Consider the following 72,089-nt stretch of genomic DNA (forward strand, 5'->3'; position numbering starts at 1 on the left):
TTCATCCAAAAAGTAACAGAGCCAATTCCTTTGTGAGTTAACAATGAGAGGTGGGGAAAGTGGAGTGGGGACCTGTGTGGTGTCAGACCTGGGTTAGAAACACTTCCTAGATACATTTCCATGAAATTACTAATCCATCCTGAGTCACAATTTGGTTGTAAAATGGGGACAGTAATGCCAGTTTCACAATGCAATGAGAAACTCTGGAGCTGACAGTTGAGTACCCATTGCCTTTAGATATGGAACCTGTCTTAGTTAGGGTTACTATTGTTGTTATGAAACACCATGACCAAAGCCAGGTTGGGGAGAAAAGAGTTTATTTGGCTTACATTTCCATATCATTGTTTGTCTTAAGATTTTTATTGCTATGAAGGGACACCCTGACCACCGCAACTCTTGTAAAGGAAAACATTTAATCGTGGTTTGCTTACAGTGCAGAGGTTCAGTCCATTATCATCATGTTGGGAAGCATGGCAGCATCCAGACAGGCATGGTGCTGGAGTAAGTGAGAGCTCTACATTTTAATCCATAGGCATCAGGAAGACACTATGAGCCACTGGCCTGGCTTGAATGTCTGAGATCTCAAAGCCCACCCCCAAATGGCACACCTTCCTTCAACAAAGCCATACCTACTCCAAAAAGGCCGCACTTCCTAATAGTGCCACTTCCTGTGAGCCTATGGGGTCATTTTTCCTTCCAACCACCACACCGTTCATCAATGGAGGAAGTCAGGACAGGAACTCAAAAAGGACAGAAACCTGGAGGCCATGAAAGGATGTTGTTAATAGCTCATTCAGCCTGCTTTCTTATAGAACCCAAAACCACCAGCCCAGGGTTTGCCCTCCTTCCTCAGTCACTAATCAAGAAAATGTTCTGAGGTCTGTCTGGTCTGCTGCTATGTATCGTAATGCTAAATTCTGTGAAGGTCTGGTTGCCTAAGAGTGAATTCTCACTTTTACCAGCCTTTGCTGTACAAAGCTTGTTCCTTACTGGAGGGATTAGAGGTAGGCAGGTTTGGAGTTACCTGGTAAGGGGTTGCAGTGAGGGGAGAGGAGCCGCCATCAGAGGAGATGAACCATGAGCAAATGACCAGGAGAAACAGCAAGTGTCTGGGGTACACTGCAGGGGAAGTAACCAGCACGGCAGTAAGAAGGTAGATTGTAGATTAGAGGTTGCTCCCCAGTAATTGTCACAGCCAAGTAAAACAACCACAGTCTGGGTCTCACTCATTTGTAAGCTAAACAGAGATAAGTTTAAATTAGTTCAGCTACAGTGCTCTCCTGTAGAATCGCCTACAACCCATCTTATGAATGCATTTTCTCGGTTGAGGCTCTCTCCTCTCTAGGGACTTTAACCTTATGTCAGGTTGATATGAAAGCAACCAGCACAGACCTTAAGAGTGGACATCCACAGGGCAAAGCGACTCCAGCTGGGTGTCTCATGTCATCCTGCTGCTGAAACAAAACTCCTTAGACCGGGTAATTATAAACAACTCACTGTCCAAGGGGAGGGGAGGGACTCATGAGGCCTCATCCCTCCCCAAACTGTAGTTTGGGGAGGGGTTGGGTCTTTTCAGTGCTGTGGCTGCTGGGAAGGTGCCTGTAAGCAACTCTAGTTAAACTCATTCTCACACACTCAACAGAAGACATGGAAGTAGAAGAGGGCGCTGGCTGGAAAGTTCAACAAGAATGGAATAGACACTGAAACATAGTAGGACACAGCCCTGGTATTAGAGAGCAGGGCTACTCAGATAGCAAGATGTGGCCCTGGTATTCGAACCTGGGTGAGGCCCACATCAGCTAGAATGAATCCTGGGTTTTCTGGAGATTTGCTTTTTATTCTACTTTACTTTTCTGGCACAGGAGATCAAACTCAGGTCCTCGCTCATGCTTAGGTGAGCGTTCTAATGTGGAGCTACATCCCCATCACGAAGGTCTTGAACACCACTTTGTGGAGCCACATTGGAGCTGGAAGCAACGGGAAAATGTGCACTATCTGTACACTCCTCCAAATAGCTTCCTTTACTTTGAAGTCAGTGAGAAAAATTAAGGCTCTATCAAAGAGGTGGATATGTATGAAGCCCCCACACCAACCAGCTGTAATCGTATGTACGTAATGTATATAATTCATACAACTGTGATTGCTATAAGCCATCCAGCAGAGAGGAGTGAAATCTGGGGACCAGGGACGTGGGGACCTTGTGAGAAATTAATGTTCCCATCACACAAAAAAACAGCAGCAAAGCAAAAATAAACAGCTCTTAACTTTATTTAAAAATCTTGGCATTTCAAATGCCCAGGGCTAGGGAAGCCACAGGCCCTGGGGCAGAACTTGCTATTGTTAGCTTGCTATGGTCATGCTGTCAAACTGCTTTCTAAATGTTTAACTTTTATCCATAGATCTGGACTGTTCTGAACTGTGGTCGGAGAAGCTTCATTTTGCAGTAGGCATCAGTCATTGTGCAAATGCATAGCTGGTCCAAGTGCCAGTAACAGGGGACTGGGCGCTCAGTTCGAAATGGGATGTCTTTCTCGGCACATCTGTCACAACCACGCCATCCCGAAGGCTCAGGGATCATTGTAGGAGGTAAGCAGAGAGAACTTAAGAGCCAGAGAATGGGGAGGCATGCTGTGAAAGGCACTTCTGGTCTTCACATGGCTGCAGAACTCATGAATGCACAATGGCTTCAGTTACCAGTACAAGACCTGCGCAAGATCAAGCCAATCCAACTTCCAGCATAGGCAAGGGAAAGGGCCCGCCTCTTACTGAGAAGCTGTTGGCAGTTGATAGCCACTTAGGAAGGGGGAGTCATCCCATTTTTTTGGTGTTGACCACTGGCAGGTTTCCCTACCTCCAGTGGATGGCCCACAACCATCGTGTGGGCAACACTAACTGGACTTGGTGGGTACAGGATGAAGTTTAAAGGTAGCAGTTTTTCCTAGCCTGGCTAGCTCCCAAATAATTGAGATGGAGTCTGTCTTAGTTAGAATTTCACTGCTGTGAACAGACAGCATGACCAAGGCAACTCTTATAAGGACAACATTTCAGAGGTTTAGTCCATTGTCATCAAGACAGGAACATGGCAGCATCCAGGAAGGCATGGTACAAGAGGAGCTGAGAGTTCTACATCTTCAGCTGAAGGCTGCTAGCAGGATACTGGCTTCCAGGCAGCTAGGATGGAGGTCTTACAGCCCACATCCATAGTGACACACCTACTTCAGCAAGGCCACGCCCACTCCAACAGGACACACCTTCTAATAATGCCACTCCCTGGGCTGAGCATATAGAAACCATCACAGGGTCCTATTCAGTTTATCAGCAAGCTTTAAGCACTGGGCAAGTTATAAGCTATTCTAACCCTCTAAGCTATCGACATCCCAGCACATGCCCCATGTTACTTCCAGTTTGGTTCTAGCCCTGGCTTGCTCTGTTTCATGTGTGCCTTCATGGTGAACTCCTTTGGTGACTGCTTCTCACACCTGACCTCATGCCGACTTTCTTCTTCCTCTACCTGCCTCTCAGACGTCCGTCTCCTGCACCCTCACCTGCCTCTCGACTCCTTCTCTGGCCCTTTTTCTGGGACCTTTGGCTAGGATCGGAAGTCCAACCTTTCTGTCTCCTCTGCCCACTCATTGGCTGCTCAGCCTTTTATTAACCAATCAGAGATAATTGGGGAACAGTCTTTGCACAACATAGGTACAGGAGATTCTTCAATAATCATGACAATGCCCATGTCCTGAATGTAACTGGATCCTGAGGCATAAAACCCAGCGTCTAAATACGCCACAAACCACAAGACCCTCCTCTAAGTGGGTAATTAAAAAAAAAAAGACATGAAATTGGGCACTGTCTGTGCTGGGTGATCTGAGGCAATAAGAGGGAAAAGTAGTTAGGGATGTAATCATATTTCATTTTATACATGTTTGAATTTTTAAGAATAAAAAATTTAGATATGACATTTGTTTGTGGTGATTATTTTAACATTTATTTTTAAAATGCAGCATCACATTTACATGTTTCGGTTATAAAGATTTTTGATATCCTAGTGGGTTTTTTTCTTTGCTGCCAACAGTGTAGTGGCTCACCTGATAGTGGCTCAGACCCTGGGCCTGAATCATGCAAATGTGACTTCTACCATGGGCCTCTTTTTGGGGTCCGTTCTCTGGACCTGGAACACTAGCTTGGAAAACCTCGGATCTGAACTTTGACGAGCCAGGTCTCCCTGTTTTAAGTTGTGTTTCCAGTGCATAGCATCTGTTAGAAGTCGTGCTCTGGGGGTTGGGGAACCCAGAACCAAGACCTCCTGCCAAATTTTGCTCCGTGGAAGATGCCAGTGGTTAGATGACGTAGAAGAACAACATCTGTTTTCAATGGTGTTTTTTTTTCCCTTAAAATAAAATTCTTTCTAGAAAATCTGCCACCTTAGGAGATTGTCTTTGTGTCAACATTGGCCTCTGGGGGGGGGGATTATAGAAACAATGAATATTTTATTAAAGGTTTTCTTCTCTTCTTTGAACTGTGTGTGTGTGTGTGTGTGTGTGTGTGTGTGTGTGTGTATGTGTGTGTGTGTGTGTGGTGTCTAGCTTCAAAGTCCTTATGTAGCCCTCTGAGCTCTTGGTCATCCTGCATTAGCTCCCAAGGACTAGGAAGTATTTCCTTCTTAACTAGGATTCTGAGGGCAGGTGGCACACACCTGTAATAGTAATATTTGGGAGATAGAGAACAAGGGTGAATCCAGGCCACTTTTGGCTATCTGGTGAGTTCAAGGCTGGTCTGAGATATCTGAGACTTTGTATCAAAAAGCTAAAAACAAACGAACAAAAACAAAAAACAAAACAAAACAAAAATGGGGTAGAAGATAGGGAGGAAGAAGAGAGGGAGGACAGTGAACCGGATGGTTGAGGGGAGGGCGGTAATGGGGGGAGGATGGAGAGGGGAACACCCATAGAGAAGGGGAGGGGGAGGGGTTAGGGGGATGTCGGCCCGGAAACCAGAAAGGTAATAACAATTGAAATGTAAATAAGAGGGGTTGGGGATTTAGCTCAGTGGTAGAGCGCTTGCCTAGCAAGAGCAAGGCTCTAGCAAGGCCCTAGCAAGGCCCTAGCAAGGCCCTAGCAAGGCCCTAGCAAGGCCCTGGGTTCGGTCCCCAGCTCCGGAAAAAAAAAAGTTAAGAAATGTAAATAAGAAATACCCAATTTAATAAAGATGGAGAAAGAAAGAAAAAAAAGAATGAAGGGAGGAAAGGAGAGAAGTTTTGGGGGATGGATTTTCTAAGCTAACTCCAAGTCAGGTATAATCTGAATCAAATCAAAGAATGGTACTCCCTTGGTCTGGTTCCCGGTTTTGATTAAGCAACACTCAAACGTAATACCCATTGCTCAATAAGGGTCACAGAATTCCTTGAACAAAATTAAACGTGTGCTTCCTTTGAACTCTAAAGGAAAGGCATGGGGCACCTTCCGGGACATCTGCTCTTAAGCGGTATGGTGAAATGAGGTACCAGTGTGCTGTGGCAATCCCAAGAGAGCAGAGATCTCTCCACCCCAATTCTAGCGCTATAACACAGAAAAGTAGACACAAATACAGAGGGAACAGAAATAAAGTCACACCCAAAAGGCTCACAAAGAACTACCTTGTGTTTCCTCAGCAAGTAACTTGATCTCTCTTTTTCTTGAATAATGAATGGGATCATTTGTACCTGACTCCTAGTGCTGGGAAAATAAAGAGAAGCCACAGATGTGTAAGTGGCTCCAAGTAACTACCTCCTCCTCTTCTATTTGAATTGAAGTTTAAAGGTGTGTGTGTGTGTGTGTGTGTGTGTGTGTGTGTGTGTGTGTAATGCACTAACGTGTGCACACATATGGGAAGGCTAGCTGTTAGAACTGTATGACTTCCACAATGGCTTTCTACCTTAAAATTTAGATCAGGTCTTTTACTGAACCTGGGCCTGATCAATTCTGCTCAGCTAGCTGATCAGTGAGCTTCAGAGGTCTCCCTGTCTCCTCCTTGGTAGTGCTGGGGACACAGACACAACCAACTTCTGCATGTTTGCTGGGCACCCAAACTCACATTTTCACATTTGCTCAACAGGCACTTAACTGAGCCATCTCTCCAGCCCTAGAAACCTAGTTTTGTAGTTGGCCAAACATGGCTGTGCAGAACAAAAACTACATTTCCCAACTTCCCTTGCAGTCAGATGGGCTCAGGGGATTCCATGTTGGCCAAAGAAATGTGAGCAACACCTAAAGGTTCTAAATAGAAAATGGTTAATCTTCATCAAACCCATTAATTTGGTGGGCTTTAGAATCAACACCTATGCATGTGTTTATGAGGGTGTTCCCAGAAAGGCGTAACTGAGTAAGGAAAACCCACCCCCAAAATGCGGATGGCATCAACCCCTGGACTTTGGCCCTAGATTGAACTAAGAGTGGAGTCCCATTGGAGCCCCAGCGTTCATCTCCCTCTGCCTCCTGCTGGAAGCTGCAGTGTAACTGGCTGGCTCCTGCTCCTGCTGCGTGCCTTCCCCGCCCTGATGGACTGTTCTCCCAAACAGTGAGACAAACCCTCCCTCCCTTAAGTTGCTTTTGTCAGATATTTGAACAAAGCTCAGGGAGAAGGAATGATGTAACAATCAAGAGTCATCTCGGGCCAAGAGTGCAAGGATAATGTCCTGTGAGTAATGAGACAAGAGGGGACAGCTCGTACCTTGACCCAGATGAATCCAGGCACCTTTGCCTTTGTAACTGTGATTACTTTAAAAATGGGTCTGATCTTTTTCTTCAGTATTGCAGATTGACTTCACCCAGGCTAGGCAAGAGTGCAAAGCTACACCCCAGCCCTTTTCACACCTTTTCTTTTGAGACGTGGTCTCACTAAGTTGCCCAGACTGGACGTGAACTCACTCTGTAGCCTGGGTAAACCTTGTGACCCTTACCAACTTGGAACACTCCTGACTCAGCTTCCCAAGTAACTTTCAAGCATACAAATGTTAGATTAGAAAAATCCTTTTGTTGTTGTTGTTGTTGTTTTGTTGTTGTTGTTGTTGTTGTTGTTCTAGAGGATAGAAATACAGATCACTGGCATATTGAATTTTTAAAGAGGCATCCTCATGTCTACCTCCACCCTATTCATGCAAGGACAGTATTATCACATTCCCATCTGCCCTGGAACAACAGCGACAGAATTCAGTTTTAGGGTTTTTTGTTTGTTTGTTTGCTTGTTTAAGAATCTTCCAGTTCAGAAGATTTGGAAATTGAGCTTTGAACAGATACAGTCTCCCACACTGTTTCAGTCAACCCCCGGTGCAGGTGTTCAGTGACCTTGCCACAAAGTAACTGAAGCTGGTAGAGCCAACAGGACCTCATCAGGAAACAGCCAGCATCACATTCCGGTCGAGAGATATCAAACTGAAACTGTGTATTATGTCCACAAGGGTGCGGGGTACTCTCTGTGCTTTTGTTTGGCAAACGAAACCAACATTTGTTCTCCATATTCCATTGACATGAGATCAGTATCTCCTGATGAGAAATTTCCCAGATGTCGTTCCTCCTACAATGCCTGTCAATCATCTCGGCAAGCATGGAATCCTGAACTTGGTCTTTGGGTTAAGGTGATCGGGACAGGCAGCCTCTCTTCTGGTCTCGCCTGTGGAGCTTGTCCAAAGTCTGATGGGCTTCATGGCATGTCCTAAGACTGTGTTCCACGCAACTCCAGACAGCCCTTTAATTGTCAAGCAATTGCCACAGACCATGCTGTGTTGGAAAAACATCTTGAGACTCTCTGTAAAAAGGAAGCACAATGAAATGAGCAAGATAACATAAATCCAATGGCTCCTCCTCCTCCTCTTCTTTTCTTTTCCTCTTTTCTCTCTTCTTTCTCTTTCTTTACAAACAGGCTTCTTTTTTTAAATATAGAACTGATTTTTATTGTGCCTACACGTGTTTCTATGTAAGGGTGTCAGATCTCCTGGAATTGGAGTTACAGACAGGTGTGAGCTGTCCTGTGAGTGTTGGGAATTAAGTCTGGTCCTCTGGAAGAACAGTGAGCGCTCTTGACTGTTGAGCCATCTTTCTAGCCCCTCCAACGGCTTTTTTTTTTTTAATAAAGCAAATAAGACACTAAGAAGGATAAGTAATTTCCTGATTATGTAACTTGAATCTAATGTAGCAACTAAATTCCTTTCAGGAAACTGGACCGGGTCCCATGGAATAACAACATCCCGTTACCAGTGTCAGGATGGAATGTGGCAAAGTGGGAAGGAAATATGTTCGAAATCGAGAGCTGTGCTGTCAGGCTGGTAACTGGCAGAGCATCCTGGACTCTGCTGGTGAAAGGCTGACTTGGGGAGGGCCACCCAACATTTGTGAGCCTTGGTTTTCCCAAATGAAAACAGGAATAACATCAGTGAAGACACTGGAAGATTAAACAACGACCCCCGAGAAAATGTTAGCATCCCTTGGCATGGTTACCACAGGATAGCATCTTGAGCTGAAGTCTGCTGACATTCAAATGTCTGGGTTTTGAGCTATTTTTGTTAGCAATGACATCCTAAAAATAGGCCACGCTGTTTATTTGCATAGCTTTGGAGACGAGCTATGACTCGGTCTTTGACCGAGCAGATTCAGTGGTGGAGAACTAAAGAGCCTAACAAGTGCCTCTTGGTTCAGACTACATCCTGGACCTCACTCAGTCGAAGCTTGAACATCCTCGGGAAAAACAAAAAAAGTCCCTCAGATGCAACAAGCCAGGCCCTTGAGAGGCTCCCTCAGGAGGAGCCAATCTTAAGGCACTTCCTGTTTCAACCAGAGGACTGGCTGACACCCTGGCTATGAGTTGCATGAACTTCCTGATTTCATCCCTCTCCTCGAAGCCACCGCTGCCAACACCTTGTTAGGAAAGCATGTTCCTAGATCACAGGTTAAAGATTTGGTGGGCCCTACTCTGTCCTGGGACTGAGCATTAATGGGGCCTTTTGCCATAGCCAGTCTTCATGGAGGGCAGCCTGGGTAGCCCTAGGCAGCAAGCATCAATGAAACTCCAATCGAGCCTCAACTGAGGGATCTATCAGTGATGCCCATCCCCTGAAATAATGCCTCCGTGGTCTCTTATAGGCCTATCATCTACCCTGAGACTCTAGTTAGGAATAGATTTATGAGCATGACCAGTAGACAACCAGGAGTGCCCATAGTTACTCGGGATGGGGAGCAACTGCCCAGATTTGATTTTTCATTTTCATGATGCATGTTTTCCTCATATCAGTAACTTATAAAACTCACATGATTTTACACCTTAACAAGTGGTGTGTGTGTGTGTGTGTGTGTGTGTGTGTGTATGCAATCCCATGTGTGCACACACACATGCATATGTATACTAACAGTATTGAAGACTGATGATTTTCCTTTGCTCGTTCTTTCTTGTCACATCCCCAGATTTATAAGATGTCCAGTAAGTGTCTCAGTCTACAGTCGCACACTGTTGATGACTGGAAAGCCACACGCTAATTAGGTCATCAACAATGTGAGGTTTCTAATTTTTAAAGTTCTAAAATTTTATTATCTATTTTAAATTTTGTTGTCGACTTTTAAATTTCCCATGAAAATTAATAGAAGAATGCATAGGAGTTAGTAATAAAAATATTAACGTATAAAGATACTTTATAATGTACAAAGAATGAGTATCTATGTTCATTTTTTACCCCAGCATATATACAAAACAATAAATGGAAGCTCAGATTCAAAAGTTTGTGGAGAACTTACAATAAAACTGTACACATTGGGGTTGGGGATTTAGCTCAGTGGTAGAGCGCTTGCCTAGCAAGTGCAAGGCCCTGGGTTCGGTCCCCAGCTCCGAAAAAAGAGAAAAGAAAAAAAAAACAACTGTACACATTGTTTCTTTAAATCCAGATTCCTCAGGTGAAATCTTAGAACCATTTAAGAGTTCCACAAGGTACCTAGATAAAAATTAATATCCCCAAATTAACAGTGGTTTTGTGTACATGCAGATAACTAAGAAAGGATATAACTTTTATAAAGTGTCCATTAAAAATTGCAGTAAAACAATTTGTGTGCACGCGCTCGAAATCACATGTGTGCACACACACACATTCATATGTATACTAATAGTATTGAAGACTGATGATTTTCCTTTCAGGAACTCGAAAACAGACATAACAAAGGGCAATGGAGATGGATCAAGTTTGACGACCCACAACACTGAGAAGTTAATGACGAGACCCTTCATGTTCGTCATGAGAGGACTCTATGCTGCCAATACCTTCCAGAAAATATGTAACCATGTTGCAACTACAGCTAATGTCTACATTTCCCCTGTGGGGTTTGACAAGTTAGTTCTTAAGTTCATACTAAAGAATTAAGAACCAGAAATCGGGCTGGGGAGATGGCTCAGTGGTTAAGAGCACTGACTGCACTTCCAGAGGCCCTGAGTTCAAATCCCAGCCACCACATGGTGGCTCACAACCATCTGTAATGAGATCAGATGGCCTCTTTCGGTATGTGTGAAGGCAGCTACAGTGTATTTATATAAAACAAATAAATAAATCTTTAAAAAAAAAAAGAGCCAGAAATCACCAAGATAACAGAAAGGCTTATCCTAAAGCTATGGCATTGCCTAGCACAACCCAGGGCAAAGTGATGGGCAGGTAACAAGCCCATGCCCACGGGAAAAGCCAGCAGGGAAAGCACAAGACTGTTCAATGAATCATAGCAGGTCAGGCACTTTTCCATTTGGAAAGAAAAGAGAGAAAGAAATCTCTATTCTACCTCATTTACAGAATGATTGTAGGACCTCAGGGTAAGGAAAGAATGATATTGCTAAATCAGGCAAGAGTGGGAATTTAAATGTAAGCCGCCATTGTAAAACATGAAGACAGTGCTGGGGAGAAGTTTGGGGGCACAGTCCTGAACATTTGTAGGGCCAGCATGTACAACTTTTATTAACCCATAAAAGTATTATCCTGAATATATAAAGTCTGCCGAATTAATAAGGAAAAAAAATCCCAGGAGAATGAGCATGAGCTAAGAGCAATGAATTCTCAGAAAATACAGTCTAGCACGCCTTTAACCTCAGCACTTGGGAGGCAGAGTCAGGTGGAATGAGTGGGTTGAGGCCAGCCTGGTCTACAGAGTGACTTCCAGGATAGCTAGGACTATACAGAGAAACTCTGTCTCAAAAAGGAAAAACAAAAAAAAATCTAAAGAGCAAAAGATAGGGATCACGACATGCAAATTTTAACTATAATGTGCTTTTTTAAAAAAACGTTCATTTCATTTCTTTGACAGAGTCTCACTACACAGCCCAGACTGGCCTGAAACTTACTACGTAGACCAGACAGGCTCGGATTGCTAGCCTTCTGGGTCATGGTGTTGCAAGCATGAGTCACCAATTTGAAATCTATCAGCTAGGCCGTCGTTAAACCCACATAATAATTCTAACTGCTGAGAATAACGGGAGTGGAGGTTCTCATGCACAGTTAGGGTCCGTACATTTCTGTCTCTAGAGTGCAGTTAGGGACCATCTGGAAAATACACAGAATCTACTGAAAAGACACAGCTACCCTCATAAAGGTGTACATCCCAGAAAAACCCTTAATCCACCTTAAGACAGTCAGATATAAGGTAGAGCTGAATACATAGTATAGAGATAGTTTTAACATCTAATAGGAGCATAAATAGGTAAAGAAACTTTGATATAATGGTAGACTGCATTATCTCAAACAATTAGAGTGAATACATTGTATCTGAAAACAGTAATATAAATAAATCCTGAAGCACAATGTTGGGTTCTAAAGGAAATTACAGAGTGATAAGACCTTTAAAGTTCAGACCTTTTATTTAATAGAAAGTGTCATCTTACACACACACACAGACAGACAGACAGACAGACAGACACACACACACACATATACACATACACACACAGAGACCACACAGACACACAGACAGACACACAGACAGACACACACATATGCACACACACAGACACACACACACACACACACATACAGACACACAGACACACACACACACACACACACACACACACCTACTCCATCCTTCCTATAACAACTACTTCACATCCCGCTGCTGTCTTCCACTGGCTTCCCTCTGCAGCCTTAAAAAGATCTAAACCTCTAACACTGTCTGCCTAACCCATTCTAATATCGCCCCCACCCCTACAGCACATCCCTCTGACTTCCTCTCCCACCCCTGCTATCTTGTCTACAACATTCCTCCCTCCCTTTATACAACAAGGTCGTTTGTTATGGCATCAAGAGGGACTACTCCTTTATTAATTTTTAATTATTTGTTTATCGTATGTGCACTGATGTTTTGCCTGCATGTATGTCTGTGTGAGGGTTCAGATCCCCTGGAACTGGAGTTACAAACAGTTGTGGGATGCCGTGTGGGGCCTTGGAATTGAACCCAGGTCCTCTGGAAGAGTAGCCAGTGCTTGTAACCACTGAGCCATCTCTCTTGCCCCAAAAGACTATTTACTTTTTTGTTTCGTTTTGTTTTGTTTGTTTTGTTTTTTTCAAGACAGGGGTTCTCTGTCTAGGGTTTCCCTAGAACTCTATAGGCCAGGTTGGCCTTGACCTCACACAGATCCATGGGTCTGTGACTCCCAAACGCTAGGATTAAAGGTGTGTGCCACCATTACCCAAGATTTTTTCCTTCTTACCAGTAAGCCTTACTACTACTCTGTTGTATTAGTTACTTTTGAAACCTCAAAGCCCGCGCCAATGACACACCTCCTCCAACAGGGCCACACCTCCTAGTCCTTCCCAAACAGTTTTACCAACTGGGGACCAAGTATTCACACACATGAGCCTTTAAGGGCCATTTCCATCCAAACCCCTTACATTCCATTCTCTGGTCCTCATGGACTTATGAGCATATCATAATGCAAAGCGCATTAATTCAGCTTCAAAAGTCCCCCCATAGTCTTTTGGTCTCTACATTGTTCACAAGTGACTTTTGAGACTCAAAAGGATCTCTTAATTATAACGTCCTATAAAATAAAAAGATAAATAAATCAAATTATATAATCCCAACATACAATGGCACAGAATCTACCTTACCCTTCCATAGTGAGGAATGGGGGCATAGTGATGAACTAGTCCAAAGCAAGACTGAAACCCAGCAGTGCAAACTCCAAATCCTAAACCTCCCTGTCTGATGCTACAGAGCTGCCTGGAAGATCTCTTTCTCCTCTCTCTGCTCACTACCACGTCCCGATTGCGTCTCCCCTTGGCATATATCCTGGCTCAGGCATCTCCAACATTCTGGGGTCTCCAATGCAATCCAGGCTTCACTCCATGGCCTCATGCAATGGCCTCTTAGGTATCCATGCAGACTCCCCTGCCACAACCTGGGCTCAGTAGCTATTTGAAGTCCATGAGGAAAGATTCCACCAGTCCTTACATATCCTTCTTGACTCTAATGTCATCACCTCTTGGGCAACCCTGTTGAGCTCTGCTGCCATTGCGAGAGAAACTCTGGTCCCCCTCGAATGACATGTACAGCAGCTTTTGTCGTTCCTTCCTAGATGTGAGGAATTCCTTGGGCCTTTTCCGCTCACAAGCTGCAAGCTCGGCTGGGTAGAGCCTCGTCCTGAAGCTGCCCTTCCTTTACTCCACTGTAGTTCCTCTCCTTTATCTCCTTACCTCTTTCAGCCTAAGCCTGGGCCACGTGTGACATCAAGTTTCCCTTTCTTCGAACTGTTCATTTTGTGTTTCTTTCTTCTGTGCCTCTTACTCTTTTTCAGTGCAGTGTTCCATCAGAGTGGTTACTATTAGTCATGTGACTGAGTCACTATTAGGCTGTCTTGAAATCTCCTCTGTCCAACGGGTGGGCCATTGCTTTTTAATTGGACCTCGGGCAAAGTCTTAGGAGCGGGGCAGAAGGCAGCCACATTCTTTGCCCAAGAAAAGTCTCTAGGCCTGTGGCTAATATGTTCCCCCTCTGAAACCTGGTAAGCCAAGCCTCCACTGTCTGTACAGCTTCATCAGTCTTTCAAGCTTCTACTAGGGTGACCCATTATGATCCACTTACAATGCTCAACAACTTTTCTAGTCCAAAGTCTCAAAGTCTTCCTCAATCCTGGGGGAAAAAGAAGTCATGGTCAAACCTGTCAGAGCAAAAGGTCCAGAGCAAACCGCCCCCTCCTGGTACCAGCTGCTGCTTTAGTTACTTTGTTGTTGCTGTGATGAAACGACATGGCCACAGCAACCTGTGGAAGAAACGCCTTGTTTTGGCTTATGGTTCCAGACGGATAAGAGTTTACCACCGTCATGGCAAGGAAGTATGGCAGGAAGCAAGCATGGTGGCTGGAGCTGGAAGCTAATAACTATCCCGAACCATAAACAGGAAGCAGAGAGGATGAACTCGGAATGGCTTGAGGCCTTTGAAATTTAGAAGCCCACCCTCAGTGACCTATTCTCTTCAGCAAGATCACGCCTCCTAATCCTACCCAAACAGTGCCACAAACTGGGGGCCAAGTATTCAAATGTCAGATACTACGGGAGGACATCACATTCAAACCACCACACTTGGCAAACCCCTTACATCCCCTTCTCCCCCGCCTACCTGAACTATACATTGCCCTCTTTTTAACATGTTTCCAGACTTTGGAATCATACAATTAGTGGCCTGGTAGGATAGTCCTATAATCCCAATATTCTGAAGGCAGAGGCAAGCAGCGGATCCTGGTAAGTTCAAGGCCACAGTGGTCTACACGGAAGGCTATAAGTAGCCAGGGCTACACAATGAGATCCTGTCTCATTAAAACAAACAAAAGGCAAACAACAGAATCATGGTCAATTATCTCATTATTCATTTATTTACATATTTAGGACAAGAGTGTAGCCCATCCACCACTATTTTCCCAAGGTGAAGAGCTGAGCCTATCACGTTGTAAATACACACTAAGTAGATGTTGTCTTACTTAGATACATTCTGAAGTTACAACTTTGTCGAAGTTGCAGTGCCTTTCTTGCTACCCACCCCAATGTTCTGGGTTTCCAAATGAAAGACACACACACAGCCTTATATTTTAATATGCCTTAAACAACTCAATGGCTGGACCCCTCTAAACTTCCATGTGGCTAACACCTCCCCTCTGACATTCCTGAGTTGTTACTTACTAAAAAAATCTATATTTTATCTTTGTTGCCCCAGACCCGATGCGTGGGGGTGGGGTGTTGGGGTTCACTCTTCCCCGGGCTCTTACATGATTGGTGTGCTCTCTCTTCTGCACCTCTCAGACCTGGTCCTTACTCCTTTTCAGGCATGGCAATTCTAAATTATTCTTCTTCTCTTGGTCCCTTTGCCCATGAATCCTAAAGTCCCACCTCTGTGTTCCTGCCCAGCCATTGGCCACCAGCAACTTTATTTATCAATCAGAACCAACTGGGGGCAGGGACCCTCAGGGTCTTACATGTGGATTCTCATGCAACTTTGGGAACCGAGGTAACATAATACTAGCATTAGTCCAAATACACAACATATGCTATCTAGTGTTCACACAGTGATGTAGGCAAGGATGAAAGGTAGATAGGAAGGATGTCTAATAACTTCTTGGGGAAAGGATGTCTCTAGGAAAGGTCAATCAAGAGGGACAGAGAGTGGGCCAGGCATGGTGGCCCACACCTTCAATCCCAGCTCTTGGAAGCAAAGCAAGAGGGCTTCTCTAAGCTCAAGGCCAACTTGGTCCACAAATGAGTTCCAAGTCAGAGAGGGCTACATGAAAGAAGGAAAGGGGAACAGAGAATAAGACACATGGATTTGTGAGAAATAATATAATAATTTGGAGTGAGAATGTTTTATAAGCATTGTTACAGTCTTCTCTGTACTCACCAGTAAAGAAATTTGAAGTCAGCATTGGGGTAGACACCTGTATTCCCAGTACATGGGAGACTGAGGCAATAGGAGGAACGTGAGTTCAAGGTCATGCATGCATTAATAAGATGTTTAAGGGGCTGGTGCTGTTCTTGCAGAGAACCTCAGTTCAATTCCCAACCTCTACATGGTGGCTCACAACATCCTCTAACTCCAAACCCAGGGGATTTGAGGTCATCAAATCCTCTCTGACCTCTGTAGGCTTCTGCAAGCATGTGGTACCCATAAACTCATACAGGCACAAACCACAAGCAGAAATAACATTTTTATTTCATTTATATTTATTTATGGTATTATTTATTTATTATATTTAAATTTTTGATACTTTCGAGACAGAGAGATTTGACATGAGAAATTTAAAAAACATAAAATGAGTCATCGGTCGCTAAAGTTGGGGGACAGGAAGAGGTGACTCTAAGTGGGTGGCCCAAGCAGATCTTTGTGGTGACAGCTGTCTGTGCTGACTTCAGCTGTAGCCCTTGTGATCTACCGTGGATGAAGCGTTGTCGATCCATACACACAGTTTTAGGCCAGTGTCAAGGTTGTGAACCCTTGTGCCTATTACACAAGCTGCAGCCATGGAGGAACTGGCCAAAGGGAAGACAGGCCGGGCCCTCTCTTATCATACCGTTTTATCCGGTCCTAGGAGATCCATAACTATTTTAAGTTGTTTTTTTTTTTAAAGTACATCTATAGCCCATCTAAAATAATGTCTCTAATCCACATAAACAAGGAAAAAACATAATTCGTAGTGAGCATTCTTGTGAGAATCACCATCCCCCAAGATGGACATGGCAGTTACCCTCGTGAACTCTCGGCGGCTATAATTACCCACAGGAGACCTGCGCAAGACTTAGTTCATTAACTTTCTTTCATGGAATGGGGAGGAGGAGGATCCTCCCTGAGGGTTTACAGCCAACGGTTATGAGAAATTGCAGAGAGACTTTCTCTTCAGTGATGCAGCCTCTCGTAAGCTGCCTAGGCCCCTGCGAGGAATCCTCAACCACTGGTTCACCTTAGGCTGCTGGAAACAAACCTTTGTGAAACCCAGGAGCTCACCAGGCGACATTTGTGTAGGACCCCTTTGGTCTGTCATTGATGCCCTACCTCTGTTGAAGAGATACTTGTTGACCTCTCCAGAAAAGGATCATAAAATAGTGATGCAGGGTCCAACAGAGAGGCCTACGAGGCCTACAAGGCCTACAGTTGATTTGAACGAGTCAGTCAGTGAATGTGTGGGTCAATGTCCTTTGATCATCTTCTCTAAGGACGGCCTAGCAGGAACATTCTAGTTACTCTGGCTGCATGACCGTGCTTGAGAGTCTAGATTAAATCTGATATTAAAGTCAGGTAGCCTGGTTCCAAATCCCCGCTCCAACACAGTGGCGAGATGCTTTTCCACTTCACCTTCATTTGGGCCTCAAGTCTCTTCAATGGTCACCATGCAATTACATGCCGGAAATGGTTTTGTGGGGATTGGATCCAATAGGATACGGAAAGTTCTCGCCATAAAAGTTGGCAGATAGGACGAGTCCTCCCCCCAACCCCTCCACACACATAATTCTGACAAAACAGAAATCAGGCTGGAGAGATGGCTCAGTGGTTAAGAGAGTACTGGCTACTATTCCAGAGGTCCTGGGTTCAATTCCCAGAACCTACATAGCAACCATCTATAACCCCAGATCCAGAGGACCCAGGGCTCTATTCTGGACTCCACAGGCACCAGACAAAAGGCACAGATAAGGTGCACAGACAAGACACCCATTCACATAAAGTTTATTGTGAAGAAATAGACTCAAATTAGGTAAATAAATCCAAACGTGCTTACCATTCGTCCCAAGTCTTCCTGTGCATTTTCCTGACCAACTGTGTAAACCCTTGTGTTGGGTTTGAGAAGTGCTGGATCATAAGGGGGAAGGGAAGGGTAAGCATGAGGAGGGCTGGGGGAACAAACCCAGGAAAGCCCCTAGAAGTGTCCTTGTCCTCGGCTGCTGAACGATAGTAGTAAAAGAACCATACTTACACACACACACACACACACACACACACACACATACACACACATGCACACACACATTCACATATACAAACATAAACACAAACACACAAACATACACACATACATATAAACATTCACATACACACAAACACATTCACATATACAAACATAAACACAAACACACACAAACATACACACACATACACATAGACACAAGACACATACAAACACACACAAACATACACACATACACATAGACACATACAAACACACACAAACATACACACACATATAAACACACATAAACACATACATAACACACACAAACATACACACACACATACAAACACACAAACACAAAAGAAAATGGAAAAAGGTTTGTCTGGTTGTGTAAGCCTGCAGACTGCAAAGTGTTATAACCCCAGAGAAAAGGCCAACAAAAGTGGACCAGGGGATGGAGAGGAAGAAGGCTTGATGGGTAGAGCATCCGCTGTGGGTGTGGTGGCGCATGCCTTTAATCCCAGCACTCAGGACACAGGAGAAGGCAGATCTCTGAGTCCTAGGTCAGCCTGGCCTATAAGCAGCCAGGAGGATTACACAGAGAACCCTGCCTCTAAAAACAAAACAACAAAAATAAAACAGCAAAGGAACACTTGCTACTCTGCCAGAACCAATCCAAGATGGATTCCCAGCACCCAGATCAAGAGCTCACAGACACCTTGTGGGGATTTGATATCTTGTGGGGATGCTACTGTTGTGCACACACATAAATAAATAAAAATAAAGACAACCTTTTGAAAAAGGAAGTACACATCAGGTCTGGAAATCCAGCTCAGCGGGCAAAGTACCTGGTGTGCACGCTTGAGGCCCTGAACTTGATCGATGCCCCCGGAATGCAGCAGAAAGTCAGTCCTAATGATGTATTGCTTGGGTTCACTGACCAGAGCCCCTGATCCCAGAGATACCCTGTCACAAAAAACAGCGGACAGTACCTGAGGACGCATAACCAAGGTTGACTTCCTGGCCCCTGCATGCATGCATGCATGCATACACACTCTCACAGAGAAAACCCTAGAGCTCAAGAAATAAAAGTTACTGGATATGAAGAACAGGAGGAGGGGGGAGACCGGGAAAAAAGGGTGTGGGGGGAGAGGAGGAGGAAGGAGAAAGTAGATTCTATTAGATTAAGTCCAAAGCAGAAAGACTATAGGTTGTGGTTTGGTTTTGGAACTTTGGGTTTTTTTTTCTTTTCTTTTCTCTTTTTAAGGCATTTCTGGTCAGGAAGCAATCTAATTTCAAAGGAGTGAAAGCAGACTTAATCTGGGAATAGAGGAGGAGCGGGCTTTACTTTCAACTGGCAAAAGAGAAACATTCCAACCGGAGGGGCGCACACAGGCAGGAAACGTGAGCCTCGGCTCCTGCCTCTCAAGGTGCACCGGGGTTGACAAGGAGCCCATTTCAGATCTGGACTCTGGGCCATAAAGAATGATGGGAAAAGCTGAGCTTCCCTCTCGAGATTCAGGAACAGAGTCCGAGCTGTGTCTTCAGAAACAGGCCATCAGGTTTCTAAACGGGATGAGGGGCCGGAAATGCAAGCCGTGTTTAGAAGGCAGCTCACACAGTTTGTTGAACCGTGTGAAGTAGCCCCGAAGTTGACCATTGGCTCAGAATCGGTAAAAAAATAAGTGACTACTGGAAAAAGAAAGGGCTGAGCATAGTTTGCTTTTAGGAATGAGATTCTCAAGGAAAAGCTTCCCTCCTCACTGTGCTTACCGGCGATTCATACCACAGAGAGGGCTTGTTTCATTTTGACAAGACCTTAAGAACCCCAGTAAATCCAAGGCTAATACCATCACATATTTTTCAAAAGTAATAAAGCTGAGGCAATGAAAGAAGTCGCAATAAATCTTCACTTTCAGAATACTGCTGACAAGACTTAGGACCCCGTGCTTCTGACCGGATTATTCAATTTGACATTTGAAGAAAGTGTAGTAAAACTTGCTCTAAGGACCGGTTACATAACCACAGAAATCTTTTTTTTTTTTTCTTTTTTTAACTCTTATTTAAAATGCAAAGATCAAGTTCAAGCCTTCTCCTTAACTGCCAGCGTTCCAAAGCCTGAAGCTTATTTACCACCTCCCTTTTAGAGCAACCCGGTGACTGTGGGTTCACATTACCCGGTGCTGAAACAACAGAATTCTCAAGCAAATCAACTGCCTTCATATTAAAGTGCCACAGGAAAACGAAGGATCGATTGTATCGGAAGAAACAAGAATAACAAAGGAGTTGGGATACTTCTTAGGAAAAGGAAAAGTTCTATTAAGAACCTTGGTCATAGGGTGGGGAAACGGTGGTCTCCACCTTCTCAGAGGAGAAGGGGAGAGGGGATGGGGGAAAGGATTGTGGGAGGGGGTTTTGGGGGTGCAGTGGGCAGGATGTAAAGTGGAAAAGAGTAAAAAATAAATTTTAAAAATTTTCAAAAAAAGAACCCTGGTCACTTGCTACGTAAAGGAAGGTCTGGAAAAGAAGAGCTTCTAAAGAAGCAGGTGTTTCTCAGCCTGTGGTGGTGACCCCTCACAGGGTGGCGCGCAAGTGAGCCTTTCATGGGGTCCCATAGCACATAGCCTGCACATCAGCTATTTACATTACGATTCGAAACAGTAGCAGGATTGCAGCTGGAAAGTAGCAACAACAATCATTTTATGGTTGGGGGAGGTGGGGGTCCCCACAACATGAGGAAACTGTGTTAAAGGGTCACAGTGTTAGGAATGTTGAGAACCACTGAACTTCTGAAGTCTTTATGGATGATAAGAAATAAAAAAAGGGGGGGGGGAATTAAAAGAGGTGGTTAGAAGCTGTGATAGTTGAGACATCTTTGTTTCACTTTTCAACTTTTAAACGGAATCTTGGAAAGAGCTGTAAAAATGAAAGTGCAGGCTGCAAGTGCAGGCTCCAGTCGAAGCAGGCGAGGGACGGTCAGGGTTAAAGCGAAGAGCCTGGTCTGAGTGTCCTTCCTAGCTTGACATCATCTGCCCCACCCTCGCAACCAAAGTTACACATTCGTCATTGACTTGAATGAATTATCTCTGTAATTCAGGTTGATGGGAGAGGAAAATAAAGGCGTGAAGATACTAAAGGCGCTGGCACTTGGACACCTCACTTCCCTCTTATTGCAGAAACAATTTCTGTCTGAATTTCTAAGCAACTGAGCCCCCCCAGGTGCTTCCTGACCGTTGAAAAGGCCATTCTATTTAAGGACATCCTAGGACAATTCATTTCACACACACACACACACACACACACACACACACACACACACACACACACACACACACCGCTCTTCCTGTGGGCTCCTCGTGTGTTATTGGACACTGGTTTGAGATCAGAGGCTTTTATTAGGCAGTTCCTCAGCCCTGCTGACTTGTCTCCCGTTATCTTAGGGTACAAATACATCTGAGTGAGGGGCGGAGGCACCTAAGCACAGACTGGACCCACGGAAAGGGAAGGTTTGAGTTTTACTATTTTTTTTTGTTTGGTTTTGTTTTCCTCTTGGACGGCACCTGGACCCCCAATCCCAATGTGGCTCTGTCTTTGTTGAAGATAAGTTTGAGGGTGAGGGAGTTTGCTTTTGAAACAGTCGTTTGTTTGTTGTTTCTTTTTAAGTCGACTGGGTATTTTGGGAACTAAGACAACTGGCAACAAGCTATACAGCCCCCCCCCCACCAAGGTTGACTATAATCTAAAAGGCTATTGGGGGGGGGCAGTGTGCTACTAGGATCATTTATAAAGCAATTTAATAGCAGCTCGAGTCCCAAGTTCTAAAACTTGACTCACACATTGGTTTCATCTGGAATGTTTCTACCTATAAAACTCAAGTGAGGAATAAAAGGGATTATTTCTCACAGGTGGAATGCTTTGAGCCACTAAATTAATAAGCAGGCCAAATACCCCTTTGGGGGGCAAGATCTAGATATAGTATACGGCCACCCACCCGGGTGACATCCTCTGGTGAAGCTAATCTCCTTGCTGGATCACCTTTCAGTGGCAGGAAATTAATTTTGTGGTTCCTAGAACTGGGCTCCCATCTGGTGTCAGGAGGCTGGTACGGAGAAAGGCAGGGGGAGGAGAAACTTTTGCCGTGGTTGTATTTAGTGTTTTTGAAGTGAATTAATTGGAGATAACACTCTTACACATGAAGCAAACGCTTTCCCAATCCTACCCGAGAGTTTCTCAAAGCAACTAGTTTTCTGGAGCCATATGCCACAGCCGCTGATGTCCCTGGAGAGAGGGTAAGTTTGTCACGGCTGGCTTCTTGCTAGTTCTAAAGGCCCTGGCAGAGAATTGCACACTCCCAAGACCTCTGTTTGGGACTAGAAATTTAACTTTAAAGACACTTAATTAGCAACTAAACACAAGCTTATTTGCCTTCGATACCAAATGTGCCATTTAAATATTAACAGGGTTTTCAGGAAAGCCTTGTAAATGCTGGAGATGTATAAGATGGTAACTTCTGTAAGTCTGAAATATTGCTAGGACCATGGGCTTTTGAAAACCTTTCAACATGTCCCATGTGAGTACCCCACTACCAAAACTGTTCCAGGACCGCGGATTTACTACATACTCCACGCGTTTGCTCCCATAAGCACACAGAGCATTCATTAGGCTTTGATACAATGTTGTTTGTGAGGGCAGAGACAACCTAACTGTCCACGGATGGGGACCAAGCCTGTCAACAAAGATGCATTCACGCTGGCTGGAATATGTTGCAGCTGTTGAGAAGAATGACGAAGAACTTGAAGCTGCTAAGGACATGAAAAGCTATACAGACCCCAAATACAAGCCTGAGAAGCAAATCACAGAGCCAAATGTATTCATGATAGTTTGTGTGTACTTTTTTTTTAAAAAGTGATTAAAAATAGATGCTTCTACGGCATTAGAACATTCAGAAATATTTTTTACAAATAGATAACAGGTCCCTAGGAGATGGGGTGGGGAAGGAGGTAGGCAGTTCCTGCTTTAGTGACTTGCTGAACTAGCTAGATTTTTTTTTAACCCCGAGTAGGTTGCCGTCAGAATAACTGAGAAACTAGCTAATACAAGATTATATTTACTCTGGATTAACAGAAACAAGAGGGGTGCTCTGTTAGCAGACAGTGGGGTCCAGAACCCCCTTCGTAGGAGGAAAACGAGGGGGGGTGTAGAAGAAGGTGTTAACCCATTCTCTGTAGAGGAAAACGTCAAAACCGGCGCTGTACACTCAGCGCCACGCGTACTTGGTGACGTCTCCTCTGTAGCTATGGCCTTACATAAGGACCCCACCCCACCCCCAAGAGACCCGCAGGGCGCCGGGGAGCCAGCAGGAGCTGCCAGACTCAATGGGCTGCGCACTCCGGGATGGCCGATGGCCGCAGAAAAAAAGAATACCTTCGCGTCACAGGGTGGCACCTCAGCCCTTCCCTCTGCTCTGCCAGGGTGAGCCCCCAAACAGCGTGGACCCTCTCAGAAAGAATGGAGAGCTTACAGAAGATACCCCCTCTCGCGACACACACACACACACACACACACACACACACACACACACACACACACACACACACACACTTCTCCCTGCTTCTTCCCTCTTCCTTATCTAGTTCCTCGAAATAGCCAAAACCGGCCCAATCCTCGGCTCCTGTGTTTGTAAAATCAAGGTCGAATTGCTCCCAGGTTCCAGCTGAGTTTTGTAGTTGCTTTAAACAGACCAAGTTTTCTGTCCTCACGCCTCATTAACCTACTAATTAAATGCCAAGTCTTTTCGAAGATCTGTAGCTTTTTTTTTTAAAGTCCTTCCAAATCTAAAATATTTAACTCCTATTTACTCCGGGGCTCCCTAGCTCCCTAGTGAAGCATATCTGGAGAAGCTGCTTTTTTGTTTTCAATAGTCATTTTGTTTCGAGAGGCTTCAAGGCACTGCCAACAAGTAAAGACTTGTTATCCACCCGCCGGCTTTAGAGAGAAGCCAGGGAGTTTAAAAAAAAGTAACTCCTGCATCACTAGGTTCTCTCTGTCTGTCTCTGTCCCTGTCTGTCTCTCTGACTCTCTCTCTCTCTCTCTCTCTTTCCTCTTCCTCTTCCTCCTTCCCCTACTCTTTCTCTCTCTCCTCTCTCCTCTCTCTCTCCTCTCTCTCTCTCTCTCTCTCTCTCTCCCTCTCCCTCCCTCTCCCTCTCCCTCTCTCCCCTCCCCCTTTCCCCCCCCCCCCTCCCCCTCCCCCTCCCTCTCCCCCTCCCCCCCCCTCTCCCTTCCCAAATAATTATAACAAAAATAAAGGAAAAGACTGTGATTTGCATGCCTGGGCCGGGATGCTAACTTTCCCCAGTCTGTTTCTCCCAACCTAGCTCTCCTTGCTTTAAAAAAAAAAAAAGGGGGGGGGGCAAGAACAGCAGCAAACAGCAATCAAACCTTCAAGACTAACCTGAGTCCTCTCTGCCAGACTGAGAAATGTTATTAGAAAATAGAGGAAAAGGTACCCTGTTTTCCCTAAGTTGAGGGACTAGTCTGGTGTCAGTAGCTAAAGCAGTTACTCGCCTTACTGGAAAAAGTCCAAATACTCAAGTTATTTTTGAAGAAAGGCCGTCTAAACAATCCAAGCCGTTGTCTGCCTCTCAGCTTTGGCGCTCACAGGACGTGCCGCGTACAGCCCTCAAGACTGAAGTTCCTTTATGTTTTCAGCCACTTGAGGAAAAAGTTTTGCCACAAAGTTCTAATGACATGAAGTCCTACAAATCAGCCTGGAAACGTCTAAATGTGTTTTTCCTAGAAAAAAAAAAAGTGCCAGACATCGATTTTATCTGGCAACCATCAAAATATATCAGACCGCAAAGCTATACATTCCTGGACCTCACAGGAAGCACAGCAGGGGACCACAGCAGGCCAACCCTAGGGCTCGGCTGCTGTGGCATCTGCAGCCCACAGCCCAGGCAGCCGAGCTGACACTTCCTTCTGCTGCCCAGGGCTCAGGACAGCAAAAGAAAAAAAAAAAAAAAGCAACCAAAGTATTCAAAGAAAAGAAAAGAAAAGGAAAAGGAAAAGGAAAAGCCGTAAAAAGCAGTGGGGAGGACATTTCTAACCCACCTTTTCTATTTCTGGCTTGAGATAACATTAAATGAATTCTTTAACTCGTTACGCAGAAACCAACACAGAAGCTCACGTGAATGCATTATTTATTTGCAACTGCAGCTTCTAAAGCTGGTGTTGAGAACTGATAAATAATACAGTGACCTTGAAACAAGAACTATCTTTGGAAAGAATCAGTCTTCACATAAGTCATTTAGTCAGCACCTACTGTGAAAAAGTATAGTAGGGCTACAGACTGTGGGCACTGTCTGCATAGCACTTACACTCCGGCCCAGGAGCAATGGGATGAAGGGCGTAGGCCTAGATCGGACCAGGCATGTAGGAGAAACGTGCAGGACGTGGAGGGAAGAGTTCAAGGCCAGCCTCGGTGACGTAGGAAGGTCAAAGCCAGCCTGGGCTACATGAGAGTATCTCAAAAATTATAAAACAAATGTCAGGACTGACCGATTGACTGACTGACAGACAGACTGACAGACAGACAGACAGACAGGAGGAGAGTCAAGGAGCCTTCTTTTCAGTGAGGCTTTCCATACTTGACCGTGGAAAACACGCGCTACATGTTTTACTTGGGGTGAAATTTTAAAAGGTGGCAACAGGAAAGAAGGAAAGGGTGTGATAAGCATGAAAAGATGTTGCCCCCAGGAGGTCTCCACCCTACAAAAGGACACAGGTAACCAAGCTGAAACCTGGATAGTCTCTGGGAGGAGCACACCTATTGGCTAGGCCAGCTAATACCAAATGGTCAGCCCTGAAACCACATGTACAATTAACACTGAGCAGACTAAGAAGGCTGTATTTATTTATGTCTTTAGGGATGTGTGTGTGTGTGTGTGTGTGTGTGTGTGTGTGTAGATATACATGTATGTATGTAAAAGAGCCCATGCATCTGAATGTAAGCAAAGGATTATATTATGATGTCATTATAATCTTTAAAAATAAAAGACAAAGCAATAGATCTAATATCCACATTAACTTCACGGTTTTTTTTTTCTTAAGTATAAAACATATTTTGTGCTATAAAGCAGTAACTGCAATCTCATATCAAAATCCCAGGTTTCCATGGGTGATAATCTCACATCCTCTGCTAATTCTACGCCATCTGTTGATAGACTCACATCTGAAGGACGGTTTCATCCCGTTTAGAAGATGCTGACAATGCCCATGTAAACTGTTTTCCTATGACCCCATGCATTTTAGCTTTGGGTCCCTTGTAAGTCTAGGTATGCGGTTGAAAGGCTCCGGATCCCATGCCTGAGTCTATCACTATAATCAGAAGCCTTTAAGGGTTTTCGTTTCCCGGGTAAGCATTCAACAGTGCTGAAGGCAGGCAAAGCCCTGAGTGCTGGTCTGTCCTCCAGGTTCTAGGTCTCAGGTCAGAAGTCACCTCCTCCACCACCATGTCTCCCTGGATTTTCTCAGACAAATCTAGGTGTTCCCTGCCAAGGTGCACCGTTCTTCCAATCTACAAGTGTCTTTGTGTATCGAAGTGAGGCTGGCTCCCGGCCCTTGGTCAAGACACTCCAAATCTCAGATGCACCTTATGTAAAACAGCAGGGCGTCTGCGTGTAACTCAAGGGCTGACTTTAAATCATCTCTGGATTGCTTATGACGCAATGTCATGCTTGTATGCTGTGCGTTTGGTTATATTATTTAGGTGGCTCCCAAATCACATGGGAAACGACTATGTAAGATGCCTCAAGTTGGCTCTAATTGGTAAATAAAGTCGCAGGCGGTTAATGGCTGGGCAGGGAGACAGAAATGGGACTTTAGATTTCATAGGCAAGGGAACTCAGGGAAGAAGGATTTAGAATCACTTTGTTGGGAGTGGTGGGGGAACAGATCAGGCCTGAGAGCTAGAGAAGCAAGCGAGTACAGCCATTTAAGAGCAGAGGAAGAGTGAACCCAAGGGGTCCCCCATCTGGGTCTAGGGTAGCAAAGATAGAATTTAGATTTTAGTACGGAATAATTCAGGAGTGTGGGGGCAGGGCCTTAGCAATGTTGAAGTTTGAGAGTGGCCCGGCCATTGCCTGTTTAAGGCATATTAAAATAGAAGGGCGCGAGTGTGTGTGTGTGTGTGTGTGTGTGTGTGTGTGTGTGTGTTTGAGCAACATGGTTGTGAGCAACACGCACCACCAGTGGGGTGGGGTGGGGTGGGTGGGGGTGATTTGAGGAGTGATTAGTAATTAATGCAACACTTATACCAAACCCCTGTTGTCTGGGAGGCAAAGAGGAGGAGACAGCCTTGTGTGTGGTCAGTACAAATACAGCCTTCTAAAAAGTATCCTTTATTTGTGTTGTCTGATTGCATGGGTTAACACCTACAGATTAAGAGGTATTATCCAGTACTCCCATCGGCCCAGACTTCATTTTCCCTCAGCTTCATTGGTCCACGATTGACTGGTCTGAAAATATCAATCATGAAAATATCAATAATGAATTCTATTTTATTCTTAGCCATTGTTAATATTATACTATGTCTATTTATAAGTGAAACCTTCTTATAGGGGTGTGTGTGTGTGTGTGTGTGTGTGTGTGAGAGAGAGAGAGAGAGAGACAGACAGACAGACAGAGAGAGAGACAGAGAGAGAGAGAGACAGAGAGAGAGAGAGAGAGAGAGAGAGAGAGAGAGAGAGAGAGAGAGAGAGAGAGAGAGCATCCCCTGGAGCAGAAGTTCTCAACCTGTGGGGTGTAACCTCTTGGTGGTGGTGGTAGTGGTGGTGGAGGAGATCAAACAATCCTTCCACAGGAATCACCTAAGACCATCAAAGCAGAGATGTTTACATGACGATTCATAACAGTAGCGAAACTACAGTGATGCAGTTGTATGAATTAATTGTATGGTCGGGGGTCTCCACAGCGTGAGGAACCGGAAGGCACACCATGCCACTCCCCTGGAATCTTCCAGCTCATCCCTCAAAGATGGGGGCAGGACCTATCCTGTAAATTTGGAACTGTGATTTGCTTAAAGACAGACAGTGTTCTTTAAATTTTCCCTAGGACCCTGTCTTGTGCATGGGCCAAGTATATGTTTAGTAAATATTTGTGGGCTGACTGTGTGAGTCACATGGATAAAATATCTAACTAAATTAACAAGTGAGAAAGAGAAATATGAAGAGGGAGAAAAATCAATAATGTGAAAGTTTTCAATCCAGGTTAGTATATAAAACCTGAGAGGTAGCATTGAAGAAAACCTGGATTCTGCTATATAATAAGTATATTTTGTCAGACCTAGCAATCCAAGCGTTCAGAGGAGGATTGCTGGCTAAGACACAGCATGTTATTCGGTTAAATGGCTGCTTTCTGTAGAGAAAGATAGTGGAGAACGCAGTTGTTGGGAATTAGAATGCAGTCCCTACAAAAGCAGTTTAAAATCAGTGATTAGTTATCACTCTATCATTAAAAAAAAAAAGTCCATTTCAGCTGTAATGTGCCTAAAAAGCTTCATGTTTGGTTGAAAATTGATTAAAAAAAAAAAAAAAGGTTGGGCATAGTTAAAGATGCCTATAATCCCAGCACTTCGGAATTAAAGACGAAGGTCATGAGTTCAAGACCAGCTTCAGCTACATAGCAAGTTAGCCTGTGCAAAATGAAACCCATGTCTAAAAAAAAGAAAGAAAACTTGTAAAAGGAAAAGGAAGGAAGGAAGGAAGGAAGGAAGGATATTATTCAGCATTAGGTAAATTGGGCAAAGGAGTAAATACTGAAAGTGAATGGGCATATGATTTATTCATGTTGAAATATTCACACTGTAGAAAGACAGGATTCATTTCAACAAGGTGAGAAGCCAGCGAGATGCTACTGAGAGCTCAGCTTCAATGCACAGTTCCACCTCAGACCTTTTCCTTTTGCTCACAAATGACTCTCGCTACCTGCAAAACCAAAGGGAAGACAGGGACACAACTAAGGAATCCGTGTATGTCCTGCAAAGTCGCCCAGGACTAATTTAAACCGCGTGCTGGAGAAAAGAAGGCTGTCCGGCTTGTGGCACGGTGTGTGTGCTGGTGAAGACCATTCATTCACCATGCATTTGTTTCCGCCTTGCAGAGACAAGAGAGGGTCACACTGCCTGCCCCCTTATGGTTGGCGGCGGGGGGGAGGGGGGCGCCATCTTACAGCATTCCAGCCTACAGGGTGAGAGCAGTTGAGGTTTTGGTAAGTGTGGGTCCTGCTGGGAAATGTTCTGAGTTCTCGTTTCCCATTGGCTCAGCATTCCAGAGTCATCCAATGGGTGGCTAGTTCATCAGACTGGGGTTTGGAGTGATTAGCCTTGCTGTTGACCTGACAGATTCAGAGGGGTAGGAATCGCTGTTTTAAGCCATCAAGCATTCCGGCTGTTTGTTTTGCAGCAGACCCCAGCCTATTATGCCATATGCCCACGTTGGTTTGAATGAGACTACATAAATACATATGCACACACACACACCCACATACACACACCCCGCCCCCAATCCCGGTAGCCTCATACATTTGCATGTTTGTTTCCCACTTGGGCTATTGTGTGGCGTCCTTGGAGTATGCATCTTGTTGGAAGAGTTGTGTGGCTGGGGAGTGGGCTCAGAGGTTTCTTCCCACCGCCTGTGGGTCAGGATGTAAAGTTCTCCTGGGCCATGCCTGCCTATGCGCCACCATGCTCCCCGATATCACGATAACAGGACTGAAACTCTGAAACTGTAAGCAAGCCCTTTAAAAGAGTTGCCTGGCCATGGCATCTTTGCACAGCAATACAACAGAGACAGCATCCTTCGTAGAATTTACCTCCAAAAAGAAGAAGAAAAAAGAAAAAGAGAAAGGGAAGAGAGGATGGAACCTCGTTACACTGGCAATGGGAAAAGTTAAAAAAAAAAAAAAAGGGGGGGGTGGGGGGGATTTAGCTCAGGGGGAGAAGAGGCCAAACAAGCAGAAGACCCTGGGGTTCGGTCCCCAGCTGGGGAAAAAAAGAAAAAAAAAAAAAAAAAAGGGGGGGGGGGTGGAAGGCAGAAATTACATAAGAGAATCTTCTAGAGTCGGTGCTTGGGGTTTCGACAGATCCAGTAGAATACTACACAATACTGTACCTAGACATCAGGCAGACTCATGCCATTTTAAAATTAACATGCTAAATATTAACTACATTGTTCTGCCGTACACCACTGAGCAAAGGTATAGAGTAAGCTCACTAAGAAAACGGGAAGAGGGAATAAAGTCGTAGATTTTGTTTTTGAAGTCAGACAGTTTTGAACTCAAATCCCGGCTCTCTGGTTTTAATAATCTGATCTTACTAAACTTCAACCTCCTTGATCTCTAAAGTCGAGCTCAGCAGTTTGCTGTGTGCCCTTGGGGAGGTCATACGTGGCGACCAGCAACTGTAATCGATGCCTGGTGTTAGTAATTTTTTTTTCTCCCAGTCCTTTGGGAACCCGAGAGTTGGTCTGTTTTGGGATTGCTGCCTTACTCCCAGGCTTTGAACATGACGAATGCTACATCCTACCCAACACAACTTCAACCTGATTCTCCATGAGCTTTTAACTATTGTCAGGCTAAGTGATCTGATGCGGACATGCCTCTAAGATGCTCCCCCTGACTGCTGTGTCTATTTCTACGGCTTGACAGATGGCTAGTGTAGGTGAGTTATAAAGAAAATAGATGAGGGGCTGGGGATTTGGCTCAGTGGTAGCGCTTACCTAGGGCGCAAGGCCCTGGGTTCGGTCCCCAGGAAAAAAAAGAACAAAAAAAAAAAAAAAAGAAAATAGATGAGGCGAGTGTGCAGAGAAAGCCAAACTTACAACTCACTCTCATGGTGACTAACTTCCAGTTGCAAAGCTCAGTCCATGAAAAAAGCCGGGAAGGCTCTACCAGCTGCCATTTCTATCAGGTTAGCACGTACATTCCAACCTGACTCTTCCTTGCTGGGAGCAAAGGGCACCAAAGTCATGCAGGTGTCAAGAGCAGAAGTGGGTACCCCTGCTTTAAGACAGATTCAGGAGGAACCATACAGGACAGTGCATATCTATAGTCCCAGCCGCTCAGGAGGCTGAAACAATTTATCAGTTGATCAAGGCCCAAGTAGAACACCAATTACAAAAGATGCTTAAGGGCTACAGAGATGGCTCCGTGGCTAAGAGCACTTGCTGCTCTTTTGCAGAGGACCGGGGCCACAGTTTGCTTCCCAGAACCCATAGGAAGTGAGGGAGAGTTCAAGTTCAAAACTGTTTTCAGTGTGGAGACTGGGATGGTGGCTCTGTGGTAAAACCCAGGGACAAAGCCCAGGGGTTGCTGATAAGGAAAAGGAGCAATTCTTTTAGATTTTACCAAACAGTCTAAGAATCTCCTTAATACCTTACTCCCGGGTGGTGGTGGCATTTTGTAACAAATTGTAACCTTTGTAATAAATTGCTTGAGGAGGGAACACAGAGCTCAAAGACCACCAGTCAAAAATTAGAATAATTTATGAATGGAGAAATTATGCTTTGCCCACATTTTCCCAAGAGGCCGGAGAGCAGCAAGGACAGTCAAGGCCCCTGGGTGATGGAAATTCGTCCCGAGGGTTAGTAAACTAACATCAGGCATACAGCAGAGCCTTCTCCATGACACCCAAGATCTAAAACCCCGAGTCTATACTCTGTATAGAGCCAAAGATCCAAAGCTCAGAAAACAACATAAAATTCCTTTTACCATACAAAAAAGTCTACTGACTCTGATCATGAAAAGGAAAAAATAATATTTAGGATAGAGAGAATTTTTCCCCCCACGTAAACCAGACTTTGTGATAGCATAGAGGCAAAATCCACATTAAAACTTAAGTCAGCCTGAGACCCCAACAAGATATGGAGTTAGCCTCTCGTGTCTCCTCCCTCCCTGTGCTCACAGCTGAGAGCAACTTCCTGAGAGGGATTAACTGGAGACATCAGCCCGGCAAGCTCAACATTTTACTAAGCAGCTCAGGGTTTGGTCCAAGACAAAGCAACTAGAAATGGTCTCTTTCCATTCCCAGGTCAGAATGGCACCCACTGTGCCACTCTTCCCCGTCTTCCTGAAAGTGCAGAGTGGGCTCAACTCGCCCAGAGTGGAAGCTGGGGTCAAATGGAAAGCTTCCAGACCCGGAGCTCCAAGTTCTGGGACCAATCTGAGCGTGATGACAAACTTGAACATCCTGTCTGCCTCTCCACTCCTCTCAGGCACCCACTTCCTGCCTGCCTGCCACGAGCCCCTCACTCCCCAGCCTCTAAGGCACCCCCACCTAGGGATTCCAGAAGGACAAACACAACACAAGCCTAAATCAGTTCTCTCCATTAAGGAGTGTTTTATTAGACTAAGGGGAGAGGAGTGCATATGACTGAGTATAATATATATACCTGGGTTTAAACGTCATAGAGAACCCCTTACTGTGTACAGTAGTTATCTGCTAAGAATAAAGAAATCCTGTTGGAGAACTCTGGGGAGGGGGAAGCTTTTTATCAGTTTCCTGTACCCCACGAGACACACCTAACAGTTCTATCAAGGCAAGGTCGGTTCCAACTCACCCTCCAGCAGCACATCCCATAAGCCTTTTCTCTACCTTCTTCAACCCCATGACCAAAAGGTCTTCCTCTCTAGTCCATCTGAAGACTCCTTCCGTAGATGCACGGTGTCTGCCCAGAGGCCGGGGCAGGGTACCTGTCCTCCCGGTGACGCTCATAGCTGCGTTTCGTGCCGTAGTTATCTGGACAGGTACAACTCCTAGTCGTTGGGCAGTATTGCTGGGCGTTACGTTTTCCAACTTCAAGCTTCTGTTTTGTTTTCGATAAAGGGAGTCTGTTAAGGTCCTGGCTGTTGTGGAGATTAAACACAGTGGTGCCAGGGGGCTCGAGACAGACCCAACTATTGAATAAATCTGAATCTGGTCTTCCCCATCTCTTCCCACAAGGTAAAAGGGCCTCTGCTAAAGGAAGAGTATGACTTCTCTGGGTTCCTTATGGATAATATAACAGGTACCCAATAAATGTTGCCAGGGGGGGGAGAACGCAGGGGGGGGGGAGGGTGGTTATGCAATAAATGAATATAATAAGTTAAGAAACCTTGGCTTTTTAGACCTGGGTCCCAAGACTTTGTGGATGGGGACAGGAGATATGGCTCAGACACCATGAGCATTTACTGCTCTTCCGGAGGATCTGAGCTCAATTCCCGACACCCACATGGCAACTCATACCCATAATCCAACATCCTCTTCTGGCATTTTCTGGGTACCTACACACAGACACACACACACACACACACATATATATTACATACACACATACATAAAGTGTATCTTTAAGAAAATAAAGACTTGAAGGATATTCATTCTCCCCAACTCTGTACTCAACAGATGACTCTGTAAAGCATGATTAAAAGATGCTGAATGAGAAGGTGCCTGGTCCACCAGGAAAAGGTAGCATTCCCCCAATAGAAAAGTGGGACACGATTTTGAATAAAACGGTTGCCAGTTTCTGGGAAAGTATCTCACTTGGTCAAGAACTTGCCTGGACCACAGGAAGCCCTGGTTTCGCTCCCTCGCACTGCATTAACCAGACTCGATACAGACACATGTGATCCCAGCAGTTGAAAGACGGAGGCAGGGGGAGTTTCAGAGTTCAGGATAACCCTTAGCTATGCAGTGGGTTTCGGGTCTAAGATACCTAAACCCTGTCTTAGAAGAATTTTTTTTTCCCTAAAACTGCTCAGTCCTACCCCACCTTAAGAACCAGGACTGGTACAAACGGTGATAGAAGTAAACTGGTCATAGTCTTGGGAGAGTTCTGTGTACCTAACGACAGACTCAGGAGAGCCCCTCACCATGCCGGTGGGACTTCATCCCTTTACTTCCCCCAACCCGTTTATTGCCTTCAATATCCTTAAATAATATTGATAAGAAGCCGTTTTCCTGACAGTGGTTCCAGTAAGTGAGAATGAACGGAGAGGAAGCAGAGGCTTTGTCTGACCGCACTCTGCCCGCCCTTTATAGATAATGGAGAGCAGGTAAGTAAATAGAGCACGAAACGTGAACGCACTTTCTGACCAATCCCACACAATCAAGTCTACTACCTAAGGGAGCTCGGTTCATCAGTTCATCATCGGGGTGACGAAAGTCAATGTGGGAAAACAACTTCCCTGGGCAGAAACAACACGGGGAGGGTTTTTCTGAAAGACGGAGAAAGATCACAGCGACACAAGATCAGAATCTAAACAGGAAAAGGGCTGCCAAAAGAACAGAAGGGGAAAACCGTTTGGCAAAAAGGCTATCTTTTTATCTTAACATGGCTGGAAACTGGGACAGTCTAGGAAAAAAAAAATCTATGAAGTCCTGTGATGATCTAACTAGCAAATATGTCTCGTTTCGCCGCAGCGGAGGGGCTCTCTGGGAGGAACTTAGGCTGAAACAGAAGAAGAAAGCAGCTGGTGTTATTTTCTTAGCTCGCACCGAGACGCTGGCTTGAGCCTCTCTTCCCTCTGTTCCTCGCTGAGATGAGGCCACAGAAGAGCTATATAATCCATCACAAACCGCTCCTGCTCTGGGGCAGCGCCGTCCTCTCTAAGTGAAGAATGGAGTTCAAAGTGAGAGTTGTCTATAAAAGCAGTTTTATTTTTATGGCTCAGTAAATGTTTATTGAAGTGAGTCCCCCGTCGGACTTGGCAGATCGGACCTCCCCTGTGGACAGAGCCGAGGACAGGGTAAGAAGGACGACAATGCCTCTGCTTCAGCTGACCTGCTAGCCAAGCATTTGGGACAAAACGGGGCTTTTAGAGGCTGACTCTAGCGACGGCTGTCACTTGGGCTGAGCGAGAGGTGAGGCGGCTTTACTCTGAAACCACACAGAGGGAGAACTGGAGAAAATCTTAAAAGGCAGCTGAGGAGGATGAGAGGACCAAAGCTGAAGAAGGGCTCTCTTTCTTCCTTCCCAACAGAGCAGAGCCTAGAAAGGAGCCTATGGTACTTTAAATAAAAAAGTTAAAAAAGTTTAAAAAAAAAAAGTGGTGAAAAGAAGTGGTGGGACCTGGTTTTGGTTTTTAAATCCTGAAGAGAGCTAAAGAGAAACAGATTTAATCCCAAGGACCCTAAATCTGCCAATTTACCTAATTCAAGTAGACGTGAGTTCCCATCCTTCACTGGCCCCTAATAGAGCCACCAAGGACTTCTCTAATAGGCTAAAACGACAGCATCGCATCGTGGGAAGGGAATGAAAAAGGAAGGCGGGAGCTACCTGTGTGTAAGAGGAGACAAAAGCCAAAACTGACTCCACTGATAAGCAAGCACAGGAGAGCAGACAGTCTGGGCGCCATGGCCATGTGTGGGCTATATCTGGCAGAGATGTCCTGAGATCACCACTCAGCAAGGACGGGAGGACTGACGGGAGGACTGATGGGAGGACTGCGGTCTCAAAACAGCAAACAGATTCGAGACATTAAGATAGACTGGAGATGTGGCTCAGCAGTAGGATGCTTGCCAAGCATGAGGAAAGAAAGTCCTATGTTCAAGCTCCAAAACTACAAAAAAAAAAAAAAAAGCAAACAAATAAACAAACAAAAACCCAAGAAATTCCAATTAATACAGATCTCTACACTCTACAGTGGATCAAAACATGGGGTAATTCTGGAGAGTGCGGGCAGAAGGAGCCAAGGATTAAAAGTATCCTAGTGTGGTGAGATTCAGAAGCCTGACTTTTGTATGTCAGGGGAAGACAGTTTTGAGTTACATTAACTGCAGCAAACTTCAGAGTGCAGGCAGTTTTAACCAAGGACAGAGGAATGGTGGAGCTTCTGCTGATACGGGACCCAAGCTGTGTTTGGATGCTGCCCATTTGCTGGCCACGGCACAGGCAGATGATCTCTAATCCCCGAATCTGAAATGTTCTGGTTAATATAAAGGACCTGAGCAGAGTGACCCAAACAGTGTGTTCCAAACTCCGGGATTCTAGGGAGTTAACTGAACTGGATGAGGAGGACGAATGCGGGGCCTCTGAGGGAATGACAGGCCTGGAGCCACATTCTTTCACTGGGAGGCTAGAGAGGCCCAGAAGATGGACAGGACTTCTGGGAGCCAGCGAGGCTTCAGCCCAGCTGTTAGAACCACAGCCATTCACCCCCTCCTGCCCTGTGCCCAAACCCACAACCAGAAGGGCACAGTCTGCTCTCGGGACATTCCATCCCTTGGATTACTTCATGACGTCTCTGTCTCCTACCCTCCCCGCCAAGCAGGGTACAATTTTCTAAAAGCAGGGGAAAGTCTTCCCAAGAAAATAAACCGTGTGGAGCAACCAACAGTCAGTCCCTTCCTGTCACCTATTTGGATTACGTAACTACGATGAAGTCAGACTTTCATACTGACAACACAAAGCACGACCTCCAAGCTCACACAAGCCAGGGTCCCTGTCCCTAAGAAGGCAGATGTCATGACCACTATAGAGGGGATGACAAGTCCTTCACCTCTGCTGGCTCCCGAACAGAAACTCACAGCAGTCATTTAAGTCGGGGCTGGGGGTGGGGGGTGGGGGGTGGATATACAAATCCTGCACAAGACATCCCACAAGAACAGCAACAATCAGAAGAGTAATACTAAGTATCCTTACTAATGCTTCACAACACACACACACCCACATACCACCCCCATAAACAACAAAAAACAACACTGAAACTTCTCCAGCCTCTGTTGAGGATACTTTGGGTGAGCACGGCTTTGTTTCTGTTGTTCAGTGGGCCAACAGGTGATAACTCGAATCATTTAGCAGCCACCCCGTAAAGGGGCAAACTCTCATTCCCCCTCTTCACCCTGCCCCTTTGCCACTTATTGTGAGCTCCCCTTTCAGGGGTCTTCAAGAAAAAAGCCATTGGCAAGACTGACTAGAGGACTGGCAAGATGTCTCAGTGGGTAAGGGTGCTTGCCGGTAAAGCCTGAGGTCCAATCCCTGGAACCCACACAGGGAAAGGAGAATGGACTTCCGAAAGTTGTGCTCCACCTCCCACATATATGACATGGCGCATGCGTACACACACACACACACACACACACACACACACACACACAGGCACCAAGAAATCACTTCTTGTGAACGTTTTAAAAGAGAGAGAGAAAGAGCGCAACACTAATTAAGGTATCTGTACTCGTCTGGTTGAAGCAACAGTAAAAGGGCTGAGGGTTGCTATTACAGCCTGCTCTAACTGGTTAACTGGATCGGTGTGGAAATACTCACTTCCTATAAATACTGTACTTTGCTCTTTCGGTCCTTACGAGGATCAAATGAGATAATATGGATAAAGTATTGAGTCAGAAGCTGGCACACAAGGAGCTCAATAAATAAATATTAAAAACTATAAAGAAAAAAAAACCTACACCCTGATGCTTATCGCCTTCCTTGCCGTCAGAATCAGAAGATAAGGTGATCTGTTTCAAGCCTGATGCAGTCAATCCGGGCCTCCCCCCACCTGCAGGCCACTGAATGCAATACTGTGGAGCTTGTCCTAACTCCACAGCACAAGTGACTACCTCCTCACTCTGAGGAATGGCAGGAAACCTGGAAAGGGATTCCACAAAGCCCCTTGCTACCGATCCTGTGAGAGTTTCCCCAGGAGTTAAGCATTCTACCAGAGAACTGTCGGTGTGCAAAAGGAAGATTCGGAAAAAGTCAATCTAAGTACCCTGATGGGAACATTAGTGCCCCATCGCCCAGCAGAGTTCGCTCTGTTTTAAATAGCAGGCTCTCCCAAAGCCACGCCCAGCAAACCTTCCAGTTTGGATGAGATTAATGTTTCCCTCCAAGTATAAAACTGGGGATTTCAAACACTGCAAGGTGAGATAGGCGAGAAGCAAGTCCTATTATTCTGGCTTTTACGATCCTCTATTCAATCAGGGTGTGCACACGATACCCCAGGTTCTCATTTCACCCTGCACACTGGAGCCTGCAGCCAGCCAGGATGACGGGATAGTGTCTAGACTCCAGACTCCACGCACATTGCCGTGTGGCCGAGGAAAGACGGCCGCAGAGCTTGTCGTTTTTTCGTGGAATATTGTGTCTGTCCAACTTGTTAAAGCTCAGACGCTGACATGATTTCTATCACTTCTAAACCATTGCTTTTGAAATCGCACAAGGCACGAGGGTTATGCCCATCCTACCTGGACACGACCCAGGCTGTCTTGACAATTCCTAGCTTGTAAACCGTGCTTTCTAAAACACGTAGAGCAGGTGCGGGTCCAGTTTGGAGGTGAGCGAGTTAATGTTCTACCCTGCACTGATTTGCTTCGTTCATTTCGCTTGATAGGAGGTTTTATGGCCAACCTTTTATTAGCATGGAAAGGTACATCTACAACTCAAAGTAATGAGTGCAACTTGTAAAAGTCAGGTTTGTTTTTATTTAATACATCCTAGTCAAAGAGTAACAGCAGTAAATAAACACTTTGAAAAACAGGCAGGTACCCCCCTATATTTGGAAGAAGAGTAAGTCATAGTATTCTACATGGTAGAAGGGAGGCAGCTGTTGATGTCCGTGGTCAGACAATTCAAGGACAACTTGGAAAGCTCTAAAGCCATGTCCAAAATGTCATGGCAATAGGTTAGGACTCACAGCTACGCCGAGGGGTAAAATGTCTCTGTCTGCATTGGTTTTCGTTTTTGTTTTTGTTTTCGAGGATTGAGTTGCACCTGTGTAGCGTGACATTCTTGTCTTTAGCCTTAAAGGAAAAGAGAGAAGTCTTTCCTGTTTGCACCAGTTTGAAATGTTTCTAAAGTAAGGCTGCCTTGAAATAGATGACTACAGTACTCATTCACGGGGGAGTTCATACATGTAGTAAAAAAGACAAATACAGGATCTCATGGTGATGGGTTTTTTTTTTTTTTTTGGTTGATTTGATTAATTGCATAAAACGAGGGATAAATACAAGCATGACCGGCCTAACGGAACTCCTACTAGATACATCGGGATGCAAACTATAACTTGTTCTAGCACAGACTGACCACCAGGCACCGAGAAATGGAGCTGGAGCCTGGGTCAGCCAGGGTCTTTTCCTCCCTCTTTATCCACATGGAAGTCTTTCTCTCCTATGGTGCTTGGACTTCTGACCCAGTGCACAGGCACCCAGGGTGGGGTAGAAAAAAAGGCAAGTAAGTCGTTCTGACAGGGTTATTCTCTTGCCTTCCCTTGGGACATCTTGCTTTCCATTTAAAAGGGGCCAATTTGGTCTTGAACAGCCATAGGAAAGAAAGCATCAATCGGCTGAAACTGCCTAAGGGGGACTTTAAAAATACCTAGCTAAGTCTTCACACCTTTAAATTAGACTGAGCTCAACCGTCCTTGAGAAAGAATTCTGCATGGTTACCCAGAGGAAAGGGCCTCCGGGTTTTCTCTTTTACATAGCTGCATTCGGTGATACTCTATATGAGGCATTCATTTTTTTTTAAAAAAAAAAAAAAAAAGAGAGAGAGAGAAATACTTATACCTGGAATTTATACTCTTCCAAGTAATCTTTCAGTCTTGTTGGTAAAGGCAGTCCCCGGATGGTACCGGTACACTTGTTAATGCTGAGTCGGCAGAAGTGCTGCAGCGTCGGTGCTGATGTATACAGAGGTTTGGTCAGGTAAAGGTGAACAGTCCCATTCCGGGGGGCTTCAGGGCCTGTCCGTTTGTCCTTGCACATCTGAACGTAGTAGTCAATCAGATGAACCACGCTGTCAAACTGCTTAAGCTTGGACTTGACACATATGATAGAATCCAATCTGAATTTCCCGTCTTGGTACTCAATCCGCAGGTTAGTCGGCCCGGCTGATGTCTTAACAGATATGGTTAGTAGGTAGTCTGAGTGGGAGCTATCTCTAATCAAGAAAGTTCCTTCTGGCGCCTCTTTTAATTTCTCTTTGGCTTCATTAACAGTCATACTTCCCCAGTACCATCCTGGGGTTTTTGTTTTCATTCAAAAAAGAAAAAGAAGAGAAAGCGAAATAGTTATTATGAGAATTTTTAGAATAGGGCCTGTACTTGGCAGTCGTTTTCCTAGTTGTTTGGTTTGAGACTGGGGCCTCCTGTGGCACAGGCTGGCCTCAGTTTTACTTTGTAGCCAAGGATAATCTTGGCATTCATCTCCCGAGTCCTGGGATGTAAAGGCCTGCACCACCATGCTCAACTAATTTCCCTTGTTATACCTTTTTTTTTTTTTTTTTTTTTTAAGCCTGTGAGTGAAAGTTTATGCCAAGGCCTACCACGAATCTTTCTTTATTTAATAAAAACTTAAGTCCATCCTAGGCACAACTGTAAACCATTTTTTTTCTTTTTAAATGATTTTTCTGTAGCTTTTCTTTAAATTATGTTACAGTTTTCTTCTGAGCCAAAGTAACTTGTGCGATATGACAGACATATTGGCTGAGAAAAAAAAAGAGATAATTTCAGTACAGTTTAACTGAGACAAAAACCTAAGTAAATTAGAACTAAATTAGAAGTTAGGGGAGAAAGTGGAAAACTCATTAACAGTCATAATTCAAAAAAAAAAGAAGCAACTTTTTTGACTGACCAGTAGCCCCCTGACCCGACCCCCGAAAAAATTGTAATGTTTAGCCTCTGTTCGAAGCCCTAGAAGGCACTACTGTGGACTGCTTGATTACAACTACCTAAGTTTCTGGGGAAGACCAAGCCCTGGTGCTCTTAGATTACAGTCTTCACTATATTCTTTTGGACTTTGCCCTGGTTCAAACTGTATTATAACCCCTGTCCTCTGAAATCTCCATTTGATCCGTCTTGACTATGTTCTGCATCTCACTTACAAAAATAACTCAAGATACTTCGTTTAATAACTTTGAACAAAGTGCCCCCTATTTCAACCGACAGCTCTCCCCCACACACACCCCCCCCCACACACACAAAATATTACCGGGAAACTTTCCTGAGGAAAGCCCAGGGCTGAAAGGAAAGACTAGAACTTTTTTTTCCTCTCCCAAGATCTACTGCTACCAAAAGTTGTCTTGCCTCAAAGTTACGTTTTCAGAAGTCAGATTTTTAAGACCCAAATTGTTTTCGAACTAATAGGAGAAAATATAATTTTCTCTTCTTTGCTTTCAGATGCAGGAAGCTGCACTCGACCAGGCTACCCCCGCAGCTGCGATCCATACAGTCTGTAGGTCTCAGTCAGAACTTGGCTGCCATCATCCCGGGCTGCGGCAGGCAGCGGCGGCTGCGCCCGGCAGCGGCGGCTGCGCCCGGGAGCACACGCAGCCCAGACAGGAGGCAGCAGAGCCCACTGGCCGCCCGCGTACCCGGCGTTAAGAGAGCCGCTGGCTGCTTTTCTCCCACGCGGGTGCGAGCCCGAGTGCCGGCTGAAAGCAGCCTAGGCTCCACCGCTCTGGGAGAGCATTTCCAAGGAGCCCAGCACGCTCCCGACCCTCGCCCAAGCCTCAGTGTCCCTCCACTTTCATTCTGTGGTCACCTAAGATCCGGGCATCCCTCTCTGCGGTTCCCGAGCCCCAGAGCCGGGACCGGACGCGATGAGACATAGTTCCATCGCTTTCAGTGCTCCCCACCTGGGCCCGCGTCCCAGCCGCGCTCTCCGCCACCGCCTTGAGTGGGGTGGGGATGGGGTCGCCCCGTTTCGCACTCTTCGCCAGTAGTCCGCTCCCTACCTGTTTGACTGAGCTCACGCAGGGCCTTCGCCAGACGCGCCGCCTCCGGGGACTGATCCTCCGGCGACCCCGCTGTCCCCCACTGGCTCCGTGTCCTGTCCGCGCCATTCCCAGAGGGCTCCAGGCACCGCAGGGTCATGGGAGATGAGTCAACACGTCCAAGACAGGTGGTCGCCCGAGCCGGGGCCAAAGGACCTCGCGTGCTTCCTGGAAGTCACAGGGTACCCCAAAACGAGTCTGTGCGGGGTGTCCGAAATGGTGGCGGAGGGGGAGGGGACTGGAAGCAGCTGGTTGTTTCTCTCCAAATTCCCGCAAAATGGTATGGCAAAGTCTCTCGCAGACACGGTCACCCACAGATCGCCTGTGAAGAAACAAATGGGGCAGAGATTGGGTCAGTCTGGCCTGGACCCCTACGGCCGAGGTGGGGGTGGGTAAACAGACACGTGGAAAATCCCAGGGACTCCTCCGCCTGCGTGCTTCTGTACCATTTAACCCCGAGCATCCAGCTAACGCCCTGCCCAACTCTGGGGGAAAGACGGGTAAAAAGGGCAGAGATCCAAGACACTGAAGTTGGCCTGAGTGGAGGGGTGAGGACAGAGACAGGATGAGAGTAAACAAGGTGTTTTCCCGCCCAAGAACTGTGTGCAGGAATCACACACAGGCAGCTTAGGAAACAGTCAGTCACCTGCGGGTCCGGATAGGCCTTTGTCACGGGCAAGTCGCCGGGAAAAAAAAAAAAAACAACAATAAACACAAAGAACAGGGCAGTTCTCTGCACTGGGCATTTCCATCCTACATTTCCAGCAGCCCCAGGGCCCTCGGGGAGGATGCATCCGGCAAAACCTGGTTCCACGCCCTAAAGCGCCGCAGGGCTCCTGGGTCGCCAGCCGAGGGTGCTGCGGTGCGCTAGCGGTGCGCCAGCCGCTGCATCCCCGCCTCACAGGCGGCCTCGCCCCCACTCCTGCCGCTTCCCGGAGCACGCTCCGGATGCGGACGGACGGGGGGCGCAGCGGCGGTCGCTCCAAAACACGGACCGCCGCTCCTGCAGCTGCCACCGCGGGCGCTGTCGAGGAATCGGCCGGAGCGTGCAGCCCCCGCCGGAGCTCCAAATGAGGCCGGGACTGAGCCCGCAACAGCGAGCGCAGCGGGCCATGCCATCAACTGGGACTGAGGGCTTACCTCCGCCACGGCGACTGCCGCCTCCGCACCAGGCAGCCTCCCCAGCGGACACGGGGCGGGGGAGCCGGGGGGCGAGGAGGGGTGTCCGTCTGAGTTCCCCGAGTGACGTTTTATTTGTGGAACGAGATGCCTGGGGATGCAACCGGCTCTGCGCTCAGTAGGAGCAGCCGTATTTTTCTGCGCCAAAGGCAGACAAAAAATCCCAGGGATCGTCGCCTAGCGTCCCTCCTCTCCGCCCCAGGCTGACACCCCTGCTCGCCAGTGCCCGGTTTCCCTCCAGCTGCGGCGGAGATGGGCGAAAGAGTAGGGGTGGGGTGGGGGAGCAAGGGCGGAGGCTGGCGGGGAGGAGCGGGAGATCAGGTTATTAGGATTATAAATTTGGATAACAGTTGTTGGGGGGTGGGGGTGCTCCGAAGATTTCCCGACACCGAGAAGGAACCCGGGAGAGGAGGCAGTTGAGTCCGGATGGGACAGAGCCCTGACTTGAACTCTCCTGGGGCGTCCTAAACTGCGGAAGCCCAGACAGTCCGCCGCTCCCGTGCTCGCACCCCGCCGCCCTCCCTGGCCACTGTCCCCCGGGCGGAACCTTCGGGCTTCGCGAGCGGTACCTGCCGCAAGCTTCCGGGCTCCGGGCGCAAGGGATCTTGAGGCCGCGCGCCTGGAGCCCCGGCGCGCACTGTCCGCGATCCGCGCAGCGTTGGCGGCTGCCGGAGGAAAGGCTCATGCTTCAGGGGAGAAGCCCAAGGCCCGCGAGCCGCAGAGGCGGCGAGACTTGGCAAGAGTTAAACGTCTGTCCCCGGAGCAGAGTGTGCGCGCGACTTCCCAGCCCGACGCGCCTCCCTCGCTCCCCCGCCTCCCGCCCCTCGCGCCCCGCCCGGCCGCTGCGGAGGCCGCTTTCCAGGAACTTTCCAGGAATCCGCCTCACGTGACCGCAGCCCCCGCCAGCGCTTTAAAGAGGCCCCGGCGCTAATGCGCAGGCTTCAAGGGAGCCGGTTTGAGAGCCGGTGCGGGTACCGGTGACTGCGGTGTGGAAGCCTGCGACTCCGCCCTCCTCTGACCCTGCACCTCGGGGGACAAGGAGAAGTCCCCAGCCAATGCCTATTAAGCGGACAGTACTGGCCCCTGTCCGCATCAGCTGAGCGCCTTGGTCCTACGAATAGCAGTTAGCCCCTCTTCTCCCCAGTCACCATGGAGGAGGGGACCTTTATGCTAGCCATCCACACCCCAGTGCGCCTGCCAGACGCGACCCTCCTCTCCTCTGTACAGGGTGCGGGACCGGCGTGGGGGGGGGAGAAGAGGCGGGGCTCAGAAATCGGTCCCTCCCTCCCTAAGACACACAGAACCCTAGCTAGTAGGCCAGTGCCCAGGTCGACCACCAGTCCCGGGAACCTCAGGGAGCGAACCAGAGGCTGTCCCCTCCGCCAGCATCCTAGAAGGTCAAGAGCGCATGTTGCTGAACGTCTCCTTAAAGCTGCAGAGTGCTCTCAATCCCTCCCCCTGGAGCTCTGACCGGTAGTCCCCTGCACCAGCCTTGCCGAGCTCCTCCTTCCCTCCTCAGCTCAATTCCTGCCCGTCCTTCCGGAGACCCAACCTGGCCACCTGCTGGGCCTACAGAGGAGATGCCCTTTCCTGTGCCCCGGTGGGGTACGGGGTGACAGGCCTGGTGCGTTTGTCCTTGTGGTTCCCTGAAAGCCATGGACCCGGAATTCGGATTGATCCCAGTACTTCTTTCCTATTGGGACCCTCACCTCCCACTCTGTAAGAGTCCCCCTAGCCTCCCAGCCTGCATCCAGGCACACCAGCCCCTGAAACGTGACCCACTTTGAATGTGACCTACTTTTTTTTTTTTTACAGAAAAACAAACAAAAAATAACACTCATGGGAAAACCTGATTCAAAATTTCGATAACCATTTTTCTTTGAAATACTATTCTGTTGCATCACTGCTCAAAAGCTTGAAAGGTCAATGGCCACTTTTAGTTGAAGCTGTGGCTTTGGGGAAGTTGGGCAAGGGAGGCCAGGAGAGGTTGTGGGGAGGCGCGGCTTCCAAGCCTTGTCTGGTGCCCCGCCTGCCGGCCCTGGAAGGAAACACAACCAGCCAATTCCAAGGCCAGGAACCCCGAACCAATTTTTATCCGCAGTAATTTTTTTCTCTTAAGAAAATTCTATGCACATACAAAACAGTGAGTGAGAGGGGAGGACATAAGGCAGCTTACAGGGGCTTTGTGAGCGATGGATTCGCGTGCATGGACGCGGCTGTTTTCTTGGAATCTTTGATGGGAAGGATGGCGCTTGCTGAAGTTTTAGAAAGCCTGTGCAAAATAGGTGAATAACTGAGCAGGGCGCTTACCTCCTTTAGCTCCCTAACCTTTTCTGTAAAATTAAAAACAGGCTATCGGTGAAAGGCTCACATGAATGGACAAAGCAGATCGGTCTGGAGTTCCTGTGGAGTGGGAGGGAGGCCCAAATTAAAAGTTTTTAAACCTCTAGGGGTTGGGGATTTAGCTCAGTGGTAGAGCGCTTGCCTAGCAAGCGCAAGGCCCTGGGTTCGGTCCCCAGCTACGAAAAAAAAAAAAAAAAAAAAAAGTTTTTAAACCTCTAAAAATGTCTAGGGTTCACGAGGACCAACGCGCGTTAATGTGTGGTTGATCCTTTCTTGGTAGAAAATCTCCGAGAATATGTGTATCTATGCTTTTGTGCTGCCTAAAGGGTGTGTGTGTGTGTGTGTGTGTGTGTGTGTGTGTGTGTGTGTGTGTGTGTGCGCGCGCGCGCGTGTACAGAGATCATACATATTTTTCTTCAGTTGTCAGGCGTAGTAAATCTTCCAGCCTCCCTCCTCACTTTACTGAGTACGCTGACCAAACACCTGGCAGAGGCAATGTAAGGGAAGAAAGATTGATCTGGACTCATGGTTTACAGGACACAATCCAACAGGGCAGGCTTGGGGTCGAAGACACCCTTCATGAACGCAGAAAACACTGGTGCAGTCAGCTAGAGAAGGGGGACAGGAAAATGGTTTAATCCGGCCCCACTGTAGCAACCCACTGCCTTCAGCTAAGCCCCACAGTGGTTCTCAACTTTCTGAATGCTGCAACCCTTTAATACATGTATTAACCCCTATATTATGGTGACCCCCCATAAAAATATTCTTGTTGCTACTTTGTAACTGCAATTTTGCTATGTTATGAATCATAATGTACATAACTTTGGAGATAGAGGTCTGTCAAAGGGGTCCTGACCCACAGGTTGAGAACTGCTGTCCTAAAGGCTTTACAACCATCAAAATTAGTGCTAGCAGTTAAGAAGCAATGTTCAGGGGTTGGGGGTTTAGCTCAGCGGTAGAGCGCTTGCCTAGCGAGCGCAAGGCCCTGGGTTCGGTCCCCAGCTCCGAAAAAAAGAAAAAAGAAAAAAAAAAGAAGCAATGTTCAAATACATGATCCTATGGGGGATATTTTTCCATTCAAACCATAGCATGTGCTTTTCTTTTCCTCCTGGGCCTTTGCACAGACACTCTTTTCTAGAATCTCACCCTGATTGAGTGCAGTGTGGCCTGCCCTCATTCATATCAAAGTTTAGCCTCCTAAACTAGGAGCCACTTGGCTGCAAAGATTACTGTAGGCCCACAGCTTACCGTAGGTCATCGAGCTACACAGAACTTCTCAAGTTTTGTGTCTAGCATATCTCATGCCCCGTGTTTTTGTCAGCCTTTCAAACCATCTACGAGCACTGTAAGAGCCATGTAGGAAATGTCTATGAGCTCCTGGCAAGCAAATAGGGTAGAATGACATTATGCAATTATGTGTACATATGGGCAAAACCAGGAGGAAATATAGAGAAAGTAAGTATTTGAGGGCAGAATGGGGTGGGTTTTTAAACCTGACATTCTTGAATGTAGTATTTTTCCGAAAATCGTAAGTTTGCCAAAGTCCTCTGTGTATCAATGTCCTGAAGTTAAGCTTATCTTGCTTGAACTTCGGCATTGAAGGACCCCTCTCCTGAGCTCTCAGCCTGACCCCCTGTATACCTCTGGAGATGCCTAATAGTATCCATAATTAAATACCCTGAACTGAGCCCGGATGACCCCTCCCACTTAGAAAGAAAGCATTTCATTCCTCTGTACCCACCCTGCCCCTCATGCCACCGACCCCAGCGTTCAGTCGCTTGCTCGGGCTGAGAGGCACGGGGCATCACACAACCAACTGCTCTCATGCACACCCGTTGGCCAATCCTTCCACCCTGGCTTTCACAATGAACTTAGACTTGAAAGTGCTTGCCACATGTCTAGTGCACACTGGGACAAACTAGCCTCACCTCTGCCCACATCACTGCAGTGTCTCTTACAGGCCTTCCTTGCCCTTTTGCAGCCTCTCTTTGACAGAGAAGCAAGAGTACACATGTGGAAACTGGGTTGTTTCACATCTTTTCCTCTGGCCCAACCCAAAGGACTACATTGCACCCAAATAGAAGACCAAGCCTGCCACTTGCAGGGCCTTACGGGAGCCACCCCCACTTACCTTTTGGATCTGGCTTCCTACAGCTTTGAGCCCCAGTCCTATTTATGCTCATACCACACTCTTGCCCCCAGTCAGACTCAGACTCAGGTATTCTGGAGTCTTTGCCTTTTCTAGAATGTTCTTTTCCTGCTCCTTCTTCAGAGTCAATTGTCTATTCTGTGTCTTGTGTTCATCCAGATATCTGTATGGTTTGCTCCTAAGTTAAGTTCCTTAGATCTTTATTTAATGTTCCTTTCTTAGCAAGATTCACCACCCGATTCAGAATTTTACACACCATACACAACACACACACACACACACACACACACACACACACACACACACACACACACACACACACACACACACACACACACACACACACACACACACACACACACACACACACACACACACACACACACACCACACACACACACACACACACACACACACAACACACACACACACACACACACACACACACACACACACACACAACACACACACACACACAACACATACACACATACACACACACTCACACACAGCACAAACACACACCACACACACCACACACACAAAACACACACACACCACACACAAATATACTCACACACACCACACACACATACACACACCACAGGTACATACACCACAGATACACACACCACATATACACACACACCATACACACACACACACAGACACACACACACACACCATACACACACATACACACACCACCACACCACACACACACACACACACACCATACACACCACTCACATCACATACACACAACACACACACCATACACACACACAACACACAAACACAGACCATACACACACTACTCACACCACACACACACCACCACAACACACACAACACACATAACACACACAACCCAAACCATATACCCACACATATACCACACATACGTACACATACACACCGCACACCATACACACACAACACACACAACCCACACACTATACTCACACACACAACACACACCATATACACACTACTCACACCACACACACAACCCACACACACTCACACACACAACACACACCATACACACACTACTCACACCACACACACACAACCCACACACCATACTCACACACACAACACACACCATACACACACTACTCACACCACACACATACAACACACACACCACACACCACACACTTGTGCGCACGCACACACCTCTTCTAGGCCCTAAGGCTAACCACTATCATGTTTTATTTGGGAGGACAGAGGGCCTTTTGGAACAAGGTTTCACTCAGTAGCCCAAGCTAGCCACAAACTCAAGGGAATCCTTCTGCCTCAGCTTCCCACATACAGGCATAAAGGTAAAAGCCACTGAGCCAACTTAGATGACATTTAGGTTCTTGTCCAACTTACAGTATTTCTTCTCTTCTAGAACGTGAGCATCACATGCTCTCTCCTTCCATTGCTCATAGATAGGGCTGCTGCTTGAGCACCTAGAACCATCCCTAACATGTAGGAGGCATTGGACATCATTGATTAAGTAGGAACGAATGAACAAAAAAAATGAATGAATGAATGGATGAATCATCAACAAGGCTTTATGATTGCACTTCCTAGGTGTAAACCTTCAATCTGTTACATATGTGATCTTTGGCAAATTGGGCTCTTAGGGAGATCGTGACAGAGCCTACCTTCTAGGGATGTTGTGCCTGGTGCCCCCACTGGACAGACACATTGCCTCAAAAGATGTGTGACAAAATAATCCATGAAAAGAGTTTTGGCACTTAGCGCACTCTTTCTAAGGACCGGGTTGTTTTATTTATATTTAAAACAAATAAAACTCATAGAGGGTCAAAAGGTGATATAATTCTGTTACTGGATACCTAAGAACATGTCTGTTCAGTTGGACAACATACGATGGCAAGGTCCCTACTGTGGTTCTACACCAGGGGAGGATGGGAGTGTTGTTCCCAGAACTAGAGAGCTTCTGTCATTGCCTGTATTGAGGAATGGCCTGAACTTGAACACCCATTCAAAGGGTACCAAACTGGCCAGGCTTGTTCCTCAATGACGATATGCTAATACTAGAATTGACAAGCTTCAGTCAACGTACAAAAGCTGGGTGAACAATGGACAGTCTTTGGCAACTCAATCTGATAGGAGTCTAGTGTACCTGTAGGCGGAAAGCACATATTTAAGTGTCTGTTACCCCTCCTCTTCAAGTGCTCCACGTCTCACTTCCGTGCAGTCACCATGCACATGCAGCACAGCCTCAGCTCTCTCCGATTCTGAGACCATTCACTCTCCTAGAGCCTGGTTTAGCCACCGAAGTGACTCATGCCCTGGGACACAAGGCCTTGTCTAGTGTCACAACCCCTTCGGGCAACTAGATCCTTGTCTTTAAGATTGAGTGTAAATGCTTCAGGAGAAACGGCAATGATAACCATGTAGGTCAACATGGTTTATAGCCACAACAGGGGCTGGGGGGCGAGGGGGAGACAGAGAGGGATCCCAGTGTGTTGGAATCCAAACCTGTATGAAGCTGTACATCTTGGGTATGGGAGCTGATGAATTTACTTTTCCCTGGTCTGGTTCGATTTGGGTCTCTGTAACTGTAAGTGAAGGCATTCTTATTCTGTGGCTGGCCTACGTGTGAGGGATTTAGGGGAAGGAGTGTAGAATCCCGAGAAGAGGCAGACAAGAGTTATCTTCTATACTAAGAAGCATCTCCCTCTCTATACCAGGGGCTTCTTAATACCACGCTCCATTCATAATGTCCTACTCGTGCCGTCCCCGTAACAGAGGACTCATTGGTGGGGGAGGGGAAGGAGAGAGGATGATGCCATTAAAATCAGTCTCCTGGATCAGGGTTGGGCAATCAGGAGAAGTAGGCCAGATGGAACCCATCCTACAGACTTCTGATACCTAAGAACATAGCATGAGGCCACGCCTTCAGATTTCCCCACAAAAGTAGATGTTGATGGGTGGGGGTTTGTTAATGCTACTTAAATCAGGTCTCTCATAGATTCTTGTGAATATGGAGACCACAAACTACTTGCCTATGGGTTGGCTCCCTCAGGCCTGTTGGTTGGTGTGCCAGCATTCGAAAGCAGAAAGAGATTAAGCCTCCGTAAATTTCATTCCCCAATATAACCTGATTAATCCCCTCTTTTGCCCAAGAATATGATCTGTCAATGTGAGGTCCCATTCCCTCAAGATAGGATCAGAAGACATAGTGCCTTTTTTGGCCAGAATATAACCCTCCCACTGGCCACAGTCCTCACCCATCCTGGGATCTCCCCAACACCTGCACATGAATTGCTTTTTGTGGGAAAACCCTTATGATTTTATCTTAGAGTGGAGAAATTATTCACTAACCATAGTGGGAAAAATAGGAGAAAGCCCCAAAAAGTTGAACAGTGACACGACTCAGTGACTTAAGGTACTTGCCCTGGAGCCTGACAAGTGAGTTCTACCCTTGAGTTCCACACAGTGGGGGAAGAGAGAGCCAAGTCCCAGAAGGATGTGCTCTGAAGTCCTTTGGCAGGTTCATGCCACTGCACACACATACACCTGTTGTAAAATTATAAAAACTAAAAAAATTAAGATTGTCTTTTATCCCCCACTAGATCCAGCACCCTAGATATCTTAATTCTCAGTCAGCAAAGCCTCTCACCCGCTCTGCTCCATCCCCTATCACACGGCCGAAGGCCTCTCTCTGAGCCTGGCAGCAATCTCTCTACCTATCTAGTTCTCAAGGCAGGTTTCCCAACTCCATGGTGGCCCAAACCAGCCGCCCCACACTCTATTACACTTAAATCTACACATGGAAGAACACACAACACGATACCCTTTGACCCAATTGGTAAGATATAATTGCCCACCTCAACATACAAAGCCCAGTACCATCCATCCCTTAAGAACATTAATAACAACCTGTAAATACACAGCAGAATCTTAACATCACCTGCCACGGCTTCTCTCTCTCTCCCTCCTGTCTCTTCCTCCTTTCTATTCCAGTCTCCTCCTCTTCCTTCAAACTTCTCTCCCGCCCATCCTTCCTTCTCCTCCAATGACAGGCCTCCTTCTATCCTGTACCTGCCCTTCACCTGTATTTTACAAATTCAATGGGGAGAAGGTTCTGGTGAAGTCACCTGAGTACATGACTAGGCAGCTGTCCTTGAGGCAGGGGAATTAGCATCAAAATACAGATAACTCCAGAGCAAACCACAACAGACACCCACTAGATAAACAAATGAATACATACATGTAATTTCAAAGATATTTTAAAGACTGAGTGTATCCTGACAAGTCGGAGGGAGCATGTGTGTTCGCCAGTGGAAGTGAAGTACTCTGTGTTTAAGAGACTGGATTCTCACGGCTGACTTATTTTATTCTTCTCTATACCTGACAGGATTTATAGGCTTTTGGGTACAGGCAACAACTAAACACCTTTGATCCCAGCACTCAGGGGGCAGGCAAGAAGACCTCCATGAGTATAAAGCCAGCCCGCTCTACATAGTGAGTTCGAGGCCAGCTTAGGCTATCTCAAGAGACCCTGTTTTTTGTTTTTTTTTTTAAACAAAACAAAGTCTCCTGAAGGTGACTGTGACTCCCTAGGCCTGTTAGCCTCAGGCAAGAGCTCTGATTGCAAGGCTGTGCAGAATGACTCTAGGTAAGTACTTCTGAGAAACAGAGGTTGCCTTTATCAAGGGTGGTGACACACTTGGATGGCGCAGTCAGTCAAAGGTAGCATCAGTTCTGGGAAGGTGACGATTTTCACCAGTGCAAGGCATCTTTATCTCCTTTGTCCTCCCCCGAGGTGTTCTAACCTCTTGTCACCCTTTTTCTCAATCCAGCCCGTCTGCCTGAGGCCGTTGTTCCTCCTTCGCCGATATCCTTAAGGCATTCACTGGACACAGGCCTTTGGTCAAAAAGCTTTCCCCCTTTGTCCTATTGGTGATTCCTTTCTTTCTTTCTCTCTCTCTCTCTCTCTCTCTCTCTCTCTCTCTCTCTCTCTCTCTCTTTCTGGCTTAACTTTTTACCTCTGCCCTTGCTGGTACCTGGCATGACAACGGTTGTTCATTTCCTGTGTTTTCTGTCTTTTCCCTACAGGATTATGAATAGAACTTGGTCTGTGTCCCCACTGCTGTATCCCTAGAATTCTAAACTGCTCCTGACCATAGTAGGCACCCACCAGAACCCCCAGAACTCCTCGGATGAGGAAAAAGAACATGCAGAATGGATGGAGGGCATCATTCAATCAGGAAATGGAAACCTTTCTATTACCTTCTTTCTGGCTTCCGTCCCTTTAACTCTTCGTCTTATGCTTTGATGTGCCTCTTGGCTTACCCTCGTGACTCACTCCACTCCTGGGCCTGTGACTCAGAGGAGCCTGGCTCTTGTGAAGTTTTTCCTCAGTCACTTGCAAGTCTGACCACCCTACATGTAGTATGGAGTAGAGACCATGGATGGACAAGACTCACCTGATCCTCAAACGCACGTGAGTTCTTTCAACGCTCTGTGCTTTTGGGTTCACCCCTTAAGAAGGTCTCCGTGTAGAGAGAGGAACTCTGTCTAAGGGTAATCCCATCAGGCGTTGAGACCTCGTGGGAGAACACAAAGAGAAGCTTTGCAGACACTTGGGAAGTACCATTCCGACCACCTGGGAAGATCTCAGCTAACTTCACAAAAGAGGGGACCTTGATCAAGACCCTTGGTAGATACTAATATGCTGCTGTTGTGGTGGTGGTGATGATGGTGGTGGTTTAGAACACCAGTGCACATGCCATGGTGCAAGTGTGGAGGTCAGAGGAGTCAGTTCTCTTGTTCCACCTCTACATGAGTTCCAGAGAGCCGATCAGCTCCTCAGCTTGTCCAGTAAGGGTTTTATGTATTGAGCCATCTCTGTAGACATCCTCTAAACTCTCATTTTCTCACTGGTGTCATGAAGGAAAGGGGGTGGGAGTTGAATGTGATATTAAGCTTTCTTCTCAGACTGGAGGAAACAGTTCATTTAGTAAAGTGTTTGCCTTGTAAGCACAAGAACCTGAATTTGGCCTCCCAGAGCCCATGTAAAAAGAAGCCAGGAATGGCAGTACCCATGTCAATTGTAGTATAACTTTAATTTTTTTAATCCTATTTTATGATGTTTCTAAAATGCTTTAACCTCCCATGTAGCCCACCACCCACCAGAGGTAGTAGAAAAGAAAGGATACAGGACAGGGCAGGTGCCTGGGGAGGGGGTTGAGGGGGAGGGAGTGTACATGTTTAGAAAGGTTTTTTGGAGCAACTCCCACCTGTGTTGTCTGGAAATTGGTAGTTTAGTTCACAGATTAGCAAGCAGCACCTTGATCCATTTGAAAACATTTTTCCCCCAGAGCTGAGGATTGAACCCAGGGCCTTGTGCTTGCTAGGCAAGCACTCTACCACTGAGCTAAATCCCTAACCCCTTGCAAACACTTTATGGATACACCAGTTCAGTAGAGTCAGGTTAGTAACAGCAGTGACATGACCTTGAGACAGCCAGGCCTCAGCCTCAGCTCCAGTGAGCAGGAGGGACCAAGAGAAACACCAGGACAAGTTTTCTGCCGTGTCTCTCTCAGGGAAGCAAAGACCAGCAAAGACTCGAGACCCACATGCACTGCACAGCTAGCTGGACCAGGAAGCCCGGCTCTGTCTCCGTTACTTTGTTGAGTCTTATTTATACCCTCCACGGATCACGTGTCCTCCATGTGACCTTAGCACAGGTCTTGCCTTAGCGTTTAATCAGCCCACGTATGCAGAGTCCTAACAAATGGAGCTCCACTACACAATGTAAAGGGACCAATATATGTGTGTCGTTAGCAAAGAATCCTTCATCATGTGTCCTATCACATGTTTGCTTTAGCAGATCATCCTCCTTCACGAGTCTGCCTTAGCCTTTCACCTGTGTCCACTTCACAAAGGGTCCTTGGGGCTCACTGGCAACACAGACTAGACTAATTGATGAGCTCTATGTCAATGAGAGACATAAATGTCTCTCAAAAATACCAAAGATTGACAGTGTGCAAGGAATCACACCAGAGGTTGGCCTCTAGCTTCCACATATATGTGCCAGCACACACGTAAGTGTGTACACGCACGCGCGCGCGCGCACACACACACACACACACACACACACACACACACACGCTTTCTTCTCATTTGAATTACCTCCAACATCTGTTCCATAACCTCCAGTTGATGGTGTCATTAGCCCTAGGCCTCTAGATATATTTGACTTTCCAGACACGTTCACAGAGACCAAAGTCTGCTGTGATGGTGTGGTAATCGAGACAGGCAAAAGACATGCGTATCAATAAACAACAAACGCTATTCCTGGCTTAGTCATCGGATTCTGAGAAGCAACTGAACCAGATCAACCAATCACGGGCGAGACTAACTTTAGCTGTAAACATGTGGCAGAACCAAAAAGTAGGCCCCGCTCGAGCTGCAGCTCTCCACACACACACACCCCCCACACAGGGAAAGCAGCATGCGCCTTCTCGAAAGGAAAGCCAGAGGATGGCATAGGAACACAGTCTTTTCTGATGTCTTAGTTAGCCTGGTAAAGTTATAACGTTCCTGCCTCACCATAAAGAAAGGTGGTCTAAGACCACCCATCTACCTTTAAGTGATGGTTTCCATATCTTTCCACCACTACACTGTCGTCTACATACCTGTTTTTGTAACTGCCCTTTGATGATTGTTGAAAAAAACAACCTACTTCACAGGTAAGCAAAACCCAGCTAAAGTCCATTAATCAGGTGGTTCTCTAGCTGTAAGCAGATTTGTCTTAGAACAGAGATGTAGTGTGTACAAAGGTAGCCTTTTACACAGGGGAGAAGTTGGGAGAGGAAGTTGCTTTTTAAAAGAGGTCATGTAGACAATTATGAATGCAAGTTCAGAAGGCTTTAGAGCCATTTATTTTGCATGTATGAGTGTTTTGTCTGCATGTGTGTGTATGAACAATATGAGTGCCTAGTGCCTGTAGGGGCCAGAGGAGGGATCAGATCCTCTGGAACTGGAGGAACAGAGAGATGTGAGCCACCAGGTAGGTGCTTGGAACTGAACCCAGGTCTTCTGCAAGAGCAGCAAGTGCTCCAACCTATGAGTCATCTGTCTCTTCAGCCTCTCCAGGACCTATATAGGATGGTTCGCAATTACCTCTCCTTTTGGCTTCAATGGGGCTCTGCATACACACACACACACACACACACACACACACACACACACAATTAAAAACAAATCTTTACAAATAGCTCTCTGGACATCACAGCCATAAATTCTGCCCTTTCCTTTGGCTTTCCCAATGCTTGCTGGAAGATTTTTATTGCTATTTCCTTCCAACGAGTTTCTCTCTCCCTCCCTCTCCCATTTAAAAACACATGCTTCAAAGAGGCAAATTTGTCTGGCAAAGTCATCAGGCAATTACTTGCCAGCTTCAACATAATACTTTAAGCCCACAGCCTACAATGCCTTCCACCAGGCTCCCAAGCTTCACCCTGCCACATCCTTACTGTCAACTGGATTAAGTGCATTGTGCTCCGTTGATTTCCAGTTGCAGACTAGACTAGAATGGTGGCATACAGATGGGGGGCAGGGGGGGCTCAGCTGGAGAGTTCTTGCCGTGCAAGCATGAGGAGCTGAGTGCAGAAAAGCTAGGCACCACAGGGTACGTGTATAACCCCTGCACTGGGACAAGGGGTGAAGCACAGAGAAAGAAGGGTCTGTGAAACGGACTGGCCATGCAAGCAGGCCAAACTGGTAAACTTCAGGAGCTGCAAGTGTGTTTGTTATGTTGCTGTAACCAAAAACACCATAAACTTAAAGGAGGAAGAGTTTATTTGGGGGCTACGGTCCCAAAGGAGGAGAAACGATATCAGGAGACCAAAGCAGGAAGCTAAGAAATCATGTCGTCAGCTGTAAACACAAAGTAGAAAGCAAAGGTAAGTGGGTGAGGCTTCGAACCCTCAAAACTCTTCCCAATGACATATTTCTTCCAACGAGGCTGTACCACCCCACCAAACATCCCTATAGCCAAGTATTCAAATACCTGAGTCTATGTGGACCATTCTCATTCAAGCCATCACAGTGAGAGGCCCTGTCCCGCAAAATAACATGGAGAGCAACTAAGCAGGAAACTTGACCTCAACCTCTGCTGTGCACACACACACAGACACACAGACACACACATACACACACACACACACACACACACACACACACACACCACAGAACGGCACAAAAAGTTAATTAAAAAAAAATGATCACTGTAGCAGCTGGGAAATTGGAAGATGGTGATAGGACAACAACCTGCAAAAGACCACTGCAAAATGGTAAAATGCAATGTCCCAAAGCTTACTCAAGAAGAAACGGACAGTTTGTATAGCCCTGTTCGTACTGAAGCAGGTTCGAAAGACTTCGTGGGTCAATTCTGCCAAACATCTAGTGAAGCGATCACACCTACCCTACATAAACTAACAACAGAACACCTGACAGCGTCTTAGAACAGTAAGCACACGCTTGTTCTCCGGCCCAGTAATATACTGGGCCAGAAATCTGTCTTACAAATGCTAAGTGTAATACTATGGTATACAGTCTTGTATATGTTTCATAACAGCTTATATTTTGACATACTGATCTTTAGAGCCACTGATGGTTTAACGGAGCATCACTTCATGGTTGGTATGTCATATAGCTTGTTTATGGCTTCTACTGGTTAACCTTTACTTGTTCTCAGTGCTTAGCGATTGCAAAAAAAAAAAAAAGTTATGAAGATTCAGATACAAGTCTTTTGTGGACTTACAAGTTCATTACCCTTGCCTATGAACTGAGAAGTGGAATCACTGGGTCAGAGACAAATCCACAATCATGGATTGCATGACCTCAGCTCTTTGTCTCACTCTCCTGTTCACCTGTCTGCTTCTCCAGGGCCATTCCTTTGTCACTTGCAAACTTGTTTGTCCCTCTGCACGGAATGATCTCTCTCCTGTATATTCCTCCCGGATCTAATTGATTGCATTAGTCATTCCTTGCTTTCCTGTGAGCTATTGTTTCCATCTTCGTTACTGGTCTTTTGCTATGAAGAGACATCAACCATGACCAAGCAACTTATAGAAGAGAACATTTAATTGGGGCTTGCTTATATCATCAGGGAATTAGTCTGTTATCATCATGGTGGGGAACATGGAAGCAGGCAGATTGAAATGGTGAGTATCCACAGGAAGCACACACACACACACACACACACACACACACACACACACACACACACACGAACAGACTGGGCCTGGTGTGAGCTTTCGAAACCCCAAAGCCCACCCCCAGTGACATACCTCCTCCAACAAGGCCATACTTCCTGATCCTTCCCAATAGTCCACCAACTGGGAACTAAACATGAGCCTATGGAGGCCATCTTTATTAAAACTACCACATCCTCAACCCTGTCCAGCCCCCATGCCCAAATGTTTCAACGGTGCCTCTGTATCCAGGTCCGGGGAGATGAATACCTACCGTGCATTTCAAACTGCTTATTTTCCCAGTTCCTGTACCTTCCATCAGCCTGAAGGCTGCAAGTATTTTGTTTGCTATGGTGGCAGTAGTAATAATCATACCTTAGCCCATTCAGGCTGGAGAATAAAATTCCTTACACTGAGAAATTTAGAAACTATGGAAATGTATTGCTCACAGTTCTGGCACTGGGGAAACGAGAAAGTGTCTCCAAGACTCTGTCTGCTGAGGGCTCACTCTCTACTTTAAACGTAGCACCTTCTGGCTGTTACATCATACAACACCCGGGGCAAACACACTCCCTCGGTCTGCTTTACGAGGACCTTAATCTCATTTTCAGGGTTCTGCCTTCACACCAAGTCCCTCCACCGTGGCGTAGTGAACTTCAAGAGAACACAAATGTTTGCTTGCTGGTCAATAATAATCTTAAAAACAACATTGGCTATTATTTATTAGACACTTAACGCAGGCCAGGCATCCTTCTACACCAGTGCTTCTCAACCTTCCCCACGCTGTGACCTTTTAATACAGTTCCTCACGCTGTGCTGACCCCAACCATAAAATTATTTCCATTGCTACTTCATAACTGTAATTTTGCTACTGTTATAAGTCCTAATGAAAATATCTGATGTGCAGGATGTCTGATATGCGACCCCTGTGAAAAGGTTGTTTGACCCCCCCACCCCTCCACCCCCCGCCGAAGGGGTCTCGGTCAAAGGGCTAAGAACCACTTTTTGTGAGGGTTTTGACTCACTGGCACTGCAGTCTTTCCACGTAGATCTCATTTTGTAGACCGAGCACCTGAACTTCAGAGAACCAATCACCCGTTCCACTTTAACATTCCAAGAACAATAACAAGGTAATTATCGCATGCCTCCAGGTTCCTAGTACAGCGCTTGTCAGAGAATAGATTTCCAATAATATTTACAGAATTGATCTAAGCCTGTACCTGGAATAGCAGCTTGGCCTGGCAGAGAACAGAGGGCGGGGAAGGCAAATGTTCATGGACTTGGGCCCACATGGGGCTTAGGACTGGGCATACAGTGCTGAAAAAGACCTCAGTGTTCCAGTTTGAATGCTGTGAACAAGAGGGTACCAGCCCTGTACAGAGGCTATTTTTCATCCTGGGTACAGCACCCAAACACAACCCTAGAATCCTCTCAGGTGTCTTGTTCCTCTCAGGCTGACCTAGAGATCCTCCCAGAGGGAAGGACATGATTCTACAAGCCAACCTCACCTTGCTCTATAGCGATTGGCCCTCATCACATCCCAGGCATTCTGAAGACTTGGCTAGCTACTAAGGATCAGCCACCAAGCGATGGAAATGTCCCAATAGTAACCATTCTTATACAGCTGCCATCAAGCAAAGGGTCCTCAGAAAGCATGGGTGAGCAAGACAACACTGGTTCCTTGGATGCTGTAGTGGATGCCTAGACTATCCCGGATTAATTCAGCCAGCGTCTCTAGGGTAGGACCTAGGTATCAGCATCTTTCTGTTATTTATTTGGTTTTGGTTTGGTTTGGTTTGGTTTGTCGAGACAGGGTTCTCTGTGTAGCCCTGGCTGGTCCTGGAACTGACTCTGTAGACCAGGCTGGCCTCCAACTCAGATATCTGCCTAACTCTGCCTCCTCATCACTAAGATTAAAGGTGTGTGCCAACACTGCCCAGCTGGTATTAGCATCTTTAAATGTCAGGGAGACTCTACAGTAGGGACCCATGCAGAAGAACTCAAGCCTGCTCTCCCTCAGGGCCCAGCCTTCCTGACACTGAGCTAGAGAGCAGTGGACACTTTCTATATTGGACAGGATAGATGACCAAGGAGCAGAAGACTGTGTAACTCTGCCTTATATACAGTTTTATATAGCTTCATGGAAACCAGGCAGCCCTTTGTGGTCAGCTGTGGTCCTGTGCTCGTGGACCTCACACCCTTATCTAGATATTGAAGGGAAAGTGACATCCTACTAGTTAATTCTGAAATGAAAGAACAGGGTGACATTAGAAACTGAACCTCTACCACCTGCCCTCTGCTAATACCTGGAGCTTCCTCTACCCTAGGGCAGTGGTTCTCAACCTTCCTAATGCTGTGACCCTTTAATGCAGTTCCCCGTGTTGTGGTGCCCCCAATCATAAACTTATTTTAATTGCTACTTCATAACTGTAATTTTGCTACTGTTATGAATCGTAATGTAAATACCTGTGTTTTCCAGTGGTCTTAGTCGATCTCCCAAAGGGAGATATAGATTGAGAACCACTACCATAGAGACAATTGTATGTCTTTTACAGTCTGGAGCCTTGGCTTGCAGGCAAGTATGGGAGTCAATGGTCCTACACAGTCACTCCAGTCACTAACATCCTCTCTCAGGTGCCCATTTCGGAGGGTCTGGTTTTTAGAAATGTTAAGGCCTATGTGAGCATCCTTTCATAGCTCCTTCTGCTTTGCTTTTTGTCTGTAACTTCTTGTCCCTCCCACCAGCACCCTTCCTTTACACTACACTGGAGTGGTAGAGAGCTTGGGAGAAGTAATGAACACAGTCGCCTGAAAAAAGGTAGATATGAAAAAAATCATCATTATTAATGCTGGCCCTTTCCTAGCATTTATTATGTGCTTTGTCCCACCCCCACCCCCTCCCACACACTCTGTCTCTGTCTCTGTCAATCTCTCTCTCTCTCTCTCTCTCTCTCTCTCTCTCTCTCTCTCCCCTCCTCCCCTCCCCTCTCTCTCATGCAGGCATCATTTTATTTGAGTCACACCCAAGTACACCAGGAGAGAAATACTGCCCCCATCTTAAAGTCAAAGAGAAGACAGCGTTGTGGCATCTCAGAAAACAATATCCCCAACTATGAGTCCCTTGAATTAAATGGCACTGAAAGATCTTAGAGACTGAATCCATCTCCATCATCCTAACCTCTGCCTTCTTGCCCCTATCCCATGCCTTTTCTCCGAGGCAAGCTAAAGAAGCCATCGTAGTTCTTCAAGATGAATCCCAGAAAGTAGAGACCCTTCCTTCCAAAGGCATCCATGAACCCTACATCATTTGGAGTCCTTCACCTTCTGTGACCTGACCATAAAGGAATTTTCTGGCCTACTTTGTGTAGTGGCAGATCATAATAAGTTCCTTTTAGAAAGATCCTGTTCCATACACAAGAGGAAAGAAGGTCATAAAGAGATGCCAAGGGAGCTGGAGAGATGGCTCAATGGTTAAGAGCACTGACTGCTCTTCCAGAGGTCCTGAGTTCAATTCCCAGCAACTACATGGTGGCTCACAACCATCTGAAATGGGATCCAATGTCTCCTTCTGGTGTGTCTGAAGACATTGACAGTGTACTTACATATAAACAAATAAACAAATCTTTTTAAAAAAAAATAAAAGAGGGGTTGGGGATTTAGCTCAGTGGTAGAGCGCTTGCCTAGGAAGCGCAAGGCCCTGGGTTCGGTCCCCAGCTCCGAAAAAAAGAACCAAGAAAAGAAAGAAAAAAAAAAATAAAAGAGATGCCAAGAAGAATCTGGACAGGCCTTGATGGATTCCCACTCCTCCCTCACTATTCCCATTATGTCATCCCATTACATCATCCCATTATGTCATCCCATTACATCATCCCACTACACCATGCACCATAGTACAATCGCAATCCTATACAAATATCCAGAGTGCCTAAAATCTATAAACTTGTCACGGGGTTCAGAGTCCTAGATTCTGAAAGACCTCACGTCAGGTAGAAACATAATCAGATCAACATATCAGCCTTTTCTTAGCTCCCGTCTTTTGCTATGAGGGTGTTTCCCTTGCCTCTTTTATGGGTGAAGGAAGGTATCGCCATCTCCTGCTCTCTAAAGTCACATAGCTGAGCAATTCTTTGATCCTTTTAAAAACGAGGGTTGATAGGTGGTGCTGTGAGTTACCTGGATACTTGTTAGAAAAGCAGATATCTTCTGGCAGATTCGAATCCCTGGGTGTGCAGGCTGTGAGCTCACATGTCTGAAAGTTTATTGTATTTTGAGGCTGGACACTGCTCGAGGGAAATCGGTGGTCTGTTGAAACGGGTCTCGGAGCTTCAGCTCATTCCGGCTCCTGCCTCCTGTTGCATCCTGGAATGGTTCTCAGCAGCCATGCTGGCTTGGGATGAGAAGAGGCCCTTGTTTCTGAAGTTAGGACATGGGCACAGAGAGGGTTAGTGATTGGCGCATTTCACACAATGCAGTCTGTGCAGTCCTCACCCCAGGCTGGTGGCCCAGCCTCCTCCTGTGGACCATTTCTCTGGAACCTGATGCCTTCCCCCCAGCCAGATACCAATGCTGTTCTGGCATCAACTTAAGATCCTATGCATGGGGTTGTCCGTGGGCCTTTGGATCTGTGGGAGGAAAGATTAACCTCCTCACTGAAGGATGAGGCCAGTGTCTCCCTTTTGCCCTGAAGCAGGCTCCCTCTATACAACGCAGAGCAAAAATGTCCAGCTACCCCAAGCATTTTAGCTGAGTCTGCTCTTGACTCTGTCTCTCTTTTTAATACTTCATTTATTCTCGAAAGTTTTATATGCATATACAATGTATTTTGACTATAACTACTCACTACTACCTCCCTCTACCACCGCCACCTCCTCCAAACCCCTGTGCCCAAATATATGTCTCTTTCAATTTCACATCCTCTTTTGAAAAAATTATCCCTGGGCATGGAGAGATGGCTCAGTGGTTAAGAGCGTTGACTGCTCTTCCAGAGGTCCATACTTATATATAATAAATAAATATTTAAAAATAATAAAATTATTCCAGCAAAAGTAACCTCTGAAAAAGGGGGAAGGGGCATTCCTTTGCCTCAAGCTGGAATAAAACTTTGTGACAAACTGAGACTTTTTCTTCTTTTCTTTCTTTTTCTTTTTTTCTTTTCTTTTCTTTTCTTTCCTTTTCTTTATTATTGTTGGTGTTGGTGGGGGTGGTGGTGGTGGTGGTGGTGGTGGTGGTGGTGGTTAGTTGGTTGGTTGATTTTAGTTGGTTGATTGGATGTGTTTTTTTCCCCAGCTAGGGTCTCACTATGTAACACTGGCCATCCTGGAACTCATTGTGTAGACCAGACTGGTCTTGAACTCACAGAGATCTACTTGTCTCTTCCTCCTGAGTGCTGGAATTAAAGCTATGTGCCACTACACCCAGCGGAATAAGGCACTTTCATTAAAAAAAAAAAAAAAAAAAAAAACTTTTTAAAAAACCTATTCCTTGAGGATGTCATACATGTATACATTTTTATTGTATCTATCCCCTATTTTCCCTTTTCCAACTACCCTTAGAACTCAAGAGACAAAAACAAAACAAAAAATGTCTCCAAATGGTACAGAGAATGACCTATGATCATTATATCCTGCGTTTGAATGAATGAACTTATTAAGTTTAAGTAAGAGAATGAATAGCAAGTAATAGGTAAATGCTAGATGAGATAGATAGATGAGATAGATAGATAGATAGATAGATAGATAGATAGATAGATAGATAGATAATTAGCAAAATATCATTTAACTGGACACAAACAGCATCCAGCAGAAATCGACCAGGGAGCGCAGGCCCACTGGTTGAGCCTGCTTCTCAGTGAGCTCAAACAGTACATGGTAACTCCCCAATATAACGTACATTACAACGTCCCCTCCCTCTTTCTCTTTCCTCTCCACCTCCCTTTCCTTCAATAATGCACTGTTCTTGTTTCCTTTCTGTTGCTTTGATAAAACCCTGATCAAAAGCGACTTAGGGATGAAAGGAATTAGGGGGTTACCCTTCCAGCTCAGTCCACCACTGACAGAAGTCAGGGCAGGATCTTGAAGGCAGTCCTGCTTGCCATTCCACACATCATCACCTCATTCACGGCCAAGGAATACAGCGGAAACCATGGTGGTGTGCAGCCTAAGGCCCCCTCACAGATTCACACTTAGCTAGCTTTCTCCGTAACCTCACAACCCACAACCACTCACTCGGGGAGTGGTACCGTCCGCAGTAGGCTGGGCCTTCCCACCTCCATGAACAAAGGAGATGATCCTTCACAATGCACAACAGGCCAATCGGACCTGGACAATTCCTTAACTGAGACTCCTTTCTCAGTCGGGCAGTGATGGCATATACCATTAATCCCAGTGCTCAGGAGGCAGAGGCAGGAGGATCTCTGTGAGTTGGGGGCCAGCCTGACCTACAGAGTGAGACCTAGGAGAGCCAGGGATACCAAAAAAAAAAAAAAAAAGACTCCGTTCTCAGGTAACTCTAGGCTGTGTCAAGGCTAACTAGGTCACCCATAGAGTGCAACTAGTCCTGCCCATGCATGCATCGTGTGGGGCCATCCACTGAACATGGGCATATTAGTCACCACATTCTCAAAGCAAAATGTCTCTTTATTCCAGCAGTTGGCAGCAGCCAATAGCACTGACTTTCCTTCCCTGTCCAGGCTGGGATCTTCACACTCTTTCTACCCTCTCCTCTGCGATGCTCTCCTAACCTCGGGGAGAGGTATTGATAAAGGTCCCTCCCCTGAGGATGAACACCCACAGGCATTGTTGTCAGTACTTAGAGCAGTTACAACGCCTCTCTTAACCACTGGGAACAAGGAGCCTTCCCGGCTAAAGGTGAGAGGACTAGAAATCTATGGGTATAAACGGAACTATCTAGAAGACAGTTCCACAAGATCACCATTCAGCAAAACGACAAAAGTAGATTGGTCCTGGAACCTTGCCAGGATGACCTTGACCTTCCAATCCTTCCAACACCTACATACTGGGATTACAGGCGCGCACAGCCATGGCCAATTTTATGAGAACCAAATCTAGTGCTCTGTGCGCTCGGCCCAATCACTGGCTGAGCGAAGCCCTGGGAGCTTAACTTTTTGCTATTGCTCTAGAGGCAGGCAACACTTCCTTCCAAAGTATCTTAGCAGGCTCGGTAGAGGGGCTCGGTTCTAGAGCAGTGGTTCTCAGATCTCCTAATGCTGCGACCCTTTAATACAGTTCCTCACCTTGCAGTGACCTCCTCAACCATAAAATTATTTTCATTGCCGCTTCATAACTATAATTTTGCTACTGTCATGAATCGTAATGCAAATAGCTGTGTTTTCCGATGGTCTTAGGTGACCCCTGTGAAAGAGTCATTTGACCCCCAAAGGGAATGCACCCCCAGGTTGAGAACTACAGTTCTATAGTTTAACGGATCCGAAATAAGTAAAAGTAAAGAAGAGAAGGTGAATTGGTTGTGTTGGGATGCTCTCCTGGTAAGGCGTCGAGCTGGGAGGTGCAAGAATAGAAAAATATATGATTAATGTTGAGTCACACCAGGTTACCTATTTTGGATAAGGATTAAGGCAGAAAGGGCTCCATTATCCTGCTAACTGAACTGCCTCTGTGGAAATCCAGTTGTTACCTTCTGATTTCTTGGAAAGCCAGACAACGGTTTCGTTTTGGGACATAACTTTAGTGCGTCTCGAGAGCCCGTCCCGCAGTAATCTGCAATTGTGACTTAACACTGTACAGTTCATTATACAGTATACAAATGAACAGCCAGTTGAGGGAATCCAAGAAACGGGTCCCCTTACAGGAGCCTCTATGTCAGCAATTCTCAACCTGTGGGCCAAGAGCCCTTTGAAAGATGAAAGATGCTTCCATAGGGGGTCTCTGAGACCATCAGAAAACACAGATGTTTGCAATTCATAAGAGTAGCAGAATTACAATTCTGAGGTAGCAATTAAAACAATTTTATGGTCAGGGGTCACCATAACATGAGGAACTGCAGTAAAGGGTTGCAGAAGGTTGCGAACCACTTGTTGAGGTTTGGTTTGTTGTGATGCTAAATACTGGCCCTGGTTGCCCCGGGATGAGGAGAGTCTCACATAAACCCAGGTGATACTATTGTAACCTTGCCCTGGAAGTTATCCCCGATGGGTAAATAAAGACGGCTACAGCCTATAGCTGGGCAGAAGACAGGCAGTTTTCATTCCTGGCTTGGGGTCTGAGAAGAACCATGAGGAGGGAGGAAGAGAGAAGGTGGAGAAAGGAAAAGGCACCATGGGGTGGGTGAATCATGAAAACATGGCCCTGAGGACTGGCCAACTGGAGGTAAGAGAGTGGCCCAGATGAAACATGGAACCTTACAACTTGGGGTTATTGACGGGGAAATAAACTTGAATAGCTTAGAGAGTAGATACCAGACTAGCTCTAGTGCTTAAAGGCTTGTTATAAATATAAAAGTTTTGTGTCTTTTATCTGGGAACCAAATGATCAAAGGTGGGGTGGAAAAACCCCTGATTGAGATTAAATATTAACCACAACACCCAGTGCTCCGTGGGTTTGTGATATGTGGTTCTCCTGAAGGGTGACTGTGCTCTTCACTCCAGAGGTTCTGCAAACCCTGTCGCTGACGTACTGGTGTCGGTTTTATTAAAAGACACGGTTGATCACCCGTTGTTGTGTTAGCTTTCTGTTGTTGTAACAAAACAGTCGCAATGGTGAACTTGATAATCACACTTTCAAGGCCCTCAGTCTGTGGCCCCTTGTTCCTCATGGCTGGGAGCCATGGTGACTGCATGACGGAGGAAAACTGACCACCTGAGAGTAAAGAAAGAAGGGGAGATATTGGGGTGTTGACACCACCTTTGAGGGCACATCCACTAATTAAATTAAGTTCCTTCCAGGAGGCCTGACCTCTTACGCTTCAGTCTTGGGACCAAGTCAAGCCTTAGTGGGGGTGGGGGAGCTTGCTTAAGCTTCCAAACTAGAAGTTATCGCGTGTAGCCTGCAGCCCCTTTCCCTCCCTAAGGACCAGGAGATAGAACTTTCATTTCTCTCTTCCTCCCTGTCTCTCTGTCTCTCTGTGTGTTTTTCTCTGTCTCTCTGTCTCTGTCTCTCTCTCTTTGTGTCTCTGTCTCATGTGTGCGTGTGTGTGTGTGTGTGCGTGTGTGTGTGTGTGTGTGTGTGTGTGTGTGTGTGTGTGTGTGTGTGTGTCTAGGAACTACAGTAAATGAATGGATGTCACAAAAACAACCTTGAGTCGTCAGTTTTTTAACCATTCACCTCCTCCTGTCTTCCAGGGATGGAACTCAGATCCCGAGACTCAGACACCATTTCACCAGCTACACGGAAGCTTCTCTTTGCAGGCATTAGCTGTGCCCTCAATACTCATAACGGGTCAAGGTAACGAGAGTAAATGACCATTGACTGTGTAACCATGACATCTATACTACCCATCTCTTCCAAGGCTCAGGGACTATCACAGAAGAGGAGGTAGAAAGAATATCAGAACCTGAGGAAACAGGAAGCCACCGACCTCTGGGCACAACTTGGCTGTTGCACTGTTGAACTCATAACAGCTATGGTTATCAGCACAAGATCTCGACAAGATTGGACCTGCCGGCAGTCCATCGTGGGTCATGGGTGAGAGTCGGTGAGGGAGGGAAAAGCATTTACTTCAGTGTGTAGGCACCAGTGAGGTGCACACAAGCTCTGTAAATGACCCCCCACCCCCATTCCTACAAAGAACCCTAACGGAACTCATTGGGTCATATAAAAAGAAAAAAGGGGTTGGGGATTTAGCTCAGTGGTAGGGCGCTTGCCTAGGAAGCGCAAGGCCCGGGGTTGGGTCCCCAGCTCAAAAAAAAAAGAACCAAAAAAAAAAAAAAAAAAAAAAAAAAGAAAAAGACATTGAAAACAAGACAGGGCTAGTGGGAAAAAGAAGTGGGGAGGGAGACAGGAGAATGAGCATGATTAAAGGACACTCCGTCTTTATGTATGGGAAGATCATAATGGCACCATTGCTGTAAATGATTAATATATATGTCAGGATCCAGGAACCGCCTCACAAAACACATGAGCATGATCTCAGTCAGACAGGGAGAGTTAATTGAGCATATGCCCCAGGACTGATCGATCAGGGCCATGGTCCAGATCCTACAGAGATTTTAAGCCCAAATTCCACGAACATCTGTGCCAAGTTATTCCACCAATTGGCATTTAGGGATAGGGGATTTCCTGAGGAACAAGTCTTTGTTGTACACTCATCCCACTCCCATTGGTTGGGTTATTCAACTGTGGCAGAGGACCTGCCTTGTCTAACATTCATGTTCTAACTTGTCTGATGAGATGGGACTTGTCTAACATCCATGTCTTAACTTGCCAGCCAGGATGTCAGTTGCCCACGTACATGTCTCTTTCTGCCAAGTAGGATTTCAGTTTCCAGGGAGGTCTTGGGAACTTAAACTCGGGAACTTAGACCCCTACTCAAAATGAAATTACTTTTCCACATAGTTTCTTATATTGGTGTAGATGTTCTTACGTTGGGGTCCATCCCAGGGGCAACTTAGAAAGGCAAATACCCTAAAAGCCTGTACACAGGTGCAGGAAGTGATGCTGGATGGTTGGTTCGGGTCCAAGCTTACTGTGGGTAACTATACAAAGCAGTTCAACTGACTTCTACCGTGACTGATTTCCAAGGGCACAGAACAGAACAGAACAGTTAGTCCATCTTGGCATTAGAAAGTTTCCTAGTAGGCTGGAGAGATGGCTCAGTGGGTAAAGAGCACTGACTGCTCTCCCAGAGGTCCTGAGTTCAAATCCCAGGAACCAGATGGTGGCTCACAACCATCTGTAATGAGATTTGATGCCCTCTTCTGGTGTGTCTGAAGACAGCTACGGTGTACTTACCTATAATTAATTAATTAAAAAAAGAAAGTTTCCTAGTAACAGCAGAAACATGTGAGAAAGTTTCCTTATAATGGTAGGTTAGCCAGGTATCAGTCAGCTAGGCCTGAACATTTACCTAGGCCTTAATATTTCGTTTAGGCCTTACTATTTTACCTAGGTCCTAACTCATACTTGTAAAAACACCTTTAAAAACAATGACTTTTAAAAGCATGTGATGTGTTCTGTGCAGGTGCAGTTTTGGCTTTGAGCACTTTTAAGCTTCGGTTGGTTGAATCAGCAGAGGTGGGGCCTGAGGACTGTATATATTTTTAATTCTCCCCAACTCAGAAAAGACCGGCTGCAGCTACAGCTGCCTCTTCATTGAGCTTCTCCTCCGCTTTCGCCTTAAATAGTTAAAAAAAAAAAATTCCATTGATTTTATTTCTGTAGGGGACGTGGGCTCCACACACAGGTGCCCCAGTGCCCATGTGGAGGTTGAAGGACAACTTGAGGAAGTCAGTGCTCTCCTCACACCACAAGCGTTCTGAGATCTGACTCAAGTCATCGGTCTTGGCAGACGCACTTTTACCTTCTGAGCCATCTTGCCAATGCTCACTTTTCTCTTCTGCCTTATTCACAGATTTTAACCCCTCCCCCAAGAGCCTATCCTCTGTTCTTTAACCCCTCCCCCCAGAGCCTTTTCTCAGTAGAGGACCTGTACAAAACTTCCTAAGAGCCCAGCTACTGACCTACTGGAGTTTCTGCGCCCTGAGAGGATTTGTGTGTCTAGTGCGGTTCTTAATGACCCTGGGAATTTCCTAAGATTTACCCTGCGTCTGACTCATCATTGCTTTCCTGATACACAGCCCTTCACAGACATTGCCTTGCACAGACACATTTCTCAATAGACTTTGTAGAATAAGCCTCGTACTTTGAAATCATTTGCAAGGCTAGGCGGGGACAGATTATTTCTTTTCTCGAGTTTGCGTTCTACACTCCTGTCCCCAAAGCCTGGTGCAGACACAGGCCAAATCTCTGACTGGAGGATGAGGGCAAAGCCCTTGAGAACTGGCCACGAACAGGCTGAGAGGGAAATGTTTGTTGCCGGGCCACAGGCGTTCCTGCTAGTTGTCAGAGACACAGAAGGCCTGGGGTATTTTCACTCTTTCCAACTACTCTGCCCAATCAAGTTAAACAGTCCCTACGAGTAAATAAATGTGGCAAAGTTAAACAAATATTTTTTTCGCAGCTGGATTGGTTCATTCTTTGTGTGGGTTCACATGGGGGAGAACCAGAATGTTTTGATTAAATCAGCTATTGCCATCAAACGCTTGTTTACAAGTGGGGCTGTCATATTTCCTGTTGTTATCTCTCAAGTGAGAGTTCTCGGTATTGCTGAAAGGATTACTCTCGACAGGAAAGTCCCAAGGCTCCTTAACCTAATGTTCTCACCTTGTTATCAAGCATGAAAACAATAGGCCAGCCATACACTCCCGCAGACTACAGGGTAGAAAAAAAACAAGACAGTTGCACTTTGTCTGGGCCCCCGTCCCACAGAGTGAGGGGTGTTTTTGACACTGAACCTCTCACTGTCTTTGTTTTCCATGTGGTAAGTATGTCTTGCTTCCTGATTGGAAGAAAGAGAATATTGCTCCTCCACGTTGTGGCTACCGTAGTTCCTCCCGTCTGAAAGGGTCTTGGTGATCTGAGATGCCACCTTCCTGGGATGCTTACTTGCTGATCAAGCATCCAGAGGGAAGGTGACCCTGGATTAAGGTGGACAGAGGATGGCGGGCGTGGCATGCGTCACAGACATCCAACAGTAGCTGTGTGAGTTAAATATGCTGACCCTGCCTCTCCTCACCGCTCAGTGAGGTAATAGCCATAGCATTTGCATTTTGCATAAGAATGGAACTGGGCTAAGAGATCATTAATCATTTACCCTAACAGGCATTCCATGTGGCAAAGGGAACTTTCACACCCAAGCAGTCTGGCTCCAAGGCAGAATTACACTATATTACCTAATGTCCCAAGAATTACTTAGTAGCTTAAGTGTCCCCTATGTGCCAGCAGTGAGGCCAAGTTTTTTTGTTTTTTTTTTTTAATATGTACTCGTCTTTAATCTTCATAAAACCCATCTGATGAGTATCATTACCTTCCCGAAGCCTACAAAGATTGAGTAACTTGCTGGTGGTGGGCAGCGATGAGAGAAGGAAGCAGTGTCCAGGCTGGGCCGTGCACACAGGTCTTTCTGCTCTTGCTGATGTGAGCACCAAGGACCAGACTCACGGCCTGTAGATGTGACTGGATGCAGATTTTTTTTTTCTCCCCACAGCAAATACCTAATAAGAGGCCCAGAGTCTAGTTTACAGACTGCAACTGCGCTAGTCTATTTCCCCAGCCAGCATCTCGTCCTTCTGGAAAGAGCACCCTAATTTTCTTTTAGGGAGTGTTGGAGTTTTTTAGTTGTTACCGATCATAAAGTTCCATCCAACCAAGGACTCGGAACAACACAGATTCAGAATCTCACAAGCCGGGCCTCACCAGGCTAAAGTGAAGTCCACAGGGCTGTGCTAGTGTAGAATGTCTTAGCTTCTAGAAGCTTCCCTTCAAAGCTGTCTTAAGCTTAAAGTAGCTTTTTTTTTTTTTTTTTTTTTTTGAGACAGGGTTTCTCTGTGTAGTCCTGGCTGTCCTAGAACTCACTCTGTAGACCAGGTTAGCCTCAAACTCTTGGGTGCTGGGATTAAAGATGTGTACCACCACCACCTGGCCCACATTCTCCTCTCTTTAAGGTTAGTTGATTGGCAGCTCTATGCCCTTTTGCCACGTCACCCTCAGGTTCCAGGGATTGGGAAAAGATCTTTATGTAGAGTCTGGGGCACATTACTCTGTTTCCCATTGGGAGCGTCCCTTTCCTACCCTTACATCATCTATTCTAGGTCAGAACATCAACTCAGAGGGTACAGTGGTACATAGCTGTAATCTCTGAATTTAGAAGGTAGAGGCAGGAGGATTATCAGTTCAAGGTTATCCTTGGCTAATAACAGCCTCAGCTATCTGAGGTTCTGTCCTTTCTTTTCTTTCTTTTTTTTTGGGGGGGGGAGGGCAGGGGAAACAATTCAGTAATCTTGACTCAGAGGATGGCCATGTAACTGACTAGAGTCCATGGGGAAGAGATAGTTCCATTCCCATAAACCGAGTTGATGGACAGGGACAAGGCATCTTCTTCATCAGCTCAGAATACCTCCATTCCCGCTGTAAACGCTCGGTACAGTAGCCCACCCTCACCCAAACATCAGATCCATTTTACTAAAACACAGGTCTCCCTGCTGTTTCTCCCAGTAAAGTCCTGGGAATTGCTTTTAAAAAAGAAACTATAATATACGGCACATGACATATTATATTTATAACTAAATAAGATCTCCTGGGGTTGGTTACAATCACATTTCATTGTATGTGTGTGTGTGTGTGTGTGTGTGTGTGTGTGTGTGTGTGTGTGTGTGAATTCTCAAGAATAAAAAATTACCATGAAAATAAACCAAGATTGCTTTAGTGGTACCAAAAAAAACCCTTCTCTTGGCAGACGTATGCACAGCAAACAAACTAGAATCTCACCAGAGGTTTATCCATC

General features: G+C 46.2%; 1 protein-coding gene across 4 annotated transcripts; it reads right to left on the reverse strand.

The window, feature by feature from the left end:
- Nucleotides 1-7,322: 7,322 nt before the first annotated feature.
- Nucleotides 7,323-43,637, reverse strand: Socs2 (suppressor of cytokine signaling 2). 4 transcript variants are annotated; one of them, XM_032911620.1, is made up of 4 exons: nucleotides 43,403-43,637; nucleotides 41,616-41,976; nucleotides 39,449-39,900; nucleotides 7,323-7,779 (listed from the first exon to the last, which is right to left on the reverse strand). In XM_032911620.1, the coding sequence occupies exons 2-4, from the start codon at nucleotides 41,752-41,754 to the stop codon at nucleotides 7,729-7,731; spliced, it is 642 nt and encodes a 213-aa protein (XP_032767511.1). In that variant the 5' UTR covers nucleotides 41,755-41,976; nucleotides 43,403-43,637; the 3' UTR covers nucleotides 7,323-7,728. The 4 variants fall into 4 exon arrangements, with proteins under 4 accessions (XP_032767511.1, XP_032767512.1, XP_032767513.1 ...); XM_032911621.1 differs by lacking the exon at nucleotides 43,403-43,637 and adding an exon at nucleotides 42,795-43,372; XM_032911622.1 differs by lacking the exon at nucleotides 43,403-43,637 and adding an exon at nucleotides 42,301-42,322.
- Nucleotides 43,638-72,089: the final 28,452 nt, after the last annotated feature.

This window comes from Rattus rattus, chromosome 1, assembly GCF_011064425.1.
Source record: "Rattus rattus isolate New Zealand chromosome 1, Rrattus_CSIRO_v1, whole genome shotgun sequence".
NCBI classification, from domain to species: Eukaryota; Metazoa; Chordata; class Mammalia; order Rodentia; family Muridae; genus Rattus; species Rattus rattus.

Excerpts from the sequence above, each read along its gene's own strand:
- Socs2 (XM_032911620.1), bottom strand. The coding sequence starts at position 41,754 with ATGACCCTGCGGTGCCTGGAGCCCTCTGGGAATGGCGCGGACAGGACA. Across the intron at positions 39,901-41,615 it reads GCGTGAGCTCAGTCAAACAG|GATGGTACTGGGGAAGTATG; the intron begins GTAGGGAGCGGA and ends CAAAAACCCCAG. Across the intron at positions 7,780-39,448 it reads TGGAAGAGTATAAATTCCAG|AGAGTCTCAAGATGTTTTTC; the intron begins GTATAAGTATTT and ends TCCTTTTTACAG.